A 72,089-nucleotide genomic window follows, 5' to 3' on the forward strand; every position below is an offset into this window, starting at 1 on the left:
TTTTTCTTAAGCATAAACGTTCCATGTTGTCTTGTACAAGACTTGTTTGTCTGCAAAATATTTTCCTTGATTCTCTCTATACATATCGATACATAACCAGTGACTGTCTGTATTTGGAAGTGTACATGTCTGATGCTTCAGCAGTAGCGATCAATAAAATATCACCATCAATTAATTATGTGAAGATCACTTTGGTACAATCTCAAAATTAGAGTTTATATCATTTTGCTACATATTTGGATAGATCGTGTGTACTTTCAATATTATTCATACTTAAAATCAGCCAAATCGTTCCAAAATTGATCTGATTCTTTCTCCAAAAACATTTTTTTCCAAAAAGGTGTTTATCCCCAAATTTGATAAATTTAATTCTCAATTAATTTTTTCACTAGAGTATTAAATCATCCAAGTCGGCCAAAATTAGGCTTCTACTTGTACCTAATTATTCAAAAACTTGGTAAATTTAATTGTAAATTAACATTTTTACTCTAGTTTTCAAAAAACTGACTTTATTAGAACCACTTTTCAGGTTAATCGAAAAATTGGACTTTCTAAAAAACTTTTTTCGAATACGGCTTTATCTAAAAACGCCGGTTTAAAAGAAAAGGACCGGTTTCCGTTTTCACTCCTTTTACAACAGTTTTCGCAAAAATTTAACATTGTAAATACTGAATATCTGTAAGTTTAACTGTTTATATTTAAACCTTTTTACTTTTTACCTATTATTTTGATTCCAACTGTATGTGGCGTGTTTTTATATTCAACAAACATTCTTGTACATACAATACGTCATTTTTTGTTTGTTTTAATGATGAATATTTTTTTCATTTTATTCTTTTAATGCTAAAGATATTTTTGACATTTAAGTTTTACAAAATTTGCAACAGAAAATACATATCGTCACCTAAAATACAAAACAACGTATCATCGAAAAATTCGAACTTGATTTTATTATTGATTACGATTCACTACATCATATTACATATGTGTACAAAATTTTAAACTTTTACTATCAAAAATAACCAAGTTATAACCAAAATTTAACCTAAAGTATCATCAAGTATATGATTTTCTTAAACAAAATAACGTATACGCTTTGAGTAATTAATTAATAAATTGTTTTTACCTTCTTTTAGGTAGTATCCTAATTTTTATACCCTACACCACCATAGTATGGAGGGTATAATGAATTGTGCAGATGTTTGTAACGCCTAAAAATATTAAAGTATACCGATCGACTTAGAATCACTTTCTGAGTCGATTAAACGATGTCCGTCCGTCCGTCTGGCTGTCCATGTAAACCTTGTGCGCAGAGTACAGGTTTCAATTTTGAAGATATTTCGATAAAATTTGGTACATATAATTTTTTCGGCTCAAGGACGAAGCCTATTAAAAGTGGCTGAAATCGGTCCATTATTTCACCTAGCCCCCATACAAATGTTCTCTCGAAATTGGACATTATGGGTCATAAATGTTTAATTTATATATGTATCTACACAAATTTCGCTCCAAATAAGTTGTATATATACAAAATTCATGTCACCAAATTTTGTTACGATCGGTCCATAATTAGTCATAGTTCCCATATAGACCCGTTTCCGAAAATCACTTTAACGTGCTAAAATCACTTAAAAATATTGGTATATACACAAAATTCAACATAAATTACACGACCTAATTTCATGGTGATCGGTCCATAATTGGTCACAGCTCCCATATAAGGCCCACTTCCGAAAATCACTCACGAATATAAATTATTGATATTTTAAAAGAAAAATATTTTTACTCATTTACTTGTATATTATATTTTATATATAAACAAAATGTATTTTGATGGTCATTCATACAAAAATGATTATATAATCCAACACTAGGTCAGATATCTTAATTTTGTACAAAAAAATTGAATTTTTTAATGTGTTTTTATAATTACTGAAATGTTAACAAGATGGTTCGATTGACAGCTATATTTATGACCATTAAATTTAAATACAAATGAATTTTGAGTAATTTCACTTTGAATGGAATTTTTCGCAACTTCTCACGGAAAAGGAAATAATTTTCTAGCATCTGGATAATTTGTAACGAGCGTCACGTAACGTGCGTAACAAAATGTTGTCGGCTTTTTATGAAAACGGCAAATGATTGTTCATGCAAATAAGTTTTATTAGAATTCTCTTTCATTCATCTTTCTTTTAGGAATAAGATTTTGTGTGCTTTATTATGCCAAATTCGCTAAAATTACGAATAAACACTTCAACTTTTAAAGTTACTTCCACTTTTTGTATCGTGCGATTTTGCGATCAATTATTTCGCAAGAAATGGCAATTAAAAGGAAATGTCTTATGCCATTTGGAATTGCACTTAAATCTCACTATAGCGTATAGTATACGTTGGAGGTATCTTATTTGAAAAACCAAACAATTTTCATATTTAAATATGAAAACGTGTACGAATGAAACGTTCGTCATGCAGGATTAGCCCATATATAAACTGCTTTTATTTAAAATAAAAAAATATTTTTATTTAAGTTTTTATTTTTTCTTAAAAATTTATATTGATGATACGTTTTTTTGTTTCAGAAAATAACAATTCAAAAAAAGTGTGTTTGGAAAAAATTATTTTTTTTCATAAAATATATTTCATATATATAGATTCATTGTAATTCAGATTTGAAAATTTTGTTTCAATATCTCAAGTAGTTTTAATTTTATATCGTTTTTTGCTTCTCCTATAAACTTATGAAACGTGATGTTACGTTATTTTGCATTTTAGGTGACGATATGTAGATACAAAAAATCGAACAACTAAGTAAGAATTTATAGGTTTTATAATCTAAACTTTAGATTCTAAAGGCATGAAGTGTAAAAAGTTGTTATTTTTCTTAATAATCTCCTGATTTCTCGAAGATATGGATCGATTCTAGTTTTGTCATGATAAATTTCAAAATGGTTGTCAAGATAAAAAATTATCAAATAAAGTCTCCATTTATTAGTATTATTGCTTGGTTATGAGCTAGGCGATTTTATTTGCCTTGGGATAAGCGTAATATATTGGACGGCAACCCATGCTCTTCAAGAGACTATACTGTATCCACAAAAAGTAGTGCGAATGAACCGTGGTTTTCCGTCAATGAAAAATGATAGTGTCATGTTAGAATATTATATTAGGCATTAACATTAGTGATATATGGTTCCAACAAGATAATGATACATACCACACAGCTGATCATACAATTGATCTATTGAAAAGGAAGATCGACTTCGAATGGTATTGAATTTATTTTTATAGAATTATATTTGATAGGACATTGGTGTATGCAATTAAGCTAATAACGTTAGAGAGCATAAGTGCAAACTTAAACATGTCAATTACAACTGGCCTAAATTTCAGAAGGCTATCTTAAGTATTTAATTTTTTTTACTCCAATATTTCTTAAATTATTTCGTTACCTTGTATTTTAGATGAGGATTTACTATAAAGGCCTGTCACTGTTTTGAAAATTCCTTTCGATTTTCGAGAACTATGAGATAAAATCCTACCTAACATCTGCACTGCTCTTCAGGCGGAAATTACTGACATGTGTATGTATATCATGCATAATGAATAGCGGGTGTCTTCACGACATCTATTTTAACCGAGGAATGTTGGGTATCCCTAAAAGAGATAGCGAGACATTATTGGAATGTAAGATGGTTGTACAGCTGAAGCTATATAACTGTTATCGCAATGTCTACCAGGCCCGTATACGATGCTGGCAGGACGAATAGAATTCCGTCGTGGGCAAATAAAGCTAATTGTTTCTTTTATTACAGGTCACTGGGCCTACGGTTTAACAACTACTTTAAAATCTGTAGAAACGAAGAAGAAGACACTGGGTCCCATATATTCTGTCATTGCCCGGCTCTAACAATCTTGAGGGAACGTATTCATGTGACCCCTTCCTCTCGTGTTTAGATGAGTTAACAAGGATGAATCTGGGATGCATCCATGCCATCATCAGAGAATCTGGTTGGTTAAATTTGGAGACAAAGGCTGTCGAATAAGTATCTTGTTGTTTACTTCTTGGGTATCACAATGGGATCAGTTTTGATTGAACCCAAGTGAGCAGCTTGCTGTCTATGGAACTAGGATTTTTAATTTCCCGACCTTTTTTGATTCCCGGGAATCGGGAAATTTTTTTCTACATTCCCGGGTACCCGGCTATTCCAGAAATATATAACGATACTGTAAATAGGGAATATTATAGCCAACTTTCATATAAAATCCTAATGTTATAATTATTAAATATCAGAGCTTCGAATTAATTAATAAAATTTGAGCTTAATTCACTAAAATCTTAATCCGTAATTAAAGAATGTCAGCCTTTCATTCCATAAATTTATTCCTAATAAGGAGTGAGATCGAAAAATTCTTAACATACATATATGTTTATAAAAAAGAAACCACTAAACTTACAGCTTTAATTTTTTTTTTATTTGATTGAAATTATTATTACAATTTACAAAAAAAATTATTTTTATAGTTTTAATCACTAGTGATGAAATTTTGAACCTTTTTCGGAAACCCTTCCATTAACGTTTTTATAGTGCTTTCTGTCACTTTGCTCGAACATGTAGTCCATCTCCGTTTAAAATCTACCACACTTTTGGACACCTTTTTTGTACTCTTCAATTCTCTTTTAACAAGAGCCCAATATCTCTCCACTGGCCTTAGCTCCGGGCAGTTTGGAGGATTTGCCTCTCTTGGTACAAATACCACATTATTGTTCTTGTACCACTCAAGGGCTTGTTTGCCATAGTGACAGGATGCCAAGTCAGGCCAAAAATAAGTGGACACATTATGAAGTCTTATGAATGGAAGCAGCCTTTTTTGTAAACATTCCTTGATGTAAATTTCGGTATTTATAGAGCCCGTTGTAACAAATGAGTGGCTTCTTTTGCCGCAACTGCATATTGCTTGCCATACCAAGAACTTTCTGGGAAATTTTGTCTGCTTTTGGGTCCTAAACTTTTCTTCAACATTCCCTCGAGCATCAGCAACATAAAATTTTTGACCTGGAAGTTGCGAAAAATCTGCCAGAACATACGTTTCGTCATCCATTATGCAGCAAGAATATTTTTTTATAAAACTTGACTTCAATTTCCGTGCTCTGTTTTTGGCCTCTAAATTTTTAGTAGCGTTCCTGTCAGGAACTTTTTGAGCCTTGTATGTTTTTAAACCTGCATTAGCTTTAACTTTTCGTACCAAATAGTCCGAGCACTGAGCTAACCGGGCTGCTTTCCTACCGGATGTGTTGGGAGCTCTTTTGAAAATGCGTTCTATTTTTTTGGCTTTAGAAACATGATGTGGACCATTCCTTCTACCTGAACCAGGTTTTCTATCAACTGACAAGTTCTCCCGGTACTGTTTAATAACATTGGAAACAGTTTGACGGCAGACCTTTGTATGCTTGGCCAACTTTTTGTAAGACCAAGTTGGGTTTTGTTGAAAATATTTAATAATTTCAGTACGCACTTTTTTCTGGTCACTCATTTTAATCAGATTAACAAAAAAATTAATATAATTGACATTACACATAATAACTGACATGTTTTTCAAAGGTAACTTGATCAAAAAAAAATTCAAATAATACTTGGGTTAAAAAATGTAATGAAAAACGTGTGTTAAGAATTTTTCGATCTCACTCCTTATTTAATTTTTTTGGTTCATTCCAAAGCTTTTGTTTAAACTGAATTAATTTTAAAGTTAATTAATAACAGAATTTATTCAAACTTTGAATGATTAAATTTTTGTTAAATCAAACCATTTACAAAATTAATTGAAAAAATTGTCTTAAGACTTTTTGTACTAGATTTTAATTGAAGAAAAATTTAATCAATTAATAAATTTTTGAAGCAATTTTGTTATGGATTTGAAGAAGAAATTTAAAGAAATTAGAATGATTCAATAATAAATAAAATCTATAAATAATGAATTCACTTTTTAAATTTTCATACGAAAAACCCCAAATAAATAATATTAATTAAAGCGGTCTATTATTGTCGAGATATAAGCAAAAAAACTGTAAAAAACGTTTCACTGATTTTTGGCGAAAAAAATAAAGTTCTAACTTGTTTTTTATGTAATTTCTTCAATTTTGAATTGCCGGAATTCCCGACTAAAAATCCCCGGTATCGGGTAGTGAAAAATTGGCAAAATTCCCGGGAATTCCCGTGATAAAAACCCTATATGGAACCTAACATAACCTATCGATTTTGTTTTCAATTCTTTAGATTCCAATTGATTTTGTTAGTTTGCAAAATAGTTAAGAGTTCTTAAAAGTAATAGTTTAGTTAATACAAAAGGTATGAGATTGAATAGAAATGCTATCATGAGATTATAGTATAAGTAGTGAAAAGTCATTATATTAACATTCTAATCCATTACCTGGTAATGAATGTTTTTATTCGTTTTATGAAACGAAAATGAAAAATGTATAACGTTCCAAACGTTTATATGTATGTATAAAACGTGGCGCTAAAATATTTATTTATCAATTTAAAGCTATGAGAGTCCAAACTTCGAATGAGTACAAAATAGTTCTTTATATTTTATTATAATTTCATGAAAATCTGTTCGTGGTCTGTCATTTCTTTAAGTATTATCACTTAGTAAATGAACTGCAATTAATACATTTTATAATTAATTATAAAAACATTTAGACAGAATTGGCAAGAAAAAAAAAACCAACTTCTTCAACACATGAATACACAATTGAAAGTCAAATATGTTGATAACCTAACTGATTGCACTTGTACTCGTACTTCAAAATCAAAAGAACAAACAAATGCTAAAAACAAGTAAGAGTGTTTATATTCGATTGTGCCGAATCTTTTATACCCCACCACCATATAATACGAGCACCGATTTGGTTAGTTTTATATTTTCTATTACTAGAAAATATCAGTGGTAAATTTCGCATTGCAAGAGGATAATGTATTTTCCGGATCTGTGCCCTGATACCTACTATGTATCTTATATGGGAGCTATGTTAAATTATGGACTGATCGTCACAAAAACCAATAGTATGATTTTTGATACAAATGATCTGATTTGGTTCGATATCGATATTTATAAGATTTTTATTTAGGTTAACGTGTTTTTCGGAAATGGTCGTTATATGGCAACTATGACCAATTATGGACCAATCTTCATTATTTATGTAGAATTTTGTCGAGATAACTATATTTGTAAGAGATTTATGCATATTTAACTGTTTTTCGGATGTGCTACACATGTATATGGGAGCCAATTATAGACAGATCTACATAACATTTGGTGAGCCGATTTCTATACATATTATTTATGTGAAATTTCAAAACATATTTGAAATATACATATAAACTTTTTTGGAGTTTTTCTCTGATCAACAAAGAATATTTGGGGGAAATTTCTTACCCTTACTTCTTTACTTATATGCCCTTTAGTGCCAACAACAGACAGACGGACGGACATATCTAGATCGTCTTAGAACTATATAAGGATCCAGAATATATATATTCTTTGTTTCTACTTCCAATATTTCGATATCTTACAAATGCTATGACAAACTCAATATACCCCCCCAAAAAGCTAAACGAATTGCATGCACTTCTTTTTCATCACTTATTTTTTTGCATAAGTAAACTTTGGTAAATGTTCTTTCTTTGAGGTGTCTTATCAAACTAAAAACAATAAATGTACTCGTCGCATGTTGGTACTTTTTTCTGTTTTGTTAAATAGAAATGAAATAATACAAAGATCAAGGTTTAAACAATGAAACGAACGAATACTACACAACAGCACAAATAACAAACGCCATCAGATACAAATGAAACCAAGAAAACAAAACAATATTCATTAAAAAAACACTCTCATTAAAATTCCTTAGTCCAAAAAGGCATTAATAAAGTATGTATTTCAATATCAATAAATATATTTATAACAAATTGAAAATTATAAAAAACAGACAACAAATTTTAATAAAATCTTAACGGAAGTCGGTGGGTGCAAGAATTTGAATTGCGATCTTTAAAGATGCTGAGATGTTTTGGTTTCGGCAAAGAAAAAGAGGCGAATACTATATGTTCGTTAGGGTGGCCCTTATTTTGCACTTTAGCGATTTTCGATGCTATCAAGCAGACTACCTCGTGACTTGAGGAGAAATTGGATAAAAATGAATTTCGTCTGCTCATTAAGCATTTTTTTGGGGAAAAAAAACCATCACTCAAATAAAGGCTAAGCTTGATAAATACTATAGCAACTATGCACCATCAATTTCAATGGTAAAAAATTGGATTACTGAATTTCGTTATACGGCCACAACGAAGACGACGAACGTTCTAGATGCCCAGTTGAGGTCTCTACACCCAAAACAATTGAAAAACAAGTAAGAATGGTCAGTCAAGCCCGACCCTATAATACCCTACACCAAGTAAATAAGTAAAAGTATTTTTCTTTTAAAATATCAATAATTTATATTCGTGAATGATTTTCGGAAGTGAGCCTTATATGGGAGCTATGACCAATTATGGACCGATCACCATAAAATTAGGTCGTGTGATTTATGACTATATGAAAGTTATTTATGTTGAATTTTGTGTATATACCAACATTTTTAAGTGATTTAAGCACGTTAAAATGAAGCGGGTCTATATGTGAGCTATGATTAATTATGGACCGATCGTAACAAAATTTGGTGACATGAATTTTGTATATATAAAACATGTTTGGAGCGAAATGTGTGTAGATACATATATAAATTAAACATTTATGACCGATAAAGTCCAATTTCGAGAGGATATTTGTATGGGGGCTATGTGAAATAATGGACCGATTTCAGCCAATTTCAATGGGCTTCGTCCTTAGGTTAGGTTAGGTTTTCCAGGCAGCCACGAAATGAGGAAGAGAGAAAGAGCAGCTCACATGGGTCCAGCAATGGTCCTTTTGTGTTACCTGAAAGTAGAAGAAAGAAGAAGAAAGAGGGACAGATATAGTGAAAAAGGGAGAAGAAGAAGATTGAAGAAGTTAAGGAGGAGATGTAAGAAGAAAAAGAGAGGGAGGAGATCTTGAAGAATTTACGTGCCAATGAGTCGGCGATCATTGGATCACTCTAAAGTGATCCCCGTGTCTGGTCTTTTCAACCAATTACTTCTACCTATAAAGGCACTAATGCCCTCAAGCCTCATATTCGAGAGCTCAGAAAGACTATCTAGGGAACGATGCCCCAGAAACCTTAGGCGTAGATCTCCTAATGCCGGACAATGACAAAGAAGATGAAAAATAGTTTCATCCTCCTCCTTCGTCCTTGGGCCGAAAAAATTATATGTACCAAATTTTATCGAAATATCTTCAAAATTGCGACCTGTACTCTGCGAACAAGGTTTACATGGACAGCCAGCCAACCAGCGGATGGACGGACGGACATCGTTTAATCGACTCAGAAAGTGATTCTAAGTCGATCTGTATACTTTAAGGTGGGTGTTAGACCAATATTTTTTGGGCGTTACACACATCTGCACAGTGTAGGGTATAAATATGGAGTTGGCCGATCGGACATTGAAAGTGCGAGAGATTGTGGAAGCCACATGCATCTCACATGACTCAGTAGTTTCAATTTTGAATGATCACATGTGCAGTTTCAATGGCAAAAAACCATGAATTAGGCTACGAAATGCTCGCTCTTCCGCCCTATTCTTCGGATTCAGCCACGAGTGACTATTTCTTGTTTCCAAACCTGAAGAAATCGCTCGGCGTAAAGAGATTTGTTTACAACGATGAAATCAACTCACAAACAAATACCTATTTTGATGACCTCGACAAATCTTAGTTTTTGGAAGGGATATAAAAATTAGAGAAACGATCGCAAAAATGTAACATAAGGACTACCCTACTGTACATCCGGAAAGAGAAAGGAAAGATACGTAATTTTGAAATGTTTTTGTATAAAAATGCATTTCTTGTAAATTGGGAAATAATAAATATAATGACGTGCATTTTTGTCTAGACAAATTTTTATTTATAAAATTAAAATAATCTAAATAATTTGTTTTGTATGTATGTCCTTTTAATGCCCTACATTATACAGTGATTGGTTTTAAATATAATTCGCAAGGTTGGCTACCGATTAAAGGCCCAACTATAATATGCATAAGCAGCTTAAGGTAATGTCAAAACCGAACGAAAAGTCTGTCAAATGCTTAAGGAAATTCAAAGAAACTTTTAGGTGGCTATAATGTACTTACGTGCATTCAAAACTATTTAGCCCCATTTGAACATTTATGTGCAACTTGCAATTAAAAAAATACGTATTTCTTATTATTTTATCAAAATATATGAATTTTCTTCATCCTTTTCATTTATTTCTTTATTTTCTTTGTATAAAATAAATAAACAGCTGATTCTGTACGGAATGTGCGACCAGCTTCGCACTTTGCTTAAGCAAATAAAATTCGACGTAACTTGACGAAACTCTATTAAGTACATTATATTTTGTCACATACGTTTTATATGTATTCGCACATTTGCTTAAGCTGACTTAAGCTAGTGTATGCATATTATAGTTGGGCCTTAAAGGTAACGATATTTGCATTAATTTGATTATATCGGCAACTGTATTTTAACGGTAACGGTAGTCGTGCGTTATCGGCTGTCAAACCTTGATTATTCGACATTTTTACAATAATTTGTTGGTGTTTACAATAATTTGTTGGTGGACAAAAACGAATTATTTGCCTTCAAATTTATATTACATAAAGTTTATAGTTATATGTTTCCTTTTCGAATAGCGTTATTTTTTAGTTCTATAAGCCTAGGCATTTTGTTATACCCTTTAATAATATTTAGCGTGGGAATCAACATATGATTGCTAAAAAAAATAAAGAAAATTTTCACTTTAATTAAAATGTATATGTACTTTAATTACAATTTCTAGAAAATATTACTTCTATGCATACTTTGTAAATAAGTACTATAGGCCCTCTAAATACTATAAATATTTTTAGTTTACTTTAGTAAGTGGATAAAATCGTTTGCATTTTGCGGTTTTTCATTGCGAAAATCTTAAAAAATGGCTAAATCGGAAGAAACTATAAAACCGGATTTGAATTTATTATCAACTGATAATCCTGTATTTTGTTGTTATTGTTTTTGGACCAGTATTTTGATAATAAAAATGTTAATGATGTCATTATTGACGGCAATGAGACGTTTTAAAAAGAAGGTAATTCAAAATTTTTCGGGAATATTGAATAATGCTAATGCCTCATAATAAAGTTATTCCTAAAATGAACAAAAATTACATTACAAAAACAAATTTAAAAAAAAAAACATATTTTATTTATAATATTTATGTTAAATGTGAATACTTTTTTTGATAAACAAAATTACAAAAAACACATTTGATTTAAAATACTTTTGTGTAAATTCCAAGGTTAGTTACCGCTACACTTAAATTACCCTTTCAGCTCAGCTACCGTTACCGCTACCGATAAATTTTAAGGTATTCAAAAATATTAAGATTTATTAATATGTATTTTATATTTGGAAGGACTTTTGTTGCGTTATTTTTATCAAAGAATTCAATACGAATTAAATAATAATTGTTGGTAGTCGCTTTTAATCCAGTTATATACGTTTCATAGCGGCCGCTAATCGAGATATTGAAGGTCAAATGTCACAAAAATCGCTCTTAAAATATCTTAGTTATTATGTGTCTAGAAAGGAGGATCCAGGAGCTTGAAATTTTCTCCAAATATTATGTGTTGATCTGAAATGTTTGCTATACAAAATTTACAAAACCATTAAAACACGATAGGGCTTATATGAGGAGACCTAGAAAACTTATGTGTCCTAAACTGAACAATATATGTTGAACCGGTATAAATATATGAAAAACCTTGTTCGGACTTACCACTATACTTATTTAGTTCGCGATAACATTTAAATGCATGAATACAGCAACGAAAATTTACCACTGATAACTATTTTCTAGTATTGGATGTATGACTTAAAAATGTGGGATTTAAAATAGATGGCGTATCTCTTGAACGGTTTTTGTTTTTAATAACTTATGTCATTTTGATGACATATCTGTCATTTATTATCACTTAGTTATTGAACATTAAAGTGTAAACAACTAAGTTTTTTTTGCTTCGAAAATGCCGAATATTGTACCAACGAATCGTCATGTGCGGGAAGTTTTGCTTCACTTCTTTAATTTGAAAAAAAAAGTGCCGCTGAAGCTCACCGATTGCTCACAATGTTTATGGTGAATGTGTTCCATCGGTTTCAACGTGCGTGAGATGGTTTGTACGGTCCAGAAGTGATGATTTTGGCACGGAAGACAAAGATCGCCCAGGTCAGCCAAAATAGTTTGAAGATCAAGAATTGGAGGCATTATTCCAAAAAGAATATTATAAAACTCAACAAGAGCTTGCAAAATCATTTGGAGCTACTGAAGCTGCAATTTCAAAAAGTTGCGAGCAGCAGGAATCATCCAAAAGCAGGGAAATTGGGTACCATACGAATTGAAGCCGAGAGAAAATAATTTTTGCACAGAATCATTGCGGTGAAAAATGGATCCATTACGATAACCCGAAGCGTAAGAGATCATTAGTGCGATTCACTAACTTTTAACGATCCGACAATCGCAATATTAGTCGACAATTTATAACTAATGTTTCGAAGTTCGATTTTAAGGGGACAAAAATATTCACACAGTTTCTAATTTTTAATAGGAAAATTGTTTTTTTTAATAGTTTAATATTTTGTGGAGTAGCCTATATTTTTAATGACTTTTTTTAATCGCCTTGGCATTGAATCGACAAATTTTTGGTGACGTCAGCTCCAATATTTTGGCATTCTTGTGACAGGACTTCTTTAAGTTGAGTCTTACTAATAATATGGTGCTTTCCTACATGTCCGCCCAATTTATCCCACAGATGTTCTATGGGATTCATGTCAGGTGATTGCGAAGGTGTCGGGAGAATGTGGGGAACATAATGCACTATCCATATTCGGACGTCATGGGCTGTGTGTTTGGGGTCATTGTACTGTTATATGTAATTGTAAGTTATATGTAAATAAATATTTTTTGAAACCCGTACGAAAGTTGTGGCCTTCGTTTAAAAAATATGGAAGATTAATGATATATCTGTATGCTGTGTGAATATTTAAGTCCGGCACTGTATTTCTCATTAATGTCACATAATAATGCTGTCAATGAAGACGCCTCTCAGTTGAACAGCTGACAATTGTCTATTTTGTAAACAAAAATAGTTGTCGTTTGGTTTTGTCGATAGTCGTTTAGCTAACAACAAAAGCTTACTGCAACCGACAGCGAATATCGTTACAAATTTTACTGAATAGCAAATTCGATAAAATTTCGTTATATTAATTTTAACGATACGATTATCGTTAAAAAGGTTAGTGAATCTCACTACATATCGCTCATTTGCTGCAACAACGTCATAATTCAAAAAAAGGCGTTTCGAGAAAAACGGCTTTGAATGTTTTATGAAATTTTCGACAAATCATGTAGTTTCAGAAATAAATCCTGATTTAAATAGTAGATATTAATATCGTTCTAATCTGTATTTAACCCAAATTTTTACTTGTCAAATATACGAAAAAAAAATAATTGACCTTTTTTAAAACTAATAAAACTATATGAAAGTCTAAAGAACGGCGCATATTTTGCATTACTCAGTTCAAAACACCCGGTTTTTGAGTTATGATGTTGTTGCAGCAAATGAGCGATATGTGAAGCCTGGTCAACAAGCCGAATCGACATTAAAGCCAAATATCCACGGTGATAAGATAATTATATGTATTTGGCGTGAGCAAAAGGGTCCTATTTATTATGAGATGCGGAAATCTTACCAGACCACCACAGGGAACCTGTACCAAAACATCACGTGATCACGTTGTACGGAAAGTCCCCTGTCCGACTACTATTTCTATCGATCGATGTTGAACGCTCTCTGCGATATGCTTCACTTACGCTGCGTTTACACATGCAAGTAGATTGATGAAAGTTGATAATACGTATTATTATCGAAAATGTCGAAAATACATCGAAATGTCTACAAGTTGCTTGAGCGTTTACACATGCAAGTAAAAGTTCATTTTGTAAATGTTAGCGAAGGAGAATGATGTCTTCAAAATGCCACAAATATAAGAATATTACAGCTAATTCGATAAATAAACCTTTTATATATCAGCATTTGTTATTTTTAAGTCCATTTGCGGCTTGAAACCAAATTTTATTATTTTTATTCATAACAATAAAGTGTTACCATGATATTCAAATATAAAAATTTCTGGGGAAAATGTTAGGTTAACAATTTTTATAGATATTAGTAACAATTTTATTTATTAAAACTAATGAAATTGCTATTTTTACGAAAACGATAAGCATTAGTGGTCATTTGTACTATTTTCTTTTACAAAAATACATAAAATAAGTTAAAAATATAATTATTATTTTACCACCTTCTGACAAATTTTTTAAAAGCTATTTATTGGCAACTCTATTTGTCATCACTTGTATGAAAGTGTCGAAAATCACTGTCCACCTAAATTCAGTAGGCAGTAAGCTGCAAGTGGCTGCATGTGTGATTGTGTTAGTGCAAAAGTATGTATGTATTGTGTTTTTCGAACTGTTACTTGCATGTGTAAACGCTAGGTTAGGAAGAGAGTATCCGATATTGGCTTGATTCGTTCTTGTCCTCAAAAGACGATCAGTTCTTTTGGCTAGGAATCCATATATTGCCAGAAAGGTGGGAAAAGGTCATAGCTAACAATGGCCAATACTTTGAATAACTTTATATTCTACAAATGTTTCAAAATAAAAGTTAAAAATATTAAAAAATCACGCATTTTTAAGTCTTTTGGTAGTGTTTTAGAAAAGTGCGCTAAATATGTATGAAATCATAACTTTCATTACTACCGTTATGAAATACATATCAAAAATTTTAAAATAATACTTGCACTTTAATTACCATTTACTTAATTAATAGTTATTCCTTATGCTAAATTTCACACACATACAAAGTACATTTAATAAATCCTTAATTATTCCACTTTGTTATTAAAACACTTATAATTTTTGTTTCATTTGCAGTCTTTCGTTAACCCTGAAGATTTGGCCTTAAATAAAGTATCTGAGCCAGTACTTAATGATCCAGATGTAGAACGCGTAAGACGGTAAGTAGCAGCAGAGAAAACATAAAATATGTAATAAACAGCAGAATCAATGTAAAAATCTTACATTTTAGAGCCCATCTCAATGATCTAGAGAATATTGTGCCCTACTTGTTGATTGCCTTGGCCTACATAGCAACAGGACCCAAGCCACTGGTGGCACGTTTGCTAATTCGTTTTGTGGCCTTATCACGCATCATACACACGTTGGTTTATGCATTTCGACCTATACCGCAGCCAATCAGAGCGATAGTGTTCTTTTTAGCCTTTGGTATTACTCTCTTTATGGCGTTTTATGTGCTGATCAAAACCATTGTGTATATTTAAGTAATTTTGTATTTTATAAATAAATGCATATTAGGGTGGCCCTTATTATGCAATTTTGCGATTTTCGATAATCCCAAGGTCTAAAATTGTTCTCCGTCATCTAAAAAACAAATATTGAATTTTTGGAGCAAAATCAGATAACATTTAGAGGTTGCACATTTTATTTGAAGTTTCGAGTATTGGGTAAAAAAAAAAATTTAAATACTCGTAGATGTTACCCACAGATATTTAAATATATTTTTTTTTTGAGAAAAGAAGTCGAATTATGAAGAGAACTAATTTAAAAAAGTAATAACGACATTTTTTAATTAACATTTTAATATAAAAAAAATAGAATCAGGTGAATTCAAACTATGCTGTTAATGTTGCCACATTTTTGGTGTTAATTTTCTGACATTTTACTAAAAAGTAACAACACATAATTTTATGATTTTAAATAAAAAGTTTTAAATTTTAAAAATTTTGTAAAATGGAAAATACTCATATAGGTAAGTATGTATATTAATTAGGGATGGCAATCCCGATCCCGAAAATCCCGGGATTAACAAATCCCGAAATATTATGAGATTTTTGATATTTTAGGAAGATTTTTGAAGCACCCAAAATACTTAGAAAGCTAAATTTCAGCATATTTATAATACTAATCTCACTTCAAATCCAAACGCAGGCAGATTTTTTAATTTTAAATTTGCATTAACAGGCTTTTACACAATTTACACTTTTACGAAATTTATGTTGAAGTTATTTTCTGAAGGGGACTAGGGGCAAATGTAGCCCGATTTCCGCAGTACTTTACAGTATAATTTCAGAGTACTTACAACTTATTTTGTGCAAAATTTTATAAGGATTGCCGCATAAACAGTACTCCGAGCGACAATTGTATGGAGCTAGGGGAAATCATGGACAATTTTATTTTAATTTAATGCATTAGTTTTTGATTTGTTATATTTTTACTTAAATATATTAATGAAATAATAATTTTTATTGTTGAATTTGATGTTTTTGACCTTTAACTAAAATCCCGATGTCCCGAAAAATCCCAAAATCCCGGGATTTACATTTCTAAAATCCCGAATCCCGGGATTTGTAAAACCCAGTCCCGTTTGGCATCCCTAATATTAATAGATTAAAAATAAAAACAAAATTTGTTGTATTGGGTGCATGACTTAAAAACGCGGAATTTACATAAAATTACGTATCTTTTAAACGTTTTTTTTTTTAATGACTATATGTCATTTCGAAGGGCACATATCTGTCAGTTATTCTCACTTAGATATTGAACATAATAGTGCAAACAACGTTTTTTTTTTTGATTCGTAGATGTCGAATTTTGTACCAACGAATCGTCATATGCGTGAAGTTTAGCTTACTTCTTTAATTTGAAAAATTAATGTGTTTCATCGGATTTTATAGGAAAGACAAAGATTGCCCAAGCCAGCCAAAAAAGTTTAAAGACCAAGAATTGAAAGCAATACTTCATGAATATTGTTGTAAAACTCAACAAGATATCTATTATGAGCTGCTGAAATCTGACAACATCATCACAGGCAAACTGCATAGAACGTAACTGATTCGTTTGTAGTGATCATTGGCCGAAAAACGCCTAGAATATGCAGCCAGACATGAATCCGTAATATTCCATAATGACAATGCTCGGCTACATGTTGCAATAACTGTTAAAAAGTATTTAGAATGAAGTGGTTGGGAAGTTTTGCTTCACCCGCTTTGTAGTCCAGGCCATGCCCCGTCCGATTACTATTTGTTTCGACCGATTCAGAACGCTCCACCTTGGAACCGAGAATCCAATTTTTGACTTGATTCGTTCTTGGCATCAAAAGATGAGCAGTTCTTTTGGCTCGGAATCCATATTTTAATGGGTGTATCTGTTAAAAAATTATATGTTGAAGAAGAAATAATGTCTAATATTCCCCTAATGATAAAATGATCTGCATTCATCTATTAAAGCTGCCACTTGCAGATTGCATTATTATTATTAATTATCTGAGCTTTATTTACGGAAAATTTTCATTTTCATAAAACCGGATTTTCGTATCTTAATCGATAAAACCGATTAACTAACATATAAAGGAATTATTTTATCAACAATATCTAAAAAAACAAGTAAGAGTGCTATATTCGGCTGTGCCGAATCTTATATACCCTTCACCAAATTATACTTCAAAATTTTAAATATTTTTAGGTAAACAAAACTTAATTTTTTTCCCAGTTTTTTTAATTTTTTGGAAAAAAAAATTTTTCGATTGTTATTTTAAATTTTTTTTTTTAAATTTAATTTTTTTTTTTTAAATTTAAAATTTTTTTTTTTTTAAATTTTAAAATTTTGACCCATTGTAGCTCCAACTTACTATGGTCTTATATACGTCGACAGACAGACAGACAGACAGACAGACAGACAGACAGACAGACAGACAGACAGACAGACAGACAGACAGACAGACAGACAGACAGACAGACAGACAGACAGACAGACAGACAGACAGACAGACATGGCTTAATCGACTCCGCTATCTATAAGGATCCAGAATATATATACTTTATAGGGTTGGAAATGAAAAATGTAGAAATTACAAACGGAATGACAAACTTATATATACCCTTCTCACGAAGCTGAAGGGTATAACAAGTAAGAGTGCTATATTCGGCTGTGCCGAATCTTATATACCCTTCACCGAATTATACTTCAAAATTTTAAATATTTTTAGGTAAACAAAATTTAATATTTTTTCGTTGTTTTTTTCATTTTTTGAAAAAAAAATTTATTTTTAAATACATATTTTTATTTAAACAAAATTAAATTTAACAACATATTGATGTATGAATCATGTATGTATGTTATTTGGGGGCTACGGAAAGTTGATTTCAACATACAGACGGACATGGCTATATCGACTTCACTATCTATAACGATCCAGAATATAGTATATACTTTGTGGGGTCGCAAATGAAAAACGGAATGCCAAACTTATACCCTTGCCACTCATGGCGAAGGATATAAAAATAAAGTATACTATGTAGCTGTATCATTTGTAGTTTTTAGTAGTCAGGAATGATTAAAAATATTAATATAAAATTTTTTAAATGATTCACTCTAATCACGTCACGTTCATGCAAATAAGTTAATGATTTAAATGTACATCAAATTCCATGTTACGTTTGTTAAAAATAATTTTAGTGTCTAGTTTTAAAAATCGGTTAACCGAGTGATAATCGAAAATCTACATTTGTAATTAACCGATTCACAAAAAAAAAATGAAATTGCGAAGAAACCCAGATTTTTCGTTTAAAACTAAATTTAGTTTGTTTATTGTTAAGTAAATGATATCTTTAACAGACTGATGAAATTATCACCAACAAAATGGTTGATAGAGATCAGACCACATACATTTCTTGTCACTGAAAGTGGGAGTGACAGTAGGCTGTCGACTGAAGTCTTTAGTGACCATTAATTACCAATATTAAATTTGAAATTTAATTTGTATCCAGTGATCTACTGCCTCAATATTATTATAATCTCATAATTAAAGTGGGCATGGCACGACCTGATCGATTTTAAATTTTGACTTTGGTAATCCTCATAATCATCTGGTCTAGCTGGTTTCTGTGATTTATTGTCTCAAAATCTGGCCATTGAGCTCAAACTCATTAAAAAAAATTGTTCATTTAATTTTTTGAAAATATTGACTCGAAACTACAAATAAAATGTGCAACCTCTAAAGGTTAAACGATGTTGCTCAAATGTTCTGAATTAGGTTTTTAGGTGACAGTTTTCGTTTTTGGGGAAATCGAAAATCGGAAAAAGTAATCTGAATATAAGGGCCACCCTAGGTAAATGTATAAAATAATTTAACAATTAAAAATTTGTTTTTAATTTGTGTGGTGTTTTTAATGAAAACCAGATTTAACAAATTCTAGTTTCTAATCAACAGATTGAGGAATGTATACTGCATTTTATTTATTTTGTTTGAAGATAAGAAAACAGAGATTTATATTTTCAATTTAATTTATTCAAAAATAAGTACATATATGTAGATATATTTTGATCTGTACAAAATTTGGAATACAAATAGAGCAGAAGTTATGTTTTGAAAATATTTGCAATGATAACAAAGTTAAATGTACCAAAGTAAGACTGCTTGGATGTACAACAAATTTCTGACATTTCATGATCAATTTCATGTTTAAAAAGTTATACATTTTATAAACAAGATCCTGATTTTAAGCTCATGATAAGATCAAATTTTGCTATAGTCTTTAACATATAATTTTTTATTGTATTATTGCTTTCTATATTAAAAATGTCCTCAATATTTACCGTTGATACTATAAATCGTGGATCAGCAACAGGTAGGGTATATAGAATTCGCTGTATGAAACCCTTCATCGTGCAAAAATTGTTCATGTTTTTTGTAATTTATTCAATTTTAACTATACCTCCATCTAATATTTTAACAAACAGGTTGAATACTAAAAACTGTATATTTTACTATAATTTATATGTTTATATTGTGTATATATGGTACATTCATTTAATGTCTGGTATATTATATAGCAAAAAGTAGTCAGCTTTAAAACGCAAATATTATTAACAACAAGTCTTCTATTTACGTTTGTTTGAAACACAACGTTTTATTTTAAACCGTGTTTATAAAAATTTGCGATTTTTTTTTATTTTTTTGTTTGAGAAAATTTTTCTAAATACATAATTATGAGTCCACCATTAACAACAACATCAGCTCCATTAAATGGACATGGATTTATGGAAATGTCATCGGCATCATCAACAACATCTAATAAATTAAATTATTTTTCTATGTTGAACCTTGATAATCCCGTATTTTGTTGTTTTCTTTTTTGGACAAGCGTTTTAGTGATAAAAATGCTTTTAATGTCATTATTGACGGCATTGCAACGTTTTCGCTTTAAAGTAAGTTTGTTTATAATAATAATAATAATACAATATAAGAACAAATCTAATGTTCATTACATATAAATCATCATAAAATTCAAAGATTCTAATAAGTAAACAATATAAAAATTTTAAATTTATAATTAAAACTTGTGTAAAACAAATATTTTAAAGCTTTAGCAATGATTAACAATTTTAATAATACTATTTTGTTTCATTAACAAAACAAGACACCTTTAACATACATAATATTCACATCCGTTCTGTAAACCGAACCTTATAATTTAATTCATTTTACTTTCAAGTGAATTTACAAAATATGAATACGCAGTATTGCACAAAGGTTCAAAGTATTAGCATTCTAAAGCGTCCGTCATAAGGAGTGCCCACGAAATAAATAGTTTTGGCTTTCTAGCTCAAGACAGTCAATTATCGTCTAATTTTTTTTTAAACTTTAGCAACATAAATGTATAAAAAGCTTCAATAAATGGTTTTTCTTAACAAGAGTTCCAAACTGTTAGAACAATAAACTTAAATTTATAAAAAACTGAGATTTTACAAGTGTAAAAATAAATCGTAGAGAAATTGAAGCAATACCCTAAATAGGAAGAAGTTTTTGAACTAAATTATTGGGGATTTGTCACTGTTCCATCGAGAGGTTCTTCAAAAACTATGATCATGTTATAAGTAAATGTTGAATTGAAAAATTCACCTTAACGTATTTAAAAGAATTATTCAGTGGCCGAATTTTCGAATTAACGCATTCGGAATTCTATTTTAAAACGAATGATCATTTCGTATGCGGTTTTAAAATGATCGATTTCAAAAATTGTTATGAAATTTGTACGATTTCATAATTCATTTTTAAATGGTCTCTTGTAGAACAAAGCTAAAGTGATAACTATTAAACAATTGAAGATTTTAGGCAAGAAATATAATACAAATTTAATTTATCAAGAATGTAAACATATTTAATATGAATTTTCGAAAAATATGTAACATCGTTTTTTGGTTACCGCTAAATTGTAGTTAAATTAAACCACAAAATTTATTTTTGTTAAATTTAAACTCTACGAAAATCTTGAAAAAAAAGTTTTGTTTTTTATTGGAACCAATTATGGATTGATTTCAAATAATATTAAAAAGTTGTGTTCTTAACCATTATAAATTCAATTATTTAAATTGCGATACCAAATATATTGTTCAAAATTATATTAAACTAGATGATCGCCCGGTAGCTATTTATTAATGTTAGTTCAAGTTTCTAAAAAAATGTCTCTTATTAAGAAAAGTGAGAAGTAAAAAAAGGCAATATATAAAAAATTAAAATATCCGAATTTTCGAATCGAATAAAAAAAAATCAGCCATACCATTTCATTTATATATAGACGAATATTGAAAAAAACAATGACTTGACAAAAGTACAAAATATAATTTTTCCATTTCATATTTGAAAGTGAAAATTTTAGAATTTGGATGTGTTGGAAAAAGTGATACGGAAATAATAAAAGTTATATTTTAAATTAAAATAGACTTTCAAAAATCAATTTCAAAATTTCTTTTATGGTTAGGCTTATTTTAAACAGATAAATTCAGATATGAATCAGATGAGTTTAATAACATGGCAATCAAAGCGAATTAATTAGTGTCACGCGTCAACAATGCAAAAACAATAGGCATTTTGTTTTTGTTCTAATGTAGAAGAAATGTGAACAAAATTCTAATTAAATACATTAGATTAATATTTTGTTACATATAAGTTACTCTTATTGCATTTGATTTGTTCTAATCAAAAAAATTTAATTATAAATAAAGTTTGACAGATGACTTACAAGGCGAATTAATAATCTGCTGATTTTATGTTGTTGTAGAATGTCAAAATAACCATACTTTTTTTCACACCTGTAATTTACACTAATTCCTTATTGAATTTTCAAAATCATTATTTTAAACCATTCATAACGAATTAATTCATAGCCTTAATTACTTAATATATACTTCAAACGTATTGAATCCATTCCTTTGAGAATTAATTCTTTCTTTCTTATTGAATCATTCTCTTTTCTAATCCATTAATATTTGTCAAAATTTATTTCATTATGAATTGATTCAACAATGAATGAATTATATTCATTCTTCATTCAGCCTTTGGATGAATCTTAAAATTAGTTTTTTAGAAATGGTTTTATAGAAATTGAGTTAATTAATTCAAAGCTCTGCGTGTCATATAAAAATTTGATTGTTCAAAAGGTGATTCATAGAATCCTAGTAATCATTATTCTCAAATTGTTCAAAGAAAAGTTAAATATCGATTTTCAATTTCGTAAAATATTTGAACAATGCATCTTAAAATGATGCATTGTTCAAATGCAGGTCTATCGACCTGTTGAATCTTTCTTTCGCATTAGGCCGTATAGAGTTTTTGGTCGAAAATTAGGTTCGGTTCGGATTCGACCTGAAAAAACCCAGTTTCGGTAGGACTCTAATAATTAGCATTTCTTTTTTGAAAATTTAAATAAACTTGTTGATATTCGTATTGTTTAAAGGTAAATAACCGATCAACATTGGCCCTGATTGCCGACCACTGACATAATTAGAATTCCTACGACGTATAACTTGTTCCTAATTACACAGTAGTTACTAAAATTGTAATAAAACAGAATGTTTATTTACTAGTTAGTTTTGTTACAGATGTGTTATTGTTTTAATATGCTGAATAAGGATATTAAATTATTTTTGGTATTAAAATTAATACAATCTTCATCCAATTGCAAATTTAATTCTAGGTATCAAAAGTAAATCACTGGGTTATAACTAAAAAATTAATTTTCCATAGAATTTTCAATTTAAATTACTTTTTTATACACTTTAGGCTAAAACAAAAATAATGTTATGCCTAATCATCTAACGTCAAGTGTAGTTTTTTTGATCACTTTTAACTTGATCGATCGAAATTATCAACAAAATTATTATAAAATAGTTAATACTCCAAATGCTTAAGATAATAATATTTTAAACAATGAAAGTAAGTTTTCTACGAATTTCCTGTGAAAGTGAATGATAAAACCAAATAATTAATTTTCTAAATTTACAGATATTGCGGCTATTTCCTAATGCTTTTATAAAAAAGGTAGAATCATTAACATAACATAAAAATTACACAACTAAATCATTACAAAGATTTAATAAACCTTAAAATATATTATTTTTTTTAAGGTTTTTCCCAACCAAGAGGATTTATTTTTTGATAATATAGTAGTACAATTCGATGATCCTCATGTAGAAAGAGTAAGAAGGTAAGGAAAAAGTTTGTTTGTAAAATAATTACCTATTTAATGTGATAATTTTATATTTCCAGAGCCCATCGCAATGATATGGAAAATATTCTACCTTATTTTACTATGTGTTTAATGTATATCTGCACTGATCCTTCACCGGCTATAGCTTGCAACCTATTCCGTGTAGCTTCCATAGCTCGTATTATACACACATTGGTGTATGCCTTCTATCCAGTGCCTCAACCTTCCAGAGTTTTGTCATGGGGTTTAATGTTTGTCATTACTTTGTATATGGCCGGTGATGTCGGTTTACAAATGATCAAATACATTTAAGTTGATTTTAAATTCTCAATCACATGTCTATTGTATTTTATGAATTATGATTTTTTTTAAGCTTCGATAATTTATCTTTTATTTTAAGAAAACACTGCCGTTCTAATGACTAATAACGAATAAAACTAAAAAACGAAAAACAATATTACAAGCATTTTTATGTTAATTATTAACTCTACAATCCCAAGTAGAGTTTTACTCATCTAAATTTTAACTCTCGGGAATAAAATTGAACAAATAGCTTGATTGGTTATTTTGTTGTTCCCTATTAAATCAACAAGTTTCTATATTAACATTAAATACTAATTATTTCTTTAAAGATATTTGCCAACCAAGAGGATTTGGTATTTCACAATGTCGAACTACAATTCCATGAGCCTCATGTGGAAAGAGCAAGAAGGTAATATAGAAATAATAAAAACCAAAAAAGTACCTGTTTAACTCCTTAATTTAACAATATTATATTTCTGCTTCTATTCCAGAGCCCATCGCAATGATATGGAAAATATTCTACCTTATTTTACTATGGCTTTAATCTACATCTGCACTGATCCTTCGCCGGCTATAGCTCGTAATCTATTCCCTGTAGCTTCTATAGGTCGTATTATACACACATTGGTGTATGCTTTCTATCCGGTGCCACAACCCTCAAGAGTTATTTCATGGGGTCTAATGTTTGTCATCACTTTGTACATGGCCGCTGATGTTGGTTTACAAATGATAAAATACATTTAAGTTTCGTTTGTTTTTAGTTTTCAAAGTGTTGGGTTACACTTTTACTTTTTTATATGTAATTTCTTTTTTCTTGTTAAGTTTTTATGAATTTTGTGTTTTTGTTTTACAACTAATAAACTAAAAATATACAATAAATTAAGCGCTTTTTTTGTTCATTATTAACTACATAATGACTGACTGAGAAGTGTTCCCGCAGTTGTAATACACAATTGGAGGGGAATCAAATTTAACAAATAATCAGATTGACAGTAGGAGTGAAAAACGGGGGAAGGATGAAAGTGTGTTGCTTTGGCCAAGTTTTAAGGGATTTAAATGTTAAAACCCTGATCCCGCATACATTGCTTGTGGGCCTCTATTAAATCACCACACTCCGATTCACCCTTTTCCATAATGCTAGAAAAGAAGGGAAATATGTAGTTTTAATATGAAATACTTGAAATTCTTTAAAACAAATTACTTACCATTGATCTCTCACTTTTTTAGTTTCCGGACAGGCACAGCAGGCTTTACACTTAGGCTTGGCTGCTGGCTGTTCTGTTCCAGTTGCTGTGGGGGCTGCTGCTTGAGCTACTTCTTTTACTGGAGCATTTCCCATATTTAATTTTGTAGTGAGCGGTGTTGTTGTGTAAGAGAATTCTAGAATTATTTAATATAATTTTCAGTCACTTGTTTTTCCAATCGATTTTTTTTTTGTTTTACTTTATGAATTATGAAATGTGTTACAGCTGATTATTTAATTGATTTTTGTTTATTTATAGATTTATTAATTTCACAATTATTTTGTAAAGAATTTTTTGTATTTTACCTTGCACGAGTCAAAATGGATTTAAGAATAAATTTCAGGGTCACTTTTCAACACTAAAATGTCATACGACCAAAACATCTGATGGCAGGGATGGAAAATTTATCGAAAATCGAAGACTAATATTTTGTGTTGTTCCAAGTTTGTTTGGTTTAATTGTTATAGTATTTTAAGTAAATTTTTTTCAAGATATAGATGATTTGTATTTTCGAAGTTCTTTTAAGAAATATTCTGTTGGAAAATATTTACTGGTCAATATAATTTTTTATAAAACATATTTAATATTTTAATTTGTGAGTACAATAAAATAATTTTAACTCTCCATGCCTGTCTGATGCAACAAAAGGGAAAGCAGAAAAGTACTGTATAAAATAAAATGTTATTATACAGTACGAACAACAGGGCGTCTCATAGAATTGAAAGAATTTATTAAAAAACAAAAGTATAAAAATGTATTAAAAAACAATAGAAAATATTGAATAAATTAAGAAAAATTATTATATATTAGAAAACTAAATTTTCTTTATTATTTAGGATATCATACCAATCAAGATGTTGCTAAATATTTTAAAAAAATATAATATTAAAAAAAATCCACAGAAAATTTATATGTAGAAAAATGGTTAAAAAAAAGAGCCGTTTTTCTACTTTCTTAAGCTTAATTTGTCACATTGTATTTTGTATGACAAATTTTAAATTAACTTCATTTTGAAAAGCAATACTTACGCAGAAACAATGGCCAAACCAACAACTATCAAAGAAGCTTTAACCAAATGGGAAGAACGTACCCAACAAGATGCGACCAAGGCCACTGAAATTGGTTTACAACTACAATTTCCGCCCATAGAAAAAATGGACAGTACATTGGGAACATTGACAGAATGTAGAAAATTAAGTTTGTCCACAAATATGATAGAGAAAATTACAGGAATAGGAAGTCTGAAAAATTTAAGAATACTATCATTGGCCCGCAATAACATAAAAGCGCTTAATGGCATAGTAAGATCTACAAATTAATAAACATTACTCAAATAAAAACTCTTTAAAAACAGGAACCTTTAGGTGATACCTTGGAAGAATTATGGGTTAGTTACAATGTAATAGAAAAACTTAAGCCACTTGAGGTCATGAAAGCTTTAAAGGTGTTTTATGTGTCTAACAATTCTATTAAGGATTGGTCTGAATTCAATAGAATGGGTGTGCCACCAAAACTGGAAGAAATAACATTTATGGGTAATATTTTGCATGAAAATATGGATGAAAGTGCTTTTCGCTCGGAAGCTATAAGACGCTTGCCAAATTTAAAGAAATTAGATGGCGAGCCGGTTATAAGAGGAGATTAATTTTACTTTGTATTAACGTTTTATTTTATTTTTTAAATAAAATTTATTATTTAACAAGTTTCCATAGTGTCTTCATTCAACGCGGATGATGTAGAGGGTTTGGGAGTAGCTTCTGTTGTGGTAGAATCTTTCTCGTCATATTCTTTTTTAAGCCTTTGCAACATATTGTATGATATTAATTCCAGTTTGAGATGTTGTACATTTATGCCACTGCCATCCCAATCCAAAAGCGATTTATATTTGATAGGATCACAAAGATTTAAAAGCACTGAAAAAGAAGAAATACATATTCTTTTAAATGAGCAACTTAATTAAACTAATTATAATTTATTATGTACTCATTCCACCGGCTTTATATTCCCCATTCTCCCTTTCCAGAGTAATTGTAATAACATCTTTACGAGCCGCATGCTGATTAGAACGATTTTTACTGATAGACTGCTTCAAAGCTATTTGTTCTAGTTCTTCATCGAATCTTTTCAAATACAAATCAATAAGTTCCTCAAATTCATGGGGTGTCAGGGGATGTGTACGGCCTTCTTCAATGTGATCCAAAAACCAACTTAATTTCTCACCCATTAAATTCGACTTGATCGCATGACCCAGCCTTTGTTTATGTTTGTTGTTTTGTCGGCGTGCCTTTTTGCCCAGAGCTTTGGTTTTGCGACTGTTGGGATGTTTACATCTTTCTAATGCTTTGCGTAAATTTGTCTAAAAGTGTAGATAATTATATTAAAAGTAATATTTAATTAAAATTTTTACAATATTTACCATTTTGGTGGAAATTTGTGTTTTGTTTTTCTTGTATTTGTTTTACACGTGTTGTTTGTTTTTGTTTTGACTAAATCATTTGACACTTAACATTGATAATATCAAAGGCGGCTGAACATATTTGACGCCGTTGTTAATTTGAAAACAAAGTTAAGATACACTGAAAAATTAAGACATATTCGTTTGTGTTAATTTATCAACAATTTAGAATATATAAGCCGGCTAGCAAGTTCTATGATTCCCTACACATAATTCACTACACTTAATGAATATATATCTATATTTCTAAGATAAATTAAAATTTACTAAGTTTTCTATTCAAATATAGTTCTTCGTAATGGTTTCAATTACGTAGTTTTTATTTCGATCGATTTTGTTTTAGGTTCTTAATAATTCTATATTTTATCTTGACGGCGTTTTGATATTAAAACTAAAGTGAAGCATTTTGTACAGAAACTGGTTAAAGATTTCAAAAAACCAATAATTAGAAAGATATATAAATTCCACTTTGAAACTGAAAGTGGTCATGCCGAAAGAAATTTACGTTTCACTTTTACTGAAGAAGCGAAATAAGGAATTAATTCCACTTCCGATCAGAATATAGCTACGATTGAAGCTAAAATTGGACTATATAAGGACCTACGATTAAAGCTGAAATTGGACTATATAAAGACCTACGATTAAAGCTAAAATTGGAATATATAAAGACCAACGATTATATGTGTAATTGGACTATATAAAGACCTTCGATTAAAGCGAAAATTGGACTATATAAAGACCCACGATTAAAGCTGAAATTGGACTATATAAAGACCTTCGATTAAAGCGAAAATTGCACTATAAAACTCCCTAAGCTAAAGCTAAAATTGGACTATATAAAAACCAACAATTCAAGGTAAAATTGGACTATGTAAAGACCAACGATTAAATCTAAAAAAATATATATATATACATATATGTATATAAGATATACATGAAGCTAAAATTAAAATACATAAACACCTACGATTGAAAGTAAAATTGGACCACATAGACCCCCATACATAAAGACTAAAATTGAACTATATAAAGACCTTCAACATAAAAATTCTCAATTAAAGCTGAGATTGTTGTATGTTAAATTAAAATAATTTTAGAAATAATTAGCAAATATCTATTTCAATAATTTCTTTTAAATTGGCGATTTTTTATTGCTATATGTAGACAACATTGAAGGTAATGATAAGTATATTTTGAGAGTGTACAACAACTTAAAATTTTAAATACATTTTGCCAAATATTAACAAAAAGACAGTTATTTTTTTAAAAAAATGTATTACAATATTCTGATAAATTATAAACTTTAATATGAATATTCTGTTAAAATTTTATTTTTATATTTATTTAAGCTGCTCTAAAATCTCTCTCCCTTTAAAACCATAACCAATTGTACCCTCTCACTTTCCTCTTGCACACATTGGCAAAGTATCTGAAGCAGTGATGTTCAAAAATAAAAATGAAGATATTTGGTGAGAGAGCTACCCAGCAAACATAATGTCAAACACTTAAAATAATAACAAAATGAAGAAAGTTTAAATTTAGAATTTTTGTCAAATAAAACCAATTTATTAAATGAATATAATTTAAATTTTAAGGAAATAAAAGAATATACATTATACGGCCGAAATACTCGCAAATTTTTTATTTATTTTTAACTTTGGTTTTTTTGTGTTCAATTGTAATTGAAACGCGTGTGTTTGCTATGCTTCATCCAAAAACCAACCAACAACAATGCTTATTGAATTTCTGAAAAAATGAGACATTTATTACGCTCTTTAAAAGAGCGTAACAAATGTGTTTAAATTTTTCAAACAATTGTTGTATGGCGTGAACATCGCTGATCTGAAGCAACAAGTAGTAGGTACGAAACGAGTACGTTATTATTTTGTTTTGTTCAAGCGTATAGAAAGAATCTGCGAAATTTGCCATTGAAATTTATTTAGTTGCTAGCGTTTTCTCAACTTTGACGGACACGTTTTCTACTCAAGATATATTGACAAAAGTAAAATAAATCAGTTGTTAATTAAAAATATATACCATAAATAATCAATCTTTTGTAATTCCATATTGAAAGTATCTAAAAATTAAAAAAATAATCCATTAAAATGTCTTCTTATATCTTGAGAAACGGTAGTGCTAAAGCCGTATTAAAGAAGTATTTACCACGTCAACTTAGCAACAATACATTGAATAATGTAATTTAAATAATTTATTTGCATTTAATAAGAAATCATTTATTTTATATACCTAGAAAACATAATTTCCTAAACATATGCTTAATTATTACACAGATAAAAACATAAAAAACTTATTTTAATTTAATATATTACATAATTGTGCAAATAATTCCAATGAGTGTATGGAGAAGTGGAAAAAAAATTATGAACGAAAAAATAATATAAAATCTGACAGTTTAGCTAATGTTTCGAACTGTCAATTTGCTTAGTGTCTTCATTCATGAGCAAAAAAATTAACAATAACAACAATAAAATAAACATGTGTTATCAGTGATCTCTTTTTTGTCTATACTTTTACTCTCTTTTTCCAAAATTACAAATTTAGTGAGTGTTTAGTAAATAGATAATGTGTGTTTAATTAACAAGTTACCGTAGTTTTTGTTATTTACAAAATTGTATGTTTTGTTTTGATTCACATGATTTACACAGAACGAACGATACATAAAGAGAGAATAGCAAATGTTCTCAAGTGATTTGCGTGATGAACATATGCGAAGCAGATTTGAGGAATAACCAAAATCATTAATTTTAAAAACAAACCCCCGACCTTGGGTAAAATTTGTATTTTTAAATTTAAGGAACTAAAGTCCACATTAATTGTTTGTTGGTGTAAATAAAAAAGTAAATTTTTAAAGAGAAACATTGAATACCTAAATGTTGGTACCTATTTCGTTTAAAAAGTAATTATTGGTGTATTAAAATGAAAAGTCAGATATGTTCTCTAGAACTAGATAATAGCTTTGTTTCATTACTTGACTGATTTTACATGGAAATGTTACCGTACTTAGAATTTCAAAATGTATTTTGTATTTTTTATACCCTTCACCTTCGTGAGAAGGGTATATATAAGTTTGTCATTCCGTTTGTAATTTCTACATTTTTCATTTCCGACCCTATAAAGTATATATATTCTGGATCCTTATAGATAGCGGAGTCGATTAAGCCATGTCCGTCTGTCTGTCTGTCTGTCCGTCTGTCTGTCTGTCTGTCTGTTGAAATCAGTTTTCTGAAGACCCCAGATATCTTCGGGATCCAAATCTTCAATAATTCTGTCAGACATGCTTTCGAGAATTTTGCTATTTAAAATCAGCAAAATCGGTCCACAAATGGCTGAGATATGAGGAAAAAACCAAGACAACCTCGATTTTTGACCTATTTTTTACCTATATCTGGATTACTAAGACATTAATATAGACAATATGGATATCTAATGATAGATATTTCAAAGATATTTGCAACGACGTATATAAGACCATAGTAAGTTGGACCTACAATGGGTCAAAATCGGGAAAAAAAATTTTGAACCCGAATTTTTAAAAAAAAAAAAAATGAAAAAACAAAAAAAAAAATTTAAAAATTTAAAAAAATTTTTAAATTTAAAAAAAAAATTTTAAATTTAAAAAAAAAAAATTTTAAATAACAATCGAAAAAATTTTTTTTCCAAAAAATTCAAAAAACAACTGGAAAAAAATTAAATTTTGTTTACCTAAAAATATTTAAAATTTTGAGGTATAATTTGGTGAAGGGTATATAAGATTCGGCACAGCCGAATGTAGCACTCTTACTTGTTTTTAAATGATTTCAATTATTTCAATTTAAAAACTGAATTTGATCGGATAATGCAAAATATAACAACATTATTTTGATATTTTAAGTAGGAATGTACGATTAATCGATTAATCTAACATTCTGATTAATAAAATTTCTGATCAATCAATTAGTTATTTATTGATTATTCGATTAATCAAACGTCCTTAATTTTAAGTATTGAAATTAAATAAAAACAAAATGCTAGTTATATTCCAATATAATACATAAATTTAAAATCGGTTAAGATACCGAAATACCACTTGAATTGTTAAAAGATTTAATTCATTATTCCCACCTCGGAATTCTTCTTTGGCGATATATGTTTGTATAGCTAACTTTATTATGGGATTGTCGGACATAATTATAAAAATAACAATGATATGACACTTCATATACTTTATCCAATTGATATACATTAGAAATAAAAAGGTGGAACATGTTTTTCCTTCTGTACTATATTTCTATAAAATTTCTAAATATATTTATTAATTTTTTTCAAAGATTCAAATTCTTCGAAAAATTTCACAACAGATTATTAGTGTTTATTTAGTGTTTATGTATCATTTCCTTTGATAAGTCATAGAAATGTCAATAAAGCGTAAATGGTCCTTCGGTCCAGACATTAAAAATTAGGAAAAGTCAACTAAAGTCTTGTTAAACCTTTCATGGCCATAAGACTATTTGGATAAAAGTAATCATTTCGACTATTTAATGTGAATCAGTTAGCTCCAAAAAAACATATTTTGAAATTAAAACAAAGAAATGTTCGTTCCCCATACTCATGTTTATTGACTATATATTGTTACGTTGTAACCTTTTTAAAACGTTAGTTTATTTCCTTTAAATAAACCGGATACTTTTGATTGCAAATAAAAGCCGTTTAGTAGTTCGAAAATTGTAACAACTCTTTATTTATTTAAAAATGTACAACAACAGAATTAAATAGTCACTCAATGTTTTTTATACACGTTTGCAAATTCGCAGAAATACAGACACTTTATAATGTGTGCTGAAAAATACAGCACACTTTAAGGCAATCAGTTGATGTTTATTCAAATAGCGTCTCTGATAAACTGACTAACGACTGCAACCTCTGCCACTATTTATAACACTGCCATCTGCACTCTAGATTGTTCTTTAACTGTCAAAATTCGAATATTCTAGATCTTACTAATACATACGCCATCTGTGGTGTATTTTCTACAATGTTCTTTAACTGAATATTCGAATTCGAATACAGCGTTGCCAACTTACGATCAAATCAACTGAAAGCTTTTATTTAATAATGCCCACAGATATGTTACAGTTTGCTATTACAGCACTGTTATTTGAAAGCATTATGCTACTTTTAAATCAGCCCTTAAAATCGTTATATTTGAATTCAAGTACAATTTCGTAACAATATCAATGCATGCAACATGAATAATGATTTTGTAACTTTTTGTAACAAAAATCACTTCACAGGCCGAATATAATCGCAATATAAAATTTCAAAAATAAAGTTTTCACTTAAAAACATTTTTGCACAATTCTTGAACACAGTACCAAAATAAAACTGTCAATTTTCAAAGACAATAAAAAACAAGTAAGAGAGCTATATTCGGCGGAATAGCTATATATGCCGAATCTTATAAAATTTTATTTTGAACGGCTTTTAAATTTTAAAAATAAATTTTTCGTTTTTTAATTTTTTTTGGTGAAAAAAAATCCGGTTAAAAAATATTTTTTCCGATTTTGACCCATTGTAGGTTCAACTATTATATACTTCGTTGCAAATGTCTTTGAAATATCTATCATTAGATATCCATATTGTCAATCAATTTTCTGAAGACCCCAGATATCTCCGTGATCCAAATCTTCAATAATTCTGTCAGACATGCTTTCCAGAAGTTTCCTATTTAAAATCAGCAAAATCGGTCCATAAATGGCTGAGATATGAGGAAAAAACCATGAAAACCTCGATTTTTGCCTATTTTTGACATATATCTGGATTACTGAGTCATTAATATAGACAATATGGATATCTAATGATAGATATTTCAACGACGTATATAAGACCATAGTAAGTTGGACCTACAATGGGTCAAAATCGGAAAAAAAATTTTTTAACCCGAATTTTTTTTTCACCAAAAAAAAATTTATTTTTTTTTTTTAAAAAAAAAAAAAAATTTTGTTTACCTAAAAATATTTAAAATTTGCATTTTGAAGTATATTTTGGTGAAGGGTGTATAAGATTTGGCACAGCCGAATATAGCTCTCTTACTTGTTTGTCATTCCATTTGTAACTCAGAAGACTTACAAAAGTATATATATTCTGGGTCCTTATAAAATTCTATAGGTATGTTCCATCTGTATACAACAAACTGTTGATTAGAAATGTGAGATATCGAAAATGGCCAAAATCGGTCAAGCATAACCAGAGTAAAGTGATAATTTCGACACTTTTTTGCAATTTTCTTTACACGTATAATAAAAGAACAATTTGTGTTGTAAATTGTAAGAATCGGTCCATGATTTTTCCTAGCACCGATACAAATATCTTCCCGGAATATGGCTCTATGGAACATAAATGCATATAGAATAGTGGTGTCAATGCAAAGTTTGATATTGAAAATGTAAAAAAATCGTTGTCAGTATTATATAGTTGATGGGTATATATTATTCGGTACAGCCTAATATAACACACATACTTGTTATTTTATATATATATGTAAATATATAAACATGGAATGGTCCATGTATGTATATAATCGCATCACGTGAGAACGACTGGAGCGATTGACTGATTTTCATATACGATTCGAAATTTTCAGGAGATGATTTGTAAAGAAAAAATCAAAAATTCCTTGTAAAACTTGGAAATTTTAAGTTTTTAATATATTGCCTCCATTTCACTTCAATAAATCCGAAAACCTAAAGTCCATCATCCTACAAAGATCTGAAATCCGAAATAAATTTCGGAATTTATTCGAATCGTATATTTATTACCATTAGTAGTGGTAAGGATATATTAATGGTTATATTGACACTGATAGACTTTTTCTATTCAAAATATTGACTATCAGTGAGTATCGCGGGCCAAAATGAGTCGCTTTACGCTTGAACAACGTTGGGAAATATTTCAATTTTATTTACAAAATGAGTGCTGTGTTGAGAAAACTGTGCGGATATGATCGTAAAGTCAAAGAAATTATGTTTAGTTCATTTTATTTAATTTTTAAGAAGATCCTTTATTTAGACCACCCTTTATAGGTTTGTCATTCCGTTTGTAATTTCTATAATATGCATTACCGATCAATTTGAAAAAAGCGGTCTGATCACATTTCGTATTAAGAAACGTTAAACTTTAAGTTGATGTTAAACCTAGATGGCAATTAGATAGGTGACTGAGAGCCAAAAACTTAAGTCTGCTGTTAAAAAACCTAATTCATGAGAATGTATAAAAGAAGTTGATTTTTAAATAGTTTACATTGATCTGAATCAATTTCACAACATTGATAACTGATTAAAAATTAGACTGAATTTATTATTTAACTACCCATTATTATTAAATTATTGTCCTAAATGTATAAATTATTTATCATATTCCATTAAATTTTCAAAAAACTTCTGAATTAAAATAAACCTTATAGAATTTTCGATTTGATATTTTTCCCAGGCTGCCATTACTGGTCAGTTCCGTGCCTTACACTTGACTCCCTGCTTGGAAAAGGTTGTGTCATTCAAACTCAGTGATATTGGTGAAGGTATACGTGAAGTTACTGTTAAGGAATGGTAAGTTAATGGCAAAATATACCAAAACAAATAATCTATAAAAGAACATTTTATTTTCTTCCTCCCTAGGTTCGTCAAAGTTGGAGACACTGTACAGCAATTCGATAATTTGTGTGAAGTTCAATCGGATAAAGCCTCCGTTACCATTACCAGTCGTTATGATGGTAAAATTTTGAAATTGCACCACAATGTTGATGATATTGCTTTGGTGGGCAAGACTTTGTTGGATTTCGATGTTGAAGATGAAGAAGGAGATTCCGACAGTTCCGACTCTGAGTCTGATGGCGAAAAAGAGAAATCACCCGCCAAAAAGGCCGACAGCGAGGTCGCAGCTAAACCAAATCAAGCTACTGATGAGGAGGTAAATCGTCATATTACTTTGGCTACTCCCGCTGTACGTCGTATAGCTAAGGAAAACAAAGTGGATTTGTCTAAAGTAACAGCAACTGGTAAACATGGTCGTGTCCTCAAGGGGGATGTTTTGGAATATTTGGGTGAAGTACCACCAGGCACTAACATTCCTCATCCTACAATTGCTGCCAGAGCTGCTGCTGCTGGTAAGGCTGCAGCTCCAGTAGCTGCTAATCGTGTGGAACCCTTGAAGGGTGTGCGTAAAGCTATGTTGAAATCTATGTCTGAATCTTTGGTAAGTGTAAACATTTAATAATATAAAGAATTCTTTTTAATTTTGTTTTGCAATTCTCTAGAAAATTCCACATTTTGCTTATAGCGACGAAATCGAGATGACCAACTTAGTAGCATTCCGTGATCAGTTGAAGGAAGTAGCCAAAGAGAGTGGTGTACCTAAATTGACTTTCATGCCCTTCTGCATTAAGGCTGCCTCAATTGCTCTCACTAAATATCCCATTTTGAACAGTTCTTTGGATTTGGAAACTGAATCGATCATATACAAGGGTGCCCACAATATCAGTGTTGCTATTGACACTCCTCAAGGTTTAGTGGTGCCCAATGTTAAGAATGTCCAAAACAAAAATATTATTGAAATTGCTCAAGATCTGAATGGTTTAATCGAAAGAGGACGCAAGGGTGCTTTGACACCACAAGACTTTGCTGATGGCACATTCTCTTTGTCCAACATTGGTGTTATTGGTGGCACTTATACTCATCCCTGTATAATGGCTCCTCAGGTATCCATTGGTGCTATGGGTCGTACTAAGGTATGCATGATCGTTTTCTTAATTTTCTTTTCAAAATTTAATTAATTTTAAACTTTTTTTAGGCCGTTCCCCGTTTCAATGACAAGGATGAAGTTATCAAGGCCTACATTATGAATGTCAGTTGGTGTGCCGATCACCGTGTCATCGATGGTGTCACCATGGCCAGTTTCTCAAATGTTTGGAAGAATTACTTAGAAAATCCGGCCTTGTTCTTATTAAACTGATTTGTTCCAACCATCTGCTTTCTGCCGCTTCCTCATCTGATGCTAAGATGTTGTAACTGAAGTCATTGTCTCCCCGTACATTGTAAAAGGCTGTAATATTGCATTTATTTTAGTTTTTGAAACAATTTTAGTTAGATGTAATATCTATTACTTTTCTTTAACTTTATGACGACTTTCTGTAACTGTTTAATGTGCATTTATTATGAATATATAAATATTTAAAGTTTAATTTTAAGTCGGTTACAGTTAAATCGTTGCATATATTCTTACATACATAAATAAATATTTGTTTTAGTAAATATTATAACAATTAAATGAATAGTAATTTTATTAAATGGTAAATTTTCGTACTATAAATTTAGACTTTTTTCTACTATCGGATGGAATTCTAAACGTACATTTAAATTGGTCAAATAAATATTTTGCTCAAGAAGGGTATTTACTACGGTTGTCATTCGAATTCAAATTCAAATTATTTGAATAATCGAGGAAAATATATATTTTTTATTCGAATGTGTAACATTTTTCAATTTAGAATAACAAATTATTCTAAAGAAACAATTGCCGAATAAATTTATTTTGAGGTCAAAATTTTAAAATAATGATTATAAAAATAACTATATTAATGAATAATGTTATTTCAAGTTGATTATATTGTAAATTTTACTAGAACAACTTTCTACAATAGATAATTACACATAAATCGGAAACTCTCCTGTTAAATACCTAACTCAGTTATCAAAAACCTAAGTGGTGAGAATGTACTAGTAAAAAAACTATGTGAAAACAAAAACAACACTCGTATATGTGATTTATTTGAGCTTTTTTACAGTTTCCGCTCTATGTGTATTTCTCTATGATTTCTACATTCATTTTCCAATCGACTTTGTATTAACATACCAATATCAGAATATTATGAAACCGAACTTAAAAATTAAAATCTTGTGATCTAGGTAAGGTTAAAGGTTATACGAATTTAACCCTCTAATGCTTAAGCATGCCCAAGGCATTCTTCACAAAAATGACAATAAATGCAAATATAACCGATTTTTCATTTCAAAAACTCTTGTAAAAGTTGTTAAAAAACATACTTAAATATTTAAAAGAGCTTTCAAAGTTTTTGAAATGAAAAATCGGTTATATTTGCATTTATTGTCATATTTTGCGAAGAATGCCTTGGGTATGCTTAAGCATTAGAGGGTTAAATACGTATAACGTTATTCGTTCGTTATATTTGCATTTACAGTGCATTCGCGATAATATGACCTAATTAAAACCAGTTCACTTTTGCAAGATTGTTCATATTTGCGAATGGCATCTAATTCCCATCAACAGCTAGGGAAGTCTAACAATTATTAAGCAGTTGAATTAGAATTTAGCCACTACTCTGTTTTAGATTTAAACTCTGTGTAGATAGATAAAATACGTTAAAAAAACAAAAATAAGCGGTTCATATTTTAAAAAAGCTTTAAAATATGAACAACTTAGTTCATATTTTAGAGTACCCTATGGAAGTAAAATGTGTTCATATTTTGGGGTGTTCATATTATCGCGAGTGCACTGTATTAGCATTATTGCGTTATAAATATTTGGAATATAGAGTCTTTTAATAAACAATTATGTTATTAAATATTTTACGTGATTTTATATAATTTAAATTATAATATATAGATTTAAATATCTATATAACACCAAAAAGAATCACTGTCTGAGTCGATTTAACTTATGGTAAAGTACTGGTAACAATTATGAAGATATTTCGTTAAGAACATACGTTCAAAGACGAAACTGGTTAAAATCGATCAATTATTTCACCTAGCACCCATACAAATGTTTTCCCGAATTAGGAATTTTTTCTCATAAACATCTGATTTATATTGGTATTCTCACAAATTTCCCCACAAACACGTTGCATATAAAAAGAACTCATATTTAGAAGTTTTGTGCAGATCGATCCATAATTGATCATGTCTCCCATATAAAACCCATTTTCGAAAGATCATAAAGATCAACACAAAAAGACAGATCGGTCCATAATTGTTCATAGCTCCATATAAGACCTACTTCCAAAAATCACTTTAAGGAGCATAAATCCCTTAAAACAAATTGATATCAACATGCAATTCAACACAAATATGTTCCCTAAATAGAAATCACGCATTTTTTGGGTTCAACAGTGTCCAGTTAAAATCCAAGGAATTGTATTACTTTGAAATAAAATTGTGTTGGCCACATACTGGCCATAAATTGGGGAAGGAAAAGTTTATACAGTATCAGTAGGAATAGCTACATCCTGAATTCAGTTTTGCCAGAAATACACCTGTTTTTCACTGCAAGTACTTCTCCATATCCGATATATGCGGCCTCCAAGTACTACATTCTTATGGTATGGTTTCTGTGAATATCTCTCAATGAGGTAGTGTGCGAGATATGATCCAGTTAATCCTGCATCGTATATTCTTCTTGTATATTCTTAGGTCCTTCCTGACATATCTCGGGGGAGACTCGAACTGTATGGTATTGTTGTTAGGGTGACTCCGCCGATCACATCCCAGGATAAACTGTTTAGTCAACATGACATTATTTCCATGACCGTGAGAACCCTCGTTTCCTCATGTATATGGTTTTCGGATGTAATTTGGTTGTAAACTGTGACGGATTTGTGAAAGCTTTGAATATTCTAAGAATGTCATAAGATATAAGATACTTTTGCAAACCACTTAGCATATTTTCTAATCAATTTTTACTTATGAAGTATATTTTAATTCAGATACATATTGTCACATTTTTACCTTTTAAAAACGGTGGTTTATTTCCTTTAAGTAATCCGGATACTTTTGATTGCAAATAAAAGCAGTTTAGTAGTTTAACATTGTAAAAACTCTTTATTCAAATTTACACTATTTGTCATTACTTAACGATGCTTCAAATTAGACTGACTGGTTGATATTGTTACGACCACCTTATATATACTGCATTACCATTCAGATGATTTCAGCATCATCTTTCGATGCTTCTTGAAAGTTCTATTTATACAATGATCAACTCAAATCAACTGATCAACATATTCAATATTGTAATGTTCCACTGCTATGTTAATAATATCCACAGTTATGTTAACTGTTGTTAAACAATATTGTCCGTAATTAGAAGTCTCTAAAAATAGAAATGTTGGGAAACATGTTGCAACTTGAAAACAGCCGTTGTAAATATTATATTTTAATATTATTTGTTTCATTCGTTAATATTTTATATCACTTTTTCTAAATTAAGCCGAAGGATATTTCCATTTTTAGATGGATATTATGGTATCTACTAGTATTTATATTTTTGACATTTACCTTAATAATTTACAACATTTAAGAAAATGCATTTCAAAATATCCTTGCTTAAAGGATATTTGGGGTATTCACATATTAAGATATTATGGCAATATGTCTAAAGCAGACCAAACGAATACCCCAATTGTTTAAATTTATTATAATTTTTCCTTCGGAAAAGGGCTTTGGTGATATATTCAGAAAATTTAAGTCCCTAAGATTTATATAAGACGCGAAAAACTAATTACAAAGATATGCCCAAAAATATATTTGAAGTTTTTGATTATTTTTCGAAATATTAGGAAATTTGTACTAAATATTTATTATCTCGTGATTCTATCATGGCCCCACCCTGAATTTGTTATATGTTATTAACCATAAAATGGCTTATAATTAAGGAAAATCTTTAGAAAACGTAAGATCTTTCCTTGTTCAAGGATAATTTCGGTACGATATCCTGTGTTCATAAGAAAATAATTTTTAGGAAAATATATTGAAAATAGGTGTACAAATTTTATAAATGCAGATATATACTTTTATATAAAATTTGAACTTTGAATCTCCATAAAAGACAAACAAAAGCGAATTTAAAACTTTTGGGCAATTTAAAATTGTGTATGATTATAACGAATCTGTGTACCAAGTGCTTTGTCGGCAATTTTAGCATTCTTCCTCTGATCAATTTTATTTTTTTATCCAACTCAATTACGGCGAAAGTCCTATTGTGAAGACTTTAGTTCTTTATTTACGAAACTAACCTAACTTATATGATAAAGCGCTATAATTTATAACCAAATAGAAAATAAATAAGCCTAAACCTGTTTTTTATATAAAAAAAAAGCTTTCTCTAATCAAACACATTAAAACCGTTATCAGTTCTTCATATACATATAACAACAATTTCCGCAAGCTTTCATTCATAAACAAAATATTTCAACATTTTCTATGTCCAAGTATTTATGAATCACTTTCTAAAGCCTGCGTACAGAGAGTCATTGCACATGTTGTAAACAAAACAAGGATGAAATGTTTGTAAACAAACCGGCTGGAAAAAGCCGGAAATCAAAATAAAACCTGCGCACTAGCAACAAACGAAATCCAACAAGTGTTGGATGACTTCCATATCCAGGAATTTACAGCAAAAAGCCAAATGCAAGAAAACTTTCAATGAATTTGCTAAAACTTGAAAGTTTTGGAAATTGTGGAAATTTTCAGACAAGTCCTCTAAGCTAAACAGGGAAAAACTTTAACAGTTGCAGTTAAGACTTTAAGGTGATAAGACGTTTAAACGGAAAAGTGAAAAAAAGAAATATTTTGTATAAATGGCTTGAATTTGGCCAAAAAGAAATAAGCAGCAAGCTAAATTTTTATCAGGGTGCTCTTAACTTATACATAGTATATACATAACTACACACTTACATACATAAATAAATGTATATAAATTTAAGAAAAGTTATAAAATAATTTAAAAAAAAGTGTAACGTTTAAATATAAATTACATTAAAATCATAAAACGTAATTAAAATTTTTATATTAATTAAAAAGAAAGCAAAAAAAGAAGGAGAAAAAAACACACACACCAAGATAAATTTAATAAAACTAGTGAAAATGTAAGGAATTGAAAGAGCAGAGTTTTTTTAACATTTTGGTAAGTCAATTTTCTAATATTTTTTAAGAATTTCATCATAAAATTATTTGCATTTTCTTTTAATTTCATTTCAAATTTAGTTAGTAAATATGTATAGTGGTGCGAAGAGAGAAAAAAAAGAAAAAATTCTTAAATTTTTCTGTGTGTGTATACTTTAGGAATTTTCGTCGTTGTCGTCGTCTCTATTTTAACGATTTTTCCAGTGACCTTGTTGTGTTGTATTTTTCAACACAACGTACGAACGTACGTACGTACGTATCGCATGAACATTCGTACACTTTTCTTCTTTACGTCGCAGCATATGTGAATGTGAGTGTGTCAGACTGACGACGATTGTGGTGCGAATGGCTGACAAAATACAATAGTACAATAACAAAATAATAAAGAAATACATACAAAAAATTGTATTAATACAATACAGTGGGTTTTGTGTTATAAAGACTGGATATATAAATTGTTTTATAAAATAAAGGGGGTTTCAAAAAATTTTGATAACGATAAATTTAAAAGTCTTTGCGGTTTAGTGGTCACTTTACTAACTACCTTTTCTATAGTCTTTAAAACGTAGTTTATTGGCATCTATTGGCATTTTGCTAAACAATTATATTTTTTTTGCCTTCAGGATGCTCTGGTTAGATAAATACATTTGCTGCAACAACATCATAATTCAAAATCCGGGTGTTTTGAATTGAGTTTTATCAGTTTTAAAAAAAGACATTTATTTTTTGTATGAAAGTGTTTTTTTGTTGTAAATGTCAAAATGAAAATTCATGTTTTCTTGTATATTTGACAAGTAAAAATTTGGGTTAAATACAGATTAGAAATATATCAGTAACTACTATTTAAATCAGGTTCTTTTTTTCAGAAATCGCGTGATTTGTTGAAAATATATTTAAGAAATAATATTCAGTGTTACTTTCCTATTTCTTTTGTTTGGTCAGAAAATTTAGTCAAAAATATTCGGTTTCCAAAGTAACCACTTCACACCATTTCTAATATTTCATGACCAGGGGATTATCATGCATTTATGATTGAAAATATGCCCCTAAAATATGCTAACATTAAAATTTTGATATTACAAATATTCTTCAGAGAAAACTATGGATCCCAATAAGCATTTTTGCCGAAAATCAAGTTGAAAACAAGTGTTATTCAGGTCTTAAGTACAGTGTTAAGCAATTTAATTATAGTTGTACACTTTATATTAATATCATTCCCCAGTAATAAGGCAACATAAATTCAAACCAATTGTTTTTTGATTGAAAAATATAAAATTTTTTCAAATATTTTTCAAGTTTGAAACATAATTATATTTGCATTCAAGTCAAATTCCAATAAAGTACTTGAATTGTAAAGTGCCCTGGAGACGATCAAATAAACCTGTCAATCAGTGCATATGTGTGAGTGTCGTATGCTTGAAGCTTTAAAGGAGACGTACAAATAAATACGTCAATCACTATTTGTATTTGGACGCACTTTTCCATTACTACCAAAAATCTCGAAGCAACTGAGGTTTTTTTTGTTAATCAGAGACGTAAAATACATAATATGAATATTTTTTCTCATCCGTGCACGGCAAACGCAAAGAAAATGAAATTTGATTGTCAATCACAACAGGAGACGATCAAATAATCAGTCGTCAAATTAAAAAATCAAAACTTTTTGATTTTCATCAATCATTGCCGACAACGTGTACGTGTAGCCGAAAAAGAACGACTGCACGCACACAACTATGTGATTGATGTATTTATTTGATCGTCTCCAGGGCACTTAACAGCTTAAGTGCTAATTTAAAACATGTAAGAGTATTATATTCGACTGTGCCGAATCTTTGTATATCCACAACCAATATAATGCTGGCTCCGATGTTTGTATAAAAACATTTATTTTCAATACCAAATTTGGTAGGGATACCACTATTTTAAACACATTTATGTATGATAGATCCGTATTCCGGGAAAATAATAGTATTTGTTTGGGTGCTAGGAGAAATCATGGACCGATTCAAAACAAATTGTTATATTTGTAATGATTTGTTATAAATTGTATCGTATGCAAAATTTCAACGTATTATCATTTGCAATATATTTAAAGAAAAAAGAAAGTTTTGGAAAATATCAACTTTTTTAGAGGATATCTCCCATTTTGTCCATGACTCTGGTTCAACTAGATCGATTTTGCCCATTTCCAATAACAAACATTTCTGAACAAAGAAGTCCTTCCCCCTTAAGTCCTTCCCTGTAGTCCCTACCGTGCCTTCAACAAGTTTAATTTTTACAACCTAGATCACCTTAGAATTTTATAAGGACCTGTAAACTTTTTGGAAGTAAAATGTTTTGAAACTATAAATTTCAATTGCTGATAATGAAATGAAGAAAACTTACTTACTACCCACACAGTGGGCGAATTATATAAAAGTAAAAAAATCTAATATAAATAAGAAATAAATTAATGGTATCTCGATATTTATTTATCGCACATATGCGATATCAGGTTTCAATCGAAATTAAAAAATGGCTTCATCTTGTTATTTTCTCCGATGTTCGGAATTGCAGAATCAAAAACTCCCCGGTTATCAATAATCTAAAATTAGAAACTTGAAAAATACTTAATAAAACTACTATCACAATATTTGTGGTGAGGGGCTGTTTTCAGAGCAACGTATGAGTTCAATTCATATTTTAAAATATACAATGACTGGAATCGTTTACAAATCCATTTTAACAATGTAAAGTATTCATACACTGAGTGGATAGAAGCCAATGAGGTATGTGTTTTGAAGAAGCTTGTCCAATCTCCAATGGAGATTTTTACAAAGACTGAAAAAATTGAATTTTTTCCCCTTGTAAATGTTCTCACGAACTTTAACCCTCGTGCGGCACGCCAATTTTCAACCGATAGAGTTCAAAATTTTGAAAAAAATTTGTATCGTAACCTAACACAAAACTGCCCTTCGTTTTTGAAACAGATGAGTTTTCAATTTTTCCATATCTTGATGGTCCACCTTAATCTCCATATTTCAATCCCTTAGAAAACCTATGGGAAATTCTAGATCGCAAAATACGGTTAAGGGAATGGATAAATATGTCAAAGAATGCGACTGTAAAGGATTTATGCTTGTATGAGTCTGACACTGAAAGGAAATTCTACCTCCCCCAAAACCGAACATTTTTAATATACAAAAACAAAGAGGGAAATTAAATTTTAATTTATTTAAAAAAAAAACCATTAATGGTTGAGCTGGATTTTGGAAACTCTGAAGTGAAGTGTATCCCAGAGAGAGCATTCTGCATCGAACGCAACAAATAGTAGTAAAAAAGGGGCAAGGTCTGGACTATAAGGCGGATGAGGCAAAACTTCCCAACCACTTCTTTCTAAACAGTTTTTAACAGGTATTGCAACATGAGCCCGATCGTTGTCATGATGGAGTTCATGCCTGGCTGCATATTCTGAGAGTTTTCCAAAATCGCTTCAAACGATTCAGTTGCGTTTGGTACAGGTTTCAGCAGCTCATAACAGATAGGACCGTTTTGGTCACACCAAATACAGAGCATTACCTTAGAGCCTTGGATATTTGGATTTGGTTTCGATTCGTCTGGTTGGCGGGGCTTCACATACGATCTCTTACGCTTCAGGTTATCGCAATGGATCCACTTTTCATAGCATGAAATGATTCGTTGTAAACATGTTTTTCTTTTATAGCGTTCAAGAATCATTTCGTACATGCAAAATCGTCTTTCAAGGTTTATCGGCTTCAATTCGTATGGTACCCAATTTCTCTGTTTTTGGATGAAACCTGCTGCTCGCAAACGTTTTAAAATTACTGTTCGAGTAGCTTCCAATGGTTTGCAAGCTCTTGTTGAGTTTGACAAGAATCTTTCTGGAGTACTGCCATCAATTCTTGGTTGTCAAACTTTTTTGCCTGGCCTGTGCGATATTTGTCTTTCGTGTCAAAATCACCACTTCTGATCCGCATAAATTTTTTGAAACAAATTTTCCATAAGCTTCGGTGAGCAATCGGCGTGCTTCAGCGGCACTTTTTTTCAAATTAAACCCAGATATGCCGACTGTACTACATGTAGTACATGTAGTTCTTGTTTACAGGATACGTCACGTTTATCAAAATACCATTTTTTTTGTTCACATACTTAGTACTCACCAATACCTCATGGGAGATTGTGTGATCGCATTATTTTTTCCTACTACTTCTGAGTTATTGAATTTTTATTGTGATATTTTCATAATGCCCATATTCAGTCATAATAGACATATCTCGTTTGCACGGAAAGTAAAATTTTGTACATTTACAAGTGAATAAATACAATATTTTTTTGGTATTTATATTTATGAAGAGTAGCTTGATTGTTATATGCATGATGTTTCATTATTGCGTTTTAATTTTGTTGTTGTGACCGCAATGTCCTCTATATTGGACGACTTTAAAAACACTTTTTTCAATAAATTTTTAAAAAACTCTAATTGCACTGTTTTTATTTCACATTTGCTTCCAAAATAACATAAAAGTAATTTTAAAATGATCAAGCTCAAGTCTTCGGCATATCTGGGTTAAAGAAGTAAAGCAAAACTTCCCACATATTTTCGAAGCAAAACAAAACGTTGTTGTTTACACTATAAGAATAAATAATAGATATGCACTAGAGTGTGCCTTATAAGCCAAATAAAATAGTTTTTTGGGAATTTTGGAACGGGATATAACTATAGAATTCATAACAATAAAGAAATTCGGCACATTCGCCTAAATATGCCCAAAAAAAAAACTTCTGTAGGAGATATACTTCATACTTTTTTCATATTTTTATTTCCTATTATGTTCTCAAGAAATCGCAATGTGATTATCAAAAAATTCTGAAATTTGTTTAACAAAATTTTTAAAAATTTTATATTGGAGTTTTGAAACTGCAGTTAAAAAAATTAAATTTTTTTTGGTCATACCAGCGAATAGGTTAACGTTATCCTACGAAGACAAAAACTTATATACAAGTAAATATGGATATATTTTAAGTAAAAATTACTTTTTATTTTAATATTTCTCAAAATATGTTAATTTTGTTCCTACAATTCTTGTTCTAGTGGCCTGATACACGTTAATGACATGGGGAATTTTTAATAACTTTAAAATTTTTCAACCAATTTTTGTCTTTTATATCTCATTAGAACGACAATTACGTACACATTTTAATTAATTCTAAGGGACACTCTAATATGCACACTTCAAAATGGCATATAATTTTTAAAAAACAAAAACCGTGTTCAAAAGATACGGCATATATTGTTGTAAATTTTTAAGTCACACACCCAATATTTTGAATATATTCTTTCAATATCGATGAACTACGGTTATAAATGTATTTGTAAAGGAAATGGCAATAATGAAAATTTTCTTCTCGTCTTCCAAATTACATACATATCGATTTGATAGTTTAAAAATTCTACATTTACTTAAAAAACGTTTTCTAACTAAATACCTTTAAAACCACTGTTCAAAATATTTAAATTCTTTCATCAACAACCACCCCACATCATAATTATCGTTCTATTCTCTGAGCATTTCTTATTTACTTTATAAACCATTTTGGGGCCTTGGTTTTGGTAACTACAACAAAAACATGGTGTTAACTTCATAACAAAACAAAATAAAAAAACAATGTAGCTACGTACACAATCAAACGCACATAAATTTAATATAAACCATTAACACACACACAGCCACACTTACACAAAAAAGCTAGAGCGCCTCGCTCTTTCCTTCAGTTACTTTGGGGAGACACAAAAATATCCCCATCAAGTCAGTGTTAATGTAATAGTAGTATTTATTTACTTTTTTATTTCCCTTCTTTTCTTTTTTTGTTTTTTTTTTTGGTTATTTAAATCAGTAGAGAGTAGAGTTGTTGGTATCTTTTTGCGTTTGTGAGGGGAGTGAGTGAGTGGGTGGGTGGCTTTTGGGTAAATGAGTGTGTAATATTTTGTTGTAGTTTTTCTTTTCTTTTTTTAGAAATACATATTTCTGTATGTAGTTGTTGTGTGTATGTTTTGTGAGTTCTTATCACAAACGCGAGGTTATTTGTTGTTGGAGGCCATTTCATTGTAAGCAACAGTTTTATTGTTTGAGCTTTTTTTTAACTCTGCTTCTTTTTTATGTGTGTATTTCACATTATCATGGGGTGATGATGATGGTTGATTTTGAAATTTATGTGGTTTTTTATAATTATAACTATTCCACAGACGAAGAAAAAAAAACATTTAAAATCGTATTTAATTTCTAACCATGGGTAATATATTTATTGTTGCTGTAAATAATCCCATTCTGTTATTATAGGATTTAAACGAATGATTTTGAGGTTTATGGAAACATGTAACAAGAGATATTTTGGTTGGGAACAAGAAAAATAAAAAAATGTTAGTAAAATTGATAATAAATGTGTATAAGTTTTACAAGATAATTGATTTTTTTTATATAAATTTTTGTTTCTGCATGGTCAGACAATTTGTATCAAATATTTTTTTAATTATTTTTTAATGAGTTTAATTTTTTTTTATAGAAATATTATACGAATGCATTAGTAATAGTAAGGGAGTCTTTATAGAATAATAAAGGGATGGTTAATATTAAAAATAATTAAGGTTTGTAAATTTATACTAAAATAATTTAGGTTTTCAATAATTTAAATTTAGAATTTATGTAATTTCTCGTCTATTTTGCTCTAAAAGCTGACAAAATAAAATATCAACTTTTATAAAGAAAACTTTGATATGAAAAATAAGTGTATAACAGTATTTTCTATAGAAAAAAATTGAATAACGGTTTTTCTATGAAACATTTTGTGTATTACAGTTTTTTTCTACAGAAAATTTTGTGTATAACAGTTTTTTTCTATAGAAAAATATGTAGAAAACTTTTCTTTAGAACATTTTGTGTATAACAGTATTTTCGCCGATAAAAATTTTGTATAACAGTTTTTTTCTATAGAAAAATATGTGTATAACAGTTTTTCTATGGAAAAACTTGTTTATAACAGTATATTTCTACAGAAAATTTTGCGTATAACAGTTTTTTCGGTATACAATTTTTAGTATAACTGTTTTTTTCTATAGACAATATAACCTTGGACCCCTGATCATGAATTTGTTAAAATGAAAAAAAATATTTACGTAGATCTTGGTTATAATAATTTGACACTATTGTATTAAAATTGAGCCAGAATAAATAGTAATTGGATATTGAGCAAATCATCGCAAATCATTAATAAAGTTGTTCCCGAAATCCGCGGAATTCAAATGTCAGGTACGGCTAAATTATGGGAGATATTGGTCCAATTATTTTTAGTTTTTATTATTTGATATATTCTTAACGAAATCTTAAAAAAACAGCTGTCAAGTTTATTAAAAAACATATAAAATTGGAGATTTGAATATTAAAGTGGCACTTATGTTGGACTTTTTTATCAAAGTGACAATTTATCCTTTGAAATTTTAAAGTCCACTTAAAAGAACATCTGACCCGCTGAATAAAAACTTAGTACGCACTGTTACTATGTATGGTCTCTACTTTTACGCATTTTTATTTTTAATAATTTATAATTAGTTATTGAACATTATAGTATAAATAACAAATTTTTGTTTGCTTCGAAAATGTCGAATTTTTTGTCAATAAAACGTCATATGCGGGAAGTTTTGCTTTAGGTACTTCTTTAATTTGAAAAAAGTGCCGCCGCTGAAGCACACCTATTGGTCACCGTAGCTTATGGTGAATGCTTTTCATCTGTTTCAACGTGCGAGAGGTGGTTTGTTCGTTTCAGAAGTGGTGATTATGACACGGAAGACAAAGATAGCCCAGGCCAGCCAAAAAAGTTTGAAGACCAAGAATTGGAGGCATTACTATTAGATGATTGTTGTCAAAATAGCAAGTGCTTGCAAAATCAATATGATATACTCAAAAAGTAACTTCACGGATTCGTCCAAAAGCAGGGAAATTGGGTACCATACGAGTTGATGCTGAGAGACCTTGAAAGACGATTTTGAATGTCAGAAATGCTGCATGAACGCTATAAAAGAAAATAATTTTTGAACCGAATCATTACTTGCGATGAAAAATGGATCCATTACGATAACCCGAAGCAGAAGAGATCGTATGTATCCAACCAACCGAATCGTCACCAAAGCCAAATATCCATGGCGATATGGTAATGATCTGTATTCGGTGGGAGCAAAAGGGCCCCATCTATTATGAGCTGCTCAAATTTGGCCAGACTATCAAAGAGAAACTGGACCGAATGCAACTGATTCGTCTGGAGCTATCATTGGCCGAAAAATGCCCAGAATATGCGGCCAGACATGAAAACGTAATATTCCATCATGACAACGATATTTAAAAAAAAGTGTTTGGAAATGTTTGCCTTATAGTCCAGACCTTGCTGAACGCTTCACTTTGAAACAGAGTATACGATATTAGCTTAATTCGTTTTTGGTAAAATTTAGAACTACAAGCCAGTTCTGTGTAGGTTTACTTTACTAAAAGGCGAGAGAATAATACAATAACCGACATAAATTCAAACATAACCTTAAATAGACAATTAATTAAGATGTATTTACATGTAAAGATGATTAAGATGTAAAATGACTACTTTTCAATCAAGCTATTTATTCGTTTAAATTAACAAATAAAGTACAATATATTTTTCCTTTGATCCATAATAAGCTTATCACCACTATTGCCATTACCTTTATCTCCTACTGTTTACACTTTATCTGTCCTTCTTTATTACCTTTCTTCACAGGATGCATTTAATGCAACTTCCACCAACGTTTATAGGTTCAATTTAAACCCGTTAAGGAAACCAATAAAAATGTAATTTACCATGAAAAGCATAAAAAAAATAAAATAAAAAATATCATAAAATGTATACCATAAAGATAAATTATTTTATAGCAAACGCCGCGGCGTTTAAAACAGTAACGTAGAGAGAAGTATTTATTCGTTTTGTTATTTGGCACAAAAAGTTTAAATGTATGGAAAAAAGGGGAACAGAAAATTCTCTTGAACATTTAAATACCTACAAACATAGGAAAAAGTTCAAGGTGCATTTAGGTTGCTACATTTATTTCAATGAGGTCAATTGGGGTGATTGTTTGTAGTTTTTCTTTTTTCTCTATAAAATGTTGTATTTTTTTTTTGATTTTTTTTGCAATCTAGAACACAAAGTGAATGGACGACCCTGACTAAAATACAGAAAAAGTGTATATTGAATGTATGTGATGTATTCACATCACAAAACACACACATGATACACACTCGGAAATGTGGTGCATAAAAAGGATTTAACATCATCAATGGTGTAAATAAACACTCACTTATATTTGTATTAGGGTGTCTCTTACTTTACACTTTTTATATTTTCCATGCTCACAAGCTATTAAATTGTTCTCCGTTATCTAAAACCCAAATAATGAAAATTTGAGCAAAATCATGTAACATTTAGAGATTAATTTTCGAAAAATTAAATGTTGAAAAATAAAATACAAATAAGAGAACCATAGAGAAATACACATAGATGTGGAAACTAGAAAAAACTCAAACAAACAAATTACTCAAAACAATCACACATACGAGAGTTGTCTTTGTGTCCACGTAGTTTTTTTTATTAATACTTTCTCACCACTTAGGTTTTTGACAACTGAGTTAGGTCTTTGACAGCAGAGAACAATTTAAAATTCTATTTTTGAGTCGATCTATTTTGAAACTACCAGTTTATTAAAATCGACAAAAATTTGGTATCAAATTATAATGGATTAACGATATAAACCTTATTTTTATTTTACATTTCAATTGGATTTTTTTTTTTACATTTTTTGGATGACTTAGATCGAAATAAGGGCCACCCTAATATACATATCCTCTCTCTTTTCTCTTTTATACACATAAGTAGTTTTCAAATGGCGTTCATTCAAAAAAATCCGTTTGGTCTTTGTTGTTTTTGTTTGCCTTTAATACCACATACAAATTTATATACTTAATAAAAAAGGTGTTTGACAAAAAGAAGACAATTTCATTACGGTAGAAAAGAGAAAGAAAAAACAGTTCAAAGTGTAATGAACACCATGTATGTATATATGATACCATATTTGCAAAATCCTTTTTGAAACAATAGAAAAACACTTTTCTTGTAAAGAATAACCTTTTTTTATAGTTTTTCCATATACATATTTACCTTTTAGTTCGATACATACATTTCTCAGATTTAATGAAAGTTTTTCATTTTAAACTTACGTTTAATAGTAAGTAGTACAACTTATTGAAAACTTTAAAATAAAAGTTTGTACATGTAACAAGCTTAAAACACGAATTCCACTACTCGACAGCCAAAAGGCCTCCTCGAGCAAAACATTTCTTTTATATACATATGGGCAATTCCATATCATCGTACGTGACATTTGTACGCCTATAGAGTGGAATAGATTTTGCAAAAATAAGAGTATCTGAAAAATAATTTGTTCTTTATGCTCCATTCAGATGGTACTATATTTTAAAATAATAAAAAGTTCTTTCGAAATATTGTTGTCCAAAATATTGAGCGAAATAAAGGTATATCGTACGTGACATAAAACGGAACTCATTTTGAGGTACATGTAGAAATATGCGAAAATATTCGAATCGTGAGATTCGTTATGTTTTCTTTTAATTTCTTACACTAAACGAAATATTTTTCCTTTACAATCCATCATATTTAAATAAAAACAATCTTTGGATGATTTTATAATAAATAAAACTTAATATCGTACGTGACAGATTTTTCTCTTATAATAAAACAATATATATTCTGTAAATATATGTATACAAAAACTAAAAAACTGAATAGAAAGTATACATTCGGTATCAATAAACAACTTGACAATAGCAAAAAAACAATCAGAGTCAAATTCATTTCATACTACAAGCTAATTGTTTAGCCTAAAACATTAAAAAAATAAATATAATCAGTTTAAACTATTATTTTTGTCTTTAAAATATTGTAATATGATCTAAATACTTTCACATAGTAACATTTTCTTATTTTCTTCTATTCAAATAATCTTGAAAAAAAGTTTCAAGGGTTTTTGTTTTTTAAGTCGTTGTAGCGATTCTCGTGGAATTGCCCATATGTAATTTTGACACACTGAATTTTATCACAGCTAATATATTAAGGTGTTTTTGAATACTGCAGAAATTAGACATTAAATATTAAAAAAAATATTTTTGACAAAAAATATTTTTAAATTTAACCCCTTTGGTGCAGACAGAGTTACAAAATTTAAATTTTATAAGGATCCATACTAAGCCCAAAATGTGTATGAGCTAAAAATAATATCAAATTAATAACTATTCGCTTAAAAATCTCTTTATATTAATTTCAAATTAGATAACAATATTAGTGCGTATATAAAGGGTCTTCCGATAGAGACTTTCGAATTTCGACTGCTGAAAGCGGCCATATTGTTGAAGATACATCTGTCGACTTGGCTGTTATTTATTTAGATTATTTATCCAAATCGGAATGGACAGATATATCGTTCAACAACACGTGCAAATAATAACATTTAAAATTTTTTTATTAAAATTGATGTTCTGTTCGGGCAACGTTCCGCGAAATGTTTATCAAAAATAATCTTAAGCGATTATGCCCATTTCTGGATTTCAACAAACAAAATTATCGAATTTGAGACGATAACAAACCACATGAGATCAAATGCAAGACATACTACAAATTTTCAAAATTTAGAACAAATTTTGTATTGGAACAAAATCGGCTTCACGAATGGACCTATTCCAATGCTTTAGGTGTCTAAAACCATCTTCACAAAATTGCGTTTCTAATGAAACATTTTTGGAGCTCATCGGTTGGATGGTTCTAGAGTCAAAAGTGATGTTACTTTATTTTGATGACATTAAAAATGGATGACATTAAAAAGAAAGAAAATTTTCGTCGTAGGTATCCATACGGAAAGTTTTTTTATAATTATTTAAACATATTAGTCCCATGATATGTGAAAATCCACTTTACTTATCCAATTGTCCAAAATATAATCAATTAAATTTAGTAAAAATTGTGTGACCAGCATAACAATACCAAAAAACAGTGCGTTAGTTTTGTAACCTGTCAAAAATTGCCTAAAAATTGACAATTTCCCCTTCCTAGAACATCACCAAGTTAAACTAGAACCGTGGAACCAATCAATCCACATGAGATCCAATGCATCCTGAAAATGTAACTGTTTGGTGTAGACTTTAGGCTAGCCTAGCCCTCCAAAACCCGAACCTCAACGCCAACATAACCCATGCCAAATTCAGCCTGTTTTTTGAGCCAGAGTCATGGTAAATTGAATATTTCGGATGCACGCAACCCAAATATTTTGTATTTAAAGATAGGAAGCGTTTAATGAAAAACCCTTTTTCTAAACAATTTTTTTTTATTTATTGGGAATGCGGTATTTTTTAAAATTTTTTTATTTTGATACATTTGTACAATATAAATTTATCGGATACTCTGTTCCAAAGTGAAGCGTATCCAAGAGAAAGTGTTCTGCATCGATCGAAACAAATAGTAGTCGAATGTGGTAAGGTCTGGACTATAAGGCTGGCTGGTGAGGCAAAACTTCCCAAACACTTCATTCTAAACACGTATTGCAACAGGTGGCCGAGAGTTGTCGTGATGGAATATTACGGTTTCATTTCTGTCCTCATATTCTGGTAATTTTTTTGCCAATGCTCGCTTCAAATGAAACAGTTGCGTTCGGTACAGGTTCCCTGTGATGGTCTGACTAGATTTCAGCAGCTCATAATATATAGGACCCTTTTGGTTCCACCAAATACAGAGCATTACCTTAGCGTCATGGATAATTGATTTTGGTGTCAATTCGGCTGGTAATGTTTCGGTGCAAAAATGTGCCAGGCATACAAAATCACCTTTCAAGGTCTATCGGTTTCAATTCGGGTGTTACCCAATTTCCCTGATTTTGGATGAATCCTGCTGCTGGCAAACGTTTTGAAATATCTGCTTGTCTAGCTCCCAATGATTTTGCAAGCTCTTGTTCAGTTTAACAACAATCTTCATGGAGTAATGCCTAAAATTATTGGTCTTCAAACTTGTCCAGGCCAGCCAGGACGATCTTTGTCTTCCGTATCAAAATCATCACTTCTGAACCGAACAAACCATCTATCGCACGTTGAAACCAATGGATTTTTTTTTTCAAATTAAAGAAGTAAAGCAAGACTTCCCGCATATGACGCTTTGTTGGTACAAAATTTGACATTTTCGTAACAAAATTAAACTTTGTTGTTTACTCTATAATGTTCAATACCTAAATCAGAATAAATGTCAGATATGTACCCTTCAAAATGACATATAAGTTATTAAAAACAAAACACACATTCAACATGCCTAAATTTATAAAAAAAAAATGGTTTGGGCGGGAGCCCTTCTCAAAAAATTTATTTTGTATAGTGGTTTTAGTGTAGGTGTGTTAAATTTTGAAAATAAGCTGAAAAGAAAATAACTCTCCGAATACAGGTTGATAGTTTCTATCACAAATAATCTACGTAAACTTTGAAAAATCTTTTTCGTTTGCCCTCGTATATATGAATATATATGTGCATTTCTAGTAAATTCTAAACAAACATAAAAAGAAAAAAAACTAGCTTCAAATACTATTTGCGTTTCAATAAAAGTTCATTGAGGCCTTTCTACAGAGCTTCTGTTTGTTGACGAAAAACGAAACGAAAAGAAAAGGATTTGGATGGATTTGTTAGAAAGTTCTTTGTCTGTTTAAGTATATATATATGTATAATAACCTTGAGTTGGTAGTAGACTTATTGGTTCCTGCTTATTGTTAAACAAAAATAAACAAATGAAATTGTATTCATTCATAGCTACATGTGTCAATAACTATATAAAAGTGAATGTACGAGCACATGCCAATGACTCATGCAACTCACGTGACGTGACAGTTTATAGCCTGGTAAATGTTATTAAAGGGTAATAAGTTTTGGTATGTACGAGTGTTTTTCTAAATTGTTTGCTTTAAGAGTGATTCATTTTCAAAACAGAAACATATTTGGAATAATGTTTACACTGGAAAGTAATCGGTGATTATAAACAAGTAAGAGAGCGATATTCGTCTGTGCCGAATAATATATACCTTTCACCAAAATAAAAATTTTAAATATTTTTAGGTAAACAAAATTTAATTTCAAAGTTGTTATTTTAATTTTTTGGAATAAAATTTTAAACTTTTTTTTAAATTAAAAAAAAAATAATTTAAAAAAAAAAATAATTTTTTTTTGTTTTTTCAATTTTTGTAAAAAAAAAATTCAGGTTAAAAAATATTTTTTCCGATTTTGTCCCATTTTTTGGAATAAAATTTAGCACCAAATCGGGAATATTTTTCCGAGAATATGTTTTTAAAAATTTCCGGAAAATGTTTGTCGGTAAATTTCGGGAATTTCAAATTTTTGTCATCCCAACCGAAATGTTTCTGTCACAACGGTTATTTAGAATAAATCATTTTTTGCCAATAAATTCGATTATCACAACCAAAACTATTTTCTCTGGGGCACAACATTTTAATTTGAAGCAGTAAAAATTCACTCTTACAAATTTAAATTTTAAGAAATTATGAAGAAGTTTAACCTTTAAAGACAAAGATCGCACAGGACAGCTAAAACAGTTTGAAGACCAAGAATTGGAGGCATTACTCCATGAAGATTGTTGTAAAATATCTTGCAAAATCATTGGCAGCTACTCAAGCAGCAATTTCAAAATGTGCGAGCAGCAGTATTCATCCAAAAGCAGGGAAATTGAGTACCATACGAATTGAAGCCGAGAGATCTTCAACAACGATTTTGCATGTCTGAAATGCTGCTTGAACGCTATAAAAGAAAATCATTTTTACATCGAATCATTACTTGCGATGAAAAAAGAAATCATTAGGATGCTTAACCTTTAAAGTTTTAAGGATATTCATATTTACAAAAAATAATCACAAGAATACTGGATTATATTTGTTTATATACATTTTGAAAAGTTCGCTTTCCAAACGAATTACCAATTTTTGCAGATATAAATTTGTCGGTCGTCTAAAATCTTTTAATAACACTATTGAATTTTACCGATTTATTTCAAACATTTTATTGGTTTTTGGCGGAATTTATTTGTAGTATTAAAAAATTTATGGGAATGGAAAAATGGTTTCGGTCTAATTCTTATTGTTTTTTAATTTCTTACGCATCCTTATTAAAATCTTAACACTTTTTTTAACAAAATTTTAATGAATTTGATCTCGCCTGGGAAAAGGTTTGCTTGCCCTTAAGTTTCTTATAACAACATTAACTGTTAAAGCTGCTAACATTAACATTTAAGCTGCTAAAAACTAGAAATCTTTTAGCAACATTAATGTTAATGTTAGCAGATCTAACGTTAATGTTGTCATACTTAGAAACAATGTTAATAATGTCTACAATCAACATTGTTGATAAGTAGAAGTTTCTACAGATAAAAATGTTTATAAACCTGGTGCAATGGTGCATGGTGCCTTCAAAGACCTTTAAATTCAAATTGATAATATAATTTCGTAACAAAATATTTTTGAGAAGGGCCTAGGTACGGTACTCGATTAAGTATTTGTTCTTTCAGAAATAATACGTCACAATTTATGAAAAAATTGGTTTTTATTTAACATCTACAAATGAAATGTTTTTTGGACTTGAAAGCTCATAAAAATGTGTTTTGTTTTACGACTAATAAAAATAAATTTTAATATAATTTGTATGCACTTTAACACCATGTATCTTACTTTGTACTTTAATAGGTTGTCACAAATTTAATTTTCTGAAAGTTTATCTTCTCCGGTTGGATAACAATTTTTCAATCGGGCCAGTAGTTCAGAAGAGTACAGATTTTCTATTTAAATAAATATTTCAAAAGTTTGACGTCTTGGATTATTTGCATTACTTTATAACAAACCCATATATATTTCACATCATAAAAAAAGATGTACCTTGGAAACTAGAGTTTTTTTAAAAGTTTTACTTGAGGTATTTTTCACGCATCTATTAAAATATATGAACTTTGAACCTACATGCATACAATATATAAAAACCAAACTAAAGCGAATTTCGAAATTCTAGAGAAATTCAAATTTCGTTTGACCGTACCAAATATTATCGAATTCAGAAGAGTAAATGTTCAAAAATTAATTTCTTTTTATGGACATTTTTCGTTTCGTCTCTATTATTCAAGTATTTAAATTTAAAATATCTCATTATAAACTTTCATTCATGTCAAGAGCAACTTATTATTATTACTTATTATAAATATTCTGTCATAAATATTCTTCATAATAACATTGATTTTAAGATGTTTTTATTCTTTCTTATTCATTTGCAGAAAGCATTATTAGTTATTTCCTATGAAATTCATTAATTGAATAATTTTTTTGATTCTAACAATGTTTTCTAACGACTGCTTAACAACTGTCATTGCACTGTCAATTAGTTGTTGAGTTCCTTAGAACTTTTCTAATGAATTCCACCATATTTTGCTAAACAATTTTCACAAAATTTTTAAGAAAGCAAGAAAAAAAACCAAAGAACATTTAATTGAATTCTTTCTATTGTTTATTATTTGCAATCAAAAACATACAAGCAATCTGCCAGGCAGATAGAGAGACTGACAGACAGACAAACAGTCGTAATTGCACATAAAATTATTAAACTATGAGTAAAATACAAAACAAAACAATACAAGACATTCTGCTCTCAATCACACTCATACTTGTACTCCTTGATGATTGTCAATTTTTGTAAAGGAAGAAAGAAGTGTATAAAGAATGAAAGAGAAATAAGTATTCAATAAAAATATGAATGTGTATTTGAAAGGAATTTGAGTACAAGTATTTTATATTCACATACAGATGCATACACATATTTTTGCAATGCACAGTGGGTTCAAATGTGAGCAAAGTGGCGATAAAATCAGGAAAACTTTAATTTGAATTTATTGAATTTCATGTCAAGTGAACGAACTTTTGAAATCGATGTCTTCCGATCGAGATGAAATTTGCACCAAAATTAGTCATATTGGATAGTAATTCAGACACAATTTTTCAACATGATCGAAAATCAAAATTTGACAGGCTTTTTTGTAACTTATTACCTTTCCTGTAACTTATTACCTATTGTTCTTAGCAAAATGTGTCCCAAATATCTTAGATAGCTATTTCTTCAATGTTTCGAACCAAAAAATTTAAACAATAAAAAATTTATTTTGATAGATATCCCACTCGCAGCCCGCTCAGTGACAAAAAAGCTCTTTGAGGAAAAGACCTAAGCTTTATTTTGAGAAAAAAGTGAGTATTTGATTTTGGAAAAAAAAAATTCAAAAAATTTCAAAAAAAAATCAACAAAATTTACTTGGTTCACAATTTTCGCTGTAACTTTAAAACGACGGATTTTTTAAAATTTTTAACTTTTATTTTGAAACATTTGTGCAATATAAATTTATTCAAAGCATTGGCAATTGTTAGCTATGACCTTTCCCATTTTTCTGACAACATATGTGGGGTATTCACATGGTCTGCTATTAGTCATATTGTCATAATGTCCTAACATATTATAATAGTTGTTGTCTTTTAAACAAAAAAAAAAGTATTATTTTATGAAAAAACAATAAACATAGTTCAAATCATAGAGAATAGACATAGAGCTGAAACTCTGCTGTCAAATACCTAACTCAGTTGTCAGAGACCTAAATGGTGAGATTGTATTAGTAGAAAAAACTATGTGAAAACAAAAACAACATTAGTATGTGTGATTATTTTGAGTTGTTATTCTAGTTTCCGCTTTATGTTTCTCTATGGTTCAAATAGTATTATTAGTTTAGAACTTTTTTTTTGAAACACAGCAAAAATTTGTTTAAAATATCATAATATATTAGGACATTAGGACAATATGACCAAATAGTAGACCGTGTGAATACCCCAATGGATTCCGAGCCAAAAGAACTGCTCATCTTTTGAGGTAAGAACGAATCAAGCCAATATCGGATACTCTATTCCAAAGTGTAGGGTATCCCAGAGAGAGCATTCTGCTTCGCTGAAAACAAATAGTAGTCGGACGGTTCACGGTTTGGACTTTAAAGCGGTGAGGCAAAACTTCCCAACCACTTCATTTTAAATATTTTTTAACAGGTATTGCTACATGTGGCCGAACGTTGTCATGATGGAATATTACGGTTTCATGTCTGTCTGCTTATTCTGGGTGTTTTTCGGTCAATGCTTGCTTCAAACGAATCAGTTGAGTTAGGTACAGGTACCCTGTGATCATCTGGTTAGATCATCTTAGTAGCTCATAATATGATCATCTTAGTATCTCATAATATATAGGACCCTTTTGCTCCCACCAAATACAGAGAATTACCTTAGAGCCATGGATATTTGGCTTTGATGTGGATTCGGCTGGTTGGTCGGGCTACACATATGATCTCTTACACTTCGGGTTATTGTAATGAATCCAAATTTCATCGCAAGTAATGATTCGATGCAAAAATAATTTTCTTTTATAGCGTTTAAGCAGCATTTCGTACATGCAAAATCGTCATTCATGGTCTCTCGGCTTCAATTCCTGCTGCTCGCAAACGTTTTGAAATTGATGCTTGAGTAGCTTCCAATGATTTAGCATGGTCCAATTCTTGGTCTTCAAACTTTTTTTGCTGGCCTGTGGGGTCTTTGTATTGTATGTCAAAATCACCACTTCTGAACGCACAAACCATCCCTCGCACGTTGAAACCAATGGAACACATTCACCATAAGCTTTGGTGAGCAATCGATGTGCTTCAGCGGCACTTATTTTCAAATTAAAGAAGTAAAGCAAAACTTCCCGCATTTGAAGCCTTGTTGACACAAGTTTCGACAATTTCGAAGCAAAAAAGGTTTCGTGTCTGGTCGCATATTCTAGGCGATGCCCGCTTCAAACGAATCAGTTGCGTTTGGTACTGGTTCCTCCTTATGGTCTGGTCAGATTTCAGTACCACGTAATAGATAGGAGCCTTTGGTTTTGGTGTCTATTCGGCTGTTTGGCCGGGCTTCACATACGATCTCTCGCAAGTAATGATTCAGTGCAAAAATTATTATTATTTCAGACAATTCGTATGGTACAAAATTTTACTGCTTTTAGATTGTTTGAGTAGCTCCCAATGATTTTTCAAGCTCTTGTTGAGTTTTACAACAATCTTCATGGAATAATGCCTCCAATTATTGGTCTTCAAACTTTTTAGGCTGGTCTGGGAGAAATTTGTCTTCCGTGTCAAGTCACCACTTCTGAACTGTACAAACCATCTCTCGCTAGTTACTTCAATAGCCACGTGACTAGTCATTTTAACACGGGCATGTCCTAAGCAGGTCGTCAATTGTCTATTTTTGATTAAAATGGGACTGTCTAATAGCTGGTCCAAAGTAGGCAATGCATTGATTTCACATAATGGTTATATAGCGTCAGTTACCTTACTAGCTTTGTAACTGGTTACTTGATCAGCTACTTGACTAGTTATTTTAACACGTGCATGTCCTAAGCAGGGGGTCAATTGACCCTTTTGATTAGGTTACTAAGAGACACTAAAGTGACTATTGCTTTCATGCTATTTTGCATGGGATACCAGATACTTTAGCAAAAATAAAAATAAACTGTATGAGAATTATATCAACACAATTTGTATAAAACCAGTTTGTACGAATTACTCACAAAACGTTTAAAGTGACTACACTCTAGATTACTTAGAGACACTTAAGTGTAAATTGTCTTCACGATAGATTATTTGGGGTGAATAAAGTAGCCAATTGTCTTCTCTCTGCACTACAAAGAGCACATACGTGTCAAATGACCAAAAATATATATTGGAGTCAGCCAAGTGATAAGACATTAGTGTCAATTACTATCTATAAGGGTAGAATTTGAAATAGTTTTACCCAGTTATTATGAAGAAAATCTTAAATCTTAAATTTCAATTAAGCGAAAAATTTCAACCCAATGTGCCATGTATGAAAGAATGAATGAATGAATTTAAAAGTGTTTTATTAAAATATAATTCATACTTTAGCTATATACTACATCAATATACTGACACTTAGACACACACTTACATAATAATATAATTCATATATTGTGTATATGTATGTACAAAGCCTTATTCTTTCACTTGCAGCTTTAAAGAAAATTTTCTAAGAGCACAAGTGTTGTTTGTAAAGGAATTTCTAATTTACTTTTTCCACTTCCAATGCTTTTATTCTATAGCAGGGATGTTATAGTAGGTATATTGTACATTTTCTAGTACAATTCAAAAGTAAAAAGTATGGTTTTAGTGGGTACTTTACAAACTTACAATCCATTTGGTACTATTTGCAAATATCCCTTTTACATACTATATCCCTGACTCCTCTGTATAATCACACATTCTATACATTCTCACAAAATATACATTAAGATGTGTAAATTAATGTAAGAATGAATAAATGAGTGGGAAAAGAGACTGAGTATGCAATTCATGCTATGAATGAATAAAGTGTTGAAATAGAGCATTGAATAGGGTTTTTCTAAAGGGGAATTTCTATTTCTCGCTAAAGTCACTTTGTTATTGGCATTTTTCCTTTTCCATTCATTCATTATGCCATTTTTTTCTCGTTAAAATGTACTTGAAACATACTTTAAGATTTTCTTGTTGGTTTCATTATTATCTCATTTTATTTTTTGCGTCGCCTCTGGCGTTGCCAATTTCATATTTGTGACGACGCTAAATTTAGATGTCATCATCAGTTTAATGTTATATAATGGAGTTATATACATAAATAGGAATGTAATACATTTTTAAAGCAAATTATAATAATTTGTGGTAATTTTAAATGTACAATTGGAGAGATTTAAGCTGTAATTTATATTTGATTTTATATCAAAGGGTTATAAAACATCTCCTTTATCAATAAAATTATCACCTTGTTTTCTGAAACAGAAAATATATTTTTTATTTATACATTTTAGTATCATAAGGGAAAAATCTGTTTTTTCTTTAGTAAAAATTTTGTTTATTATAAATATTCGGTTTAGTTTAAAAAATTTAAAAAAAACCTCGCACGATTCACTGATTTTCGAGTTCCTCAAAATCACTTCTGTTTTATGTCACGTAGAATGTTTCGAGTGTTCCTTTAGTACCCTCCGAATGGATCATAAACACCAAAATATTTTTTTCAAAATCTATTCCACTCTATTAGCGTTCAAATGCATTTTAAATAGAAAATTTATAACTCAAATTTAAATAACTTAAATTACTTTTAGATAACACAGCAAAATGGAAGGTTTTTAAATTTTCTGAATAGCTGATCCTTGATGTATTTTCATCTGCTGATGATGATTTCGTCATTAGTTTTTCCTACAGTTTACACCATTTTGTTTATATTATTCGGTCAGTATTTCGCGAGCGGTCCACCAACCCTCTAAAATAATTTCTGGATTATTAATCTGCTCAAAAATCTCTTTCAGTTGATAAGAGTTACAATATTGAATATATCATAATATCTTATCTGTTATTGCAAGGCTGTTAAAATTATTGTGTTTTTGGTTTAGTCCTTAAAACTTTTTTTTGTTGTTTTTTCTTACAAGCTCTTGTTTTAGAGATATTCAGACCTGTCACAGATTTCCATTCCGATCGAAAGTGGAATTAATTCCGTATAACGAAAATTTCTTTCGGAATGAAACCACTTTCAGTTTTCAAAGTGGAATTGATATTTCTTTGTTATTATATATTTTTCTAAAATGTTTAATCAGTTTCTGTAGCAAAAACTTCACATTTGCTTTAATATAAAAGAACCCGGTTCAAATTAAAATCAGAAATACAGAATTATTAAATATTTCTGGAATTAATAAATTTCACGGAATCTGAAGAACCTAAAATGAAAACGATCGGAATTGTAACTACGGAATTGAAACCATTCCGAACAAAATATGTCAGAGGCCTGATTGTGTATTAATTTAAAAAATACTTTAAATTTCTCTTTGGCTATGAAGAAAAAAACGTTGTTAGTGAAGAGCAAGGTGAAAGATTTCATCAAGCTCTACTAGTAATGGAGGTACGATATCAAGTAAGATAGGACCACCTATGATGACATTAATGCTGGAATCTTTGTCGGGATCTTAAGCAGGACTTTTATTCAAGAAAATTCTATAAGTGAAGATTTTGTATGTATTTTTTTTTTCATGTGAAGAGAAACCTTTTAGTTACTATTAAAACATGTAGAAAATTAGATCAAATATGAAGTAGTTTTCTAAATAATTCAGGACCCTTTTATGGATTTAAATATTTTTACTAAAAATAGTTGGTTGAAAAATGGATTAAAAAACAATTAATTTTTTCAAAGTTTTAAGGACTAACTTAAAAACAAGTACACTTCACCAAATTGTACTTTATATTAATTTTTTTTTAAATATTTTTAGATAAACAAAACTTAAATTTTTTTTAAATTGTTTTTCAAAATTTTTCTTTTGAAATTGTTTTTTAATTTTTTTTGAAAAAGTGTTTCCTAATTTTTCTTTTTAAATTCCTTTTTAATTTTAATTTTTTTTGAAAAATGAATTTATGAAAAAAAAGTTTTTGATGAAAAAAAAATCTCCCAATTTTGACCGACTGTAGGTCCAACTTACTATAGCCTTACATACATCGTTGCAATGGACTTTGAAATATCTATCATTAGATATCCATATTGTCTATATTAATCACTTAGTAATCAATATATAGGTAAAAAATAGGCCAAAAATCGATGTTGTTCAGGTTTTTTATATCTTAGCCATTTGTGGACCGATTTTGTCAATTTTAAATAGCAACCGAGCCGGAAGAATTCCCGATATATTGATGTATCAATCATGTTTGTAAGTTATTTGGGGGCTACGGAAAGTTGATTTCAACATACAGACGGACAGACGGCTCATGGTGAATGGTATAAAAACATAAATTTGGCAATCCTTGCAATACAAATTGCCCTGTGTACCCTGATATACTCACCAATGTAACTCTACTCAAATTTTTGTGTAGATTAATAATCCAGGGTTGTTCGTGAAATATTAAATATCTTTGAAACTAGAGCTGCTAGAAAAATAAAACTAATGACGCCATCGTATTTAGCACTTTCAATTTAATCAAAAACAATGGACAGAAGTCTGGAAAATTTTGGTGTGTTGCCCTGTGTAATGCACCAAAAAATAGAATTTCGTATGAAAATTAACCAATAACTATAATTTTCAATTAAAAATTTATCTTTAAACAAAAGTTTTCATTGGAAAATTATCGATGACAAGAATTTTCTATAGAAAATTTAACGATAATTTGAATATTGAAAATTATCGAGAGAAAATTGATCAATAACTTGAATTTTATATACAAAATTTATCGGTAACTGGAATTGTCAATGGGAAATTGAAGGATAACTGAATTTTAAATAACTGAATTTTAAAATTTAACGATAACTTAAATTTTCTATAGAAAATTTAACGATAATTTGAATTTTCTATAGAAAATTTAACGATAACTTGAATTTTCTATAGAAAATTTAACGATAACTTGAATTTTCTATAGAAAATTTAACGATAACTTGAATTTTCTATAGAAAATTATACGATAACTTGAATTTTCTATAGAAAATTATACGATAACTTGAATTTTTCTATAGAAAATTTAACGATAACTTGAATTTTCTATAGAAAATTTAACGATAACTTGAATTTTCTATAGACAATTTAACGATAACTTGAATTTTCTATAGACAATTTAACGATAACTTGAATTTTCTATAGACAATTTAACGATATCGTCAATATTTTATAGAAAATGTTGCGATAACTAGAACTGCCGATAAACAATTTATTAATATTTCAAATTTTTTATGGAAAATTTATTGATAAGTTGAATTGGTTATAATAAATTATTGATAACTCGATTTTTTAATTGAACAGATAAAATTATATATAGAAAATTTATCGGTTACTGGAATTATAACGACAATTTAATAATATTTTTAATTTATCAATAACTCGAAATTTGTCGATAACTTTAATTTTGTATAAAAAAAATTATCGATAACTTCAATTTCTTAAAGAAAACGTATCGATAACTTACTTTGTGTATAGAAAACATGAATTTTCTGTAGAAAATTATTCGAAAACTTGATGTTTTTCTAGAAAATTTTATTGATAATCCAAATTTTCTATCGAAAATTTATCGATAATTAGAATCTTCTGTTGAAAATTTTTTGATAACATTAATTAGAGTATCCTATAGAAACATTAATTTTCTATCGAAAAATTGTCGATAACTTGAATAATCGATAACATATATTTTCTTAAATTTTCTATAGAAAATTTATCGGATTGAATTTTCTATATAAATTTAATTTGATGACTTGAATTTTCTTTAGAAAATGAATGGATAACTTGAATTTTTTCTAGAAAGTTTATCAATAATTCTAATTATCTAAAGAAAATTTAAAAATAATACGAATTTTCTCTTGGATATTTTCCGATAATTCGAAATTTCTATCGAAAATTTATCGATAACTGGAATGTTCTATTAAAAATGTATTGACAACTAGAATTTTCTACGGAAAATACAATTTGTGTTAACTAAACCATTTCCATTTGTATTTCAGAAAATTCCAATTGTATTTCAGAATTTTCTAATTGAATTTCAGAATATTCCAATTAAATTTCAGAATTTTTCATTTATATTTCAGAATTTTCTAATTGTATTTCAGAAATGTCTAATTGTATTTCAAAATTTTACAATTTTATTTCAGAATTTTCCATTGGTATTGCTACTACATAGAATTTTCTGAAGTACAAATGGAAATTTCTGAAATACAATTAGAAACTTCTGAAATATAAATGGAAAATTCTGAAATATAATTGGAATATTCTGAAATTCAATTAGAAAATTCTGAAATACAAATGGAAATTTCTGAAATTCAATTAGAAATTTCTGAAATACAATTGGTAATGGTGTAAAATAAAAACAAATTTTGTTTCTTTTTAAAAATTGACAACATTGTTACTTTCATCTTACATATTTTTTTTATTTAACAATCCTTTTTTGGTGTTTTCCATGTTCTTGTAGTTGTTGCTATTGTTGAGTTCTTTTTTTTTATTTTTGAGCTTTGTTGTCTATCCCTTAATTCTTTAAATAAATCCCTACATAAATAACTCAACTGTGTAGTTGAGTTATTATTATTCAAAATAACAAAAACAGCACAATGTCCTGTGATGCCATTTTGGAAAGTATGGGAAAGAAAAAAAGAGAAATGAAAGAGATTTAAAATGAAAAATGAATTTAAATAGCACTTAATTTGCATAGACGGTGTTGTGGCAGACTTTTAGAGTTTTTATTTTTAAAGAGAATAATTAACAAATAAATAATTTTCCAAGATGGTTTCGGGCTGTAACTCACTAATGGATTTGACGATCTTTAAAGTCTTAAGACAAAAAGTTTAAAGTGGTAGAATTTGCTACTCTGAAGTAGCCAACTGATGCTGCCAAAACGTCTGGTTATTAAACTTAAAGTTATGCGTTTGCAAAGTGGTAATTTGCCTTTTCTCTGACACAATTGAAACATATAAGTAAATAATTCGAGATATTTATTGAAAATTGATTCGAAAGTATGCCAAAGGAGCTATAAACAAAAGAGTTTTATTTAATGGGAAATAATTTTTTAGTTTTCAATATTTTTTTATTGCGCGGAGTTGTGATATACAATGAAAATCATGATTTGGAGTGAAAAACAATTGTCGAACATTATGAAATTCAGAGAACTGAAAATCAATTATAAATGAAATGGAAATCTAGTAAAAATAAAGAACTCATTTCAATACTTCATTTTTATAGGGCATCATATGATGTCATCTTGACCCACTAGCAATAGATTTTTGTTTTTGTATTGTTTGTTTGTATAAGTGTTTACTCATACATAGACAATGTTACGAATTTTCTGTATTTCATAACAGTTTATGTATTTCTATTTGTATTATCTAATTGTGTATGTGTATCAGCTATTAGAGTTTATATGTGTCGGTTTGTAAAGCCACAAATATCATCCCCCTTGATTTTTCTTTTGTTCTAAAAAACATACACATTTTGTCTAGTTTGTTTTTTACTAAAACCTAAATACATCAAAGTTTTATTCTAGCTATTTTGTTGTTGCTTTTTATTCTATATTCTATTTTGGTTTTACAGTAATTGATTTCTATGACTTTTATTTAAATGGCTTTTTTAGTAGGGTTGGCATTCGAATAAAAATTATTCGAATAATCGAGAAAAAAATATAATTTTATTCGAATGAATAATATTTTTCAATTTAGAATGAAAAACTATTCGATCAATAAGACAAGTTTACAAAAAAAATTATTATTTTACAAATTATTAACACTTTCAGGTTTTATATATATATTTTTTTAAATTGTTCGATTAATATTTTTTACTCGTCAATAATTCGAATAATCTAGGAAATTTTAAAAAAATAATCGTTGACTCGGATAATAAAAAAACTAAAAACTTTTATTCGATTAAAATAAAACTCGAATAATTGACAATTCTAATTTATAGTTTCCATATTAAGATTTATGTTCTATATTTTTTTTTTTGGAGAAACAATTTACCTTTACAATTTACCTATTGTTTTAGTTTTCTTAAGGGTAAAATCAAAAATCAACAAAATGGAAATTTAATTAGGTTTTAGATAAGAAAAAATGTTATTTATTTGAATTAGAAAAACACATAAATTGAAAAAGCAAATTAGAAATAACAACATGAATGCACATTTACAATGACACAGCTACAATTCAAGGTATGTTGGAAAATATTTTTTTATTTTTTTGTGTAGAAAGTTAATTAAGAAATACAGAAATGAACAATATATCAAGGATATTTGTTGAAGCGAAATATGTTTTTTTTTTAAGAATTAAAATGAATTAATAAAATAAATTTCTCAATGAGGATTTACTTATAAAAGGAGTGGCTTTTTTTCAATAACTTTAAAAAGTAATAAAGTAAAAACTTGAAATATTACTGAAACTTAGTTTAATACGATTTAAAAATGTGTCACTAGCTTTAGTTCTCTAAAGAAAATTTGACGATAGATAGCTTGAATTTCTATAGAAAATTTATTGACTTCTTAAATTTCTAAAGAACTTTTATTGATAATATAAATTTTCTATAGATAATAATAAATAAATGGACGAAAATTTAATGAATGTTTTAGTGTCCTTGCCTTTTTCATCCCCAAATATTTTACAGCTTGAACTATAGAGCTATTTGAGACTATTTAATGATAGAATATGATCTCAATTATTTTTCTGTGTCATATTAAGTTCATAAAAACTTATCCGTCTGCCAATTTGTAATGTTCATTTGTCCTATTTAAAAACTTTTATTTTGTGAAATAATAGCAAAAAGAAAAGTTTTCTTTTCATAATAATATTACAAAAGTATTGAGTTAAATAATAATCCTAATGGAAAAAGTTTTTTATTGCTATAAATGGTCACATTCTAAATAAAATAATAATTCAAGGGCGTATGAGTAATATGAAATAAAATTTTAAATTAAAATTAATCATACGCCAGCTAGCACCAAGTAAAAAATGGAGCTTATTCATAATCAATTTTTAAATTTAAATTTAGATCTGTAATCTTTTAAAACAAATTTGGTTTTATAAACCTTTTATAAAATTAAAAATTGATTTTGAAAAAAGTTCTAAATAAACTAAGTTTTAAAGTAGGGTGGCCTTAATTTTGAACTTTTTGGATTTTCGTTGATCCCAAAGTCTAAAATTGTTATCCGTCTCTGTCATCTAAAAAGCAAATGATGAGAATTTGAGTAAAGTCGAGGTTACACGAGGTGCCTCATCAGAGGTAATGACAAATGTGTTCCATAGGTTTCAACTAGAGATGCTAATCGGGACTAATTTTTATAAATCCCGGGGTTCGGGATTTTCGGGAAATCTAAAATCCCGAAAATTATAAGAAATAAACGTATATAATTATGTCTTTACAATTGAAAGTAAATTTTTTATTTAGCAATTAATTTTTATTAGACACTAAAAAGCATAAAATACTTTCATGAGTACATTATATAAGAAGAAATAACAATAAAGTATGTACATTAGGCCGGGTCGATTTCTATGGACGATCAAAACGTAAAAAATCGTATAGCAGAAACGCAATCTACGCAAAATTCTATGAAATTATCCCCAGAAACCATAGGTCTAAAATCAAATCCTATCTTGCGCATTTCGTCTTTTATCCAATAAAAAGACTATTAAAAAAAATATATATACTGAAATATCATTGGATAAAAGACGAAATGCGAGAGGATTTGATTTTAAACCTATGGTTTCTTCTTAGAATTTTCGACATACTGGTGAAAACCGTACTTTAGTTAAAAAAGTGTTTATTTTAAATAGCTTCTTAAGAATACTATTGCATCTATGGTTTCATCTGCCATTCTGAAACGAATTTTATTTTCTACATATGCTGCTGCCGAAAAACATCTTTCATATTGGCAAACCAGTTTGCAAATACTTATAACAAATCTGCAAGTATTTTCCTCTTGTTCCTTCAGAAATAAAATAATGTATTTCTTTTGCAAGTTGAAAATCTACATTATAATTTGGTTTTGTTATTTGGGGTTTTTACATTTATTAATAATATCTTTTAGCCTTTTAGCAATCGAAATATTTTCATTTTGTTCGAGCTCCTCATCTGAGATAAAATCAATTTCATTTGAAGAGGATTTAAATTGAGTTTTGTTAGATAACTTACAAAAAAAGTTGAAGAATTGATTTTCTAGAGCCCCACTCAAGGAAAACCAAAAATTCCGTTTTCCTTTATTAACTGTATTGTAGCAGGAGTTGAGCTTAACAACTTTGCTGAACATCACTTTGCGATATTCGGTTATGTAGAATGTCAAAATGAATGAAAAAGAAACACAAAAATGACAATTTCCCCTATTTATTTATGAAAAACGGGATTTGGAAAATCCCGAAAACCCCGGGATTTAAAATTAAAAAAACCCGGGCTTCGGGATTTAGAAAATCACGAAAACCCCGAGATTTTCGGGAACGGGATTCCCCGTTTAGCATCTCTAGTTTCAACATGCGAGATATGTTTTATGAGGTTCAGAATTGGTGATTTTAACATGAAAGATATTGATCACCCAGGTATAATGGGAAAATAAATTTGAATAAATTTGTAATGTAAAAATTTTAAAAAATCCCGCAAATCCAAAATAGTTTTCTCGATTCTTATAAATGCTAAGGACTAAGAACGCCAAAAAAGTTTGAAGACCAAGAATTGAAGGCATTAATACATGAAGATTATTGTCAAACTCAACAAGTGCTTGAAAAATCATTGGGATCTACTCAATTTCAAAACATTTACGAGCAGCAGGATTTAGCCAAAAGCAGGGAAATTTAGTCCAATACAAATTGAAGCCGAGAGACCTTCAATGACGATTTTGCAAATCCGAAATGTTTCAAAAATTCAAGCACTTGAACATTTCGTTTTAAACTTGAAAAATATTTGAAAACTTAAATATTTTTCCTGGAGAATGCTTCCTTTTGTAATTCAAATGCCTGACTATAATTCAAGGCTTGAATAACGCTTGCTTTCAAGTTGAATTCCAGTAAAAATGCTTATTGGGAATTGGTTGGGAAATTTTGCCTCACCCACTTTATAGTCCAGACCGTGCCCCGTCCGACTACTATTTGTTTCGATCGATGTAGAACATTTTCTTTGAGATACCCTTCACTTTGGAACAGAGTATCCGATATTGGCTTGATTCGTTCTTGCCTTTAAAAGATGAACAGTTCTATTGGCTCGGAATCCATATGTTGTCAGAAAGATGGGAAAAGGTCATTGCTAAAAATGGGTTATACTTTGGCAACAATTTTCTTCGATTCTTATAAATGCTAAGGACCAAGAACGCAAATTTAATAGGTTACAATTATTTCATGAAAATAAATTTCGTAGACTGTTTTCAAATATTTAAAATTAGATTGGTATTTTGGGTTGCTAAGTTATGTTTTCGTAATTTTAAATTTCAAAGATACTTCTTTTAGTACTTTTTATACAGAACATCAGAAAAGATGGGGGTATATTGATTTCGTCATTCATCAAAATTATTCTGGGTCATCATAAGACTCCAACACGATCTAGCTATGTCCGTCCGTCTGTCTGTCTCTTTAAATCACGATAGGGTCCAAACGAAGGG

General features: G+C 29.5%; 5 protein-coding genes across 7 annotated transcripts; 4 read left to right on the top strand and 1 right to left on the bottom strand.

Moving 5' to 3' along the window:
• The first annotated feature begins 11,054 nt into the window (after nucleotides 1-11,054).
• LOC135957831 (microsomal glutathione S-transferase 1) lies at nucleotides 11,055-15,558 on the top strand. The gene is made up of 3 exons (XM_065508636.1): nucleotides 11,055-11,242; nucleotides 15,146-15,228; nucleotides 15,300-15,558. Exons 1-3 carry the CDS (start codon nucleotides 11,090-11,092, stop codon nucleotides 15,550-15,552), a joined length of 489 nt encoding a protein of 162 aa, XP_065364708.1. The 5' UTR covers nucleotides 11,055-11,089; the 3' UTR covers nucleotides 15,553-15,558.
• Nucleotides 15,559-20,176: 4,618 nt separating this feature from the next.
• LOC135956501 (microsomal glutathione S-transferase 1) lies at nucleotides 20,177-24,962 on the top strand. 3 transcript variants are annotated; one of them, XM_065507023.1, is made up of 4 exons: nucleotides 20,177-20,497; nucleotides 23,574-23,609; nucleotides 23,696-23,775; nucleotides 23,838-24,233. In XM_065507023.1, exons 1-4 carry the CDS (start codon nucleotides 20,279-20,281, stop codon nucleotides 24,088-24,090), a joined length of 588 nt encoding a protein of 195 aa, XP_065363095.1. In that variant the 5' UTR covers nucleotides 20,177-20,278; the 3' UTR covers nucleotides 24,091-24,233. The 3 variants fall into 3 exon arrangements, with proteins under 3 accessions (XP_065363095.1, XP_065363096.1, XP_065363097.1); XM_065507024.1 differs by lacking the exons at nucleotides 23,574-23,609; nucleotides 23,696-23,775; nucleotides 23,838-24,233 and adding exons at nucleotides 24,411-24,490; nucleotides 24,573-24,962; XM_065507025.1 differs by lacking the exon at nucleotides 23,574-23,609.
• Nucleotides 24,963-26,324: 1,362 nt separating this feature from the next.
• LOC135957437 (dynein axonemal light chain 1) lies at nucleotides 26,325-27,022 on the top strand. The gene is made up of 2 exons (XM_065508180.1): nucleotides 26,325-26,626; nucleotides 26,680-27,022. The coding sequence occupies exons 1-2, from the start codon at nucleotides 26,363-26,365 to the stop codon at nucleotides 26,968-26,970; spliced, it is 555 nt and encodes a 184-aa protein (XP_065364252.1). The 5' UTR covers nucleotides 26,325-26,362; the 3' UTR covers nucleotides 26,971-27,022.
• Nucleotides 26,971-27,840, bottom strand: LOC135957436 (translation machinery-associated protein 16 homolog). Its single transcript, XM_065508178.1, has 3 exons — nucleotides 27,742-27,840; nucleotides 27,309-27,681; nucleotides 26,971-27,238 (listed from the first exon to the last, which is right to left on the bottom strand). Exons 1-3 carry the CDS (start codon nucleotides 27,742-27,744, stop codon nucleotides 27,021-27,023), a joined length of 594 nt encoding a protein of 197 aa, XP_065364250.1. The 5' UTR covers nucleotides 27,745-27,840; the 3' UTR covers nucleotides 26,971-27,020.
• Nucleotides 27,841-29,727: 1,887 nt separating this feature from the next.
• Dbct (Dihydrolipoamide branched chain transacylase E2) lies at nucleotides 29,728-37,098 on the top strand. The gene is made up of 5 exons (XM_065507022.1): nucleotides 29,728-29,975; nucleotides 35,266-35,381; nucleotides 35,451-36,027; nucleotides 36,089-36,559; nucleotides 36,622-37,098. The coding sequence occupies exons 1-5, from the start codon at nucleotides 29,886-29,888 to the stop codon at nucleotides 36,781-36,783; spliced, it is 1,416 nt and encodes a 471-aa protein (XP_065363094.1). The 5' UTR covers nucleotides 29,728-29,885; the 3' UTR covers nucleotides 36,784-37,098.
• Nucleotides 37,099-72,089: the final 34,991 nt, after the last annotated feature.

This window comes from Calliphora vicina, chromosome 4, assembly GCF_958450345.1.
Source record: "Calliphora vicina chromosome 4, idCalVici1.1, whole genome shotgun sequence".
Lineage (NCBI taxonomy): Eukaryota > Metazoa > Arthropoda > Insecta > Diptera > Calliphoridae > Calliphora > Calliphora vicina.

Bases quoted from the DNA above. Each gene is read 5' to 3' on its own strand.
- LOC135957831 (XM_065508636.1), top strand. From the start codon at position 11,090: ATGGCTAAATCGGAAGAAACTATAAAACCGGATTTGAATTTATTATCA. The intron at 11,243-15,145 runs GTAATTCAAAAT...TTTCATTTGCAG, and splicing joins TGAGACGTTTTAAAAAGAAG to TCTTTCGTTAACCCTGAAGA. The intron at 15,229-15,299 runs GTAAGTAGCAGC...CTTACATTTTAG, and splicing joins GATGTAGAACGCGTAAGACG to AGCCCATCTCAATGATCTAG.
- LOC135956501 (XM_065507023.1), top strand. From the start codon at position 20,279: ATGAGTCCACCATTAACAACAACATCAGCTCCATTAAATGGACATGGA. The intron at 23,610-23,695 runs GTAGAATCATTA...ATTTTTTTTAAG, and splicing joins CTAATGCTTTTATAAAAAAG to GTTTTTCCCAACCAAGAGGA. The intron at 23,776-23,837 runs GTAAGGAAAAAG...TTATATTTCCAG, and splicing joins CATGTAGAAAGAGTAAGAAG to AGCCCATCGCAATGATATGG.
- LOC135957437 (XM_065508180.1), top strand. From the start codon at position 26,363: ATGGCCAAACCAACAACTATCAAAGAAGCTTTAACCAAATGGGAAGAA. The intron at 26,627-26,679 runs GTAAGATCTACA...CTTTAAAAACAG, and splicing joins TAAAAGCGCTTAATGGCATA to GAACCTTTAGGTGATACCTT.
- LOC135957436 (XM_065508178.1), bottom strand. The intron at 27,239-27,308 runs GTACATAATAAA...CTTCTTTTTCAG, and splicing joins ATATAAAGCCGGTGGAATGA to TGCTTTTAAATCTTTGTGAT.
- Dbct (XM_065507022.1), top strand. From the start codon at position 29,886: ATGTCTTCTTATATCTTGAGAAACGGTAGTGCTAAAGCCGTATTAAAG. The intron at 29,976-35,265 runs GTAATTTAAATA...TATTTTTCCCAG, and splicing joins GCAACAATACATTGAATAAT to GCTGCCATTACTGGTCAGTT. The intron at 36,560-36,621 runs GTATGCATGATC...AACTTTTTTTAG, and splicing joins GTGCTATGGGTCGTACTAAG to GCCGTTCCCCGTTTCAATGA.